Below are 72,089 nucleotides of genomic sequence, written 5' to 3' on the forward strand. Positions count from 1 at the left end.
AATATTTCATGCGAAATGGCTACGATATAATGAGCAGCCGCCACCATGGGAAACCAAACCAGAAGCTGTAGACCTCTGCTTTTAGCCTGAAATAGGCAAAACTTAAGAGCCTCCTTTAAGAGCATCCTTCCCCAGCATTGTAACGGGCAGCAAAAACGCCGGGAGCCCCTCCTCCTCTTGTGGTTTTTTTGGGGGGTGGGGGGTAGTGTATATGTGTCCCTGCCTTGGCTTGGCAGCATGTCTGTTGAAGGTCTGAATGTGTGTGTGTGGGGGGGGGGGGTTTGCTGGCCATGTTCACTTTGGCCATGCCAATTGCTGCTAGGCAGCCCATTGTGAGTTCTCTTAGCAGTAAAAAATCACTCTGGCAGTTTTGCAGCCAAAACAGGAGGGCATGATATTGCAGCAATACCACAAAAAAGCAATCAAACAAAGGATCCGGTTGGACTTCCGAGTTGGACATTCTGGCTTCAAATCCTTATTGAGCCACGAAGCTTCTGAGGGGATGCTCTCTCTCAGCCTAACCCATCTCACAAGGTGTTTTGAGGATGAAAGGGGCTGCGTATGTTGCCCCGGTGTGCACAAAGGAAGAGCAGAATAAAAGTGTTCTTTGCTGTAGCCTCTTCTGCTTTGAGAGAGACAAACAAAAAGTCCCACATCAAACCTGTAATAGAGAAGGGAGTAAATAGAGGACTTGGAAAGCACAGAACCTGGACTGGAGAAGGGAAGAATAAAAAGGGTAAGAAAAGATAAATGGACGAGAAAGGGAGGGAGGTGGGAAGGAAGGGGAAACATCGTTAGGGTTGGGAGAATCCGTCAATTTTGGCTGGTCCATTTCTCATGTTTCCAGCCTTAAGTTTAGTTATTCACATTTGCATGTCAGTTTGCAATTTATTTCTAAAGGCCTTCATCAGCTTTTTTCTCAAAATATCTCATCATATGCACATTTTTCAATGCAATTTCCACTGATATGCACATTTTTACAAAACAAATTTCCTAATAAAATGCATTTCACTGTGTTGTTTTCACTTTAGTGCATAACTTTGCACTAGAATATGCATTACTTGGCTGGAGAAATGCACTGCAAAATTCTGAAAAATGTGAATTTGGAAAAATCAATTTCTTTCCATTTCCAACACATATCTGATACTGATTTATACATCTTAGTCAACTTACTTGGAGTTAAATACCATCTATGAATTATTTTCATATAATTCTCTTTCAGTGAATAACATGCAGTAAATTTCAAATCATACTTCCAAAGTTTCTCCCAGAGGTTTAAGTCTGTATTATGTCCTATATATACCCTGTTTCCCCCCTTTTTAATACGTAGTCATAAAGTAAGCCATGGCAGGGTTTTTAAGCATTTGAGAAATAGAAGACATACCCCCAAAATAAGCCATACTTCCACGCCGCAGAAACCAACCCCCAGAGGCACCTCCACTCACAGAGTCACTCCATGCAGCCGGCATTGCAGGAGCCCGACCAGCTGTGAAGCGGCGCTCCAAGAGCTCCGCTTAACAGCTGATCACACTCCCGCCTTGCTGGCTGCATCCCCGCACTCTGCCTTCTTGTCCTCCGCCGTCCCTGCCGCTTCCGTGCTTACCGCTTCCGCTGGGCTCACTGCTTCTTCCTTGCCTGGCCCGGCCAAGGAGCTTGGAGCGCCCTGCAGTGGCGGGCGGAGCGCCTGAGCCAGCGGCCTCCGCCTGGCCCGGCCAAGGACACCTGCCACCCCGCCACACAGAACCGGTGGCTGCTGCAGCACCAAGCACTCAAGAGAGCCCAGAAGCACCCTGAGCCAGCGCCCTGAGCCGTAAAAACCATAGCGGTAATAAATTAAAAAAGGACATCCCACCGAAAGTAAGCCACCCTCTGTTTTTTTGAGGAAAAAAGTTATAAGACGGTGTCTTAAAAAAGGGGAAACAAGGTATTGCCCAGTGTGTCATTGAAGCTTTAAGTAGCTCGTCTTTTGTTTCCCATTCTAATAAAAAAAAAACACTTTAGACAAATGTTTATCCTGGTTCTGTAATAATTCTCTTTCAGATTGTGAGCTTTGGTCCAACTCCCCCCCCCCACCACTTTAATCTAGCATAAACACATGTAACTGGTGGTATTGCAACCAATCTATGATTTGACTCCTTAAATCTTCCATAGGTTTCAATCTGGGTTCCCTCCCTGTCATATTATTGGCAATTTAAGGCAGAATTGTTTTTCTACATCAAATACCAGTCTCCCAGAAATGAGGGTGGTGGCTTGTTGATAGCACCTGGAACCTGATTCTGCCATTTGGCTTCTTCTGTTGACAGACTACACTCATTTTGGAAAAACTGTCAACATGGCACCAACAGCAGTGAGAGAGCACATATTCCAGCCTTCATGCTCAAGCTCGCATCACTAAATCAGCCTTCAACCGTGCCCTCAACAGTTTGCAAGTAACTGACAGGGCAGGAACAATGAGGGCAAATGGGCAGTTGGAACATGCAAAAGTGAGCAGGTGCCCAAGTGGGTTATTGCTTCTTTTAAACGAATGGTAAAATAGTCAGTGCTGTTTCTTAGAAGAAGCTTGTAATTAAAAAAGTAGATTGGGTGCTTGATGAATCACATTTTCATGGGAAATCTTGAAATGTTAACAGCTCTCTCCATTACGTGGGCATTTTGCTACAGCATTTGATGGTTATCAACATTCACAACAGGGTTTCGCAATGTAAATTGCAGCTGTTGCCTGAGAGACTTTGCCTATCTCAACTTTGAAATGATGTGTGCATGCATAAGGCTGGAAAGCTGTGTTCCTGCAGTAGGTAAATAGTTTAATTAATCTGCAAGCTTTTTTATGTGCATGTTTTTATAAGTCCTGATAGAAGCAGCTCAAGATTAATTCAAACAGCAATTATTTCATAAAGGCTTTAGAAAAGTACTTTCACAACACCACATGCATAGCCAAAACCAGAATGAATAAGCAAAATGCAGGTGGAGAAAGAGAATTAAAACTGAATATTTTCAACACAATTTGTGGTCATGATATATATTTTTGGGAAAGTCACAGTAGGTTGCCAGAAATATCTGCAATTTCCCTTTTTATTTTGCAAAAAAAAAATCACATTCGCTGTTGAAGATATTGAAAATAAACAGGCTGCATGTTTATATGAACAAGCAGTGGTCAAATGTTGGAGTGGAATGCAAAGCATGGTCTTACTTTCTGTGCTTTACTGTGAGGGAAGATGGGTGTACTGTACAATTAAGCCAAGTGGGCTACTGATGTTTTTCCATGGAGCCAGCTCAAAGGATCATTTGTTAGTTATCAAGACTTGGGTCTCACCTACCTGTTCATCACTCCTGTCTCATTTCACCACCTGACACCACTCTCCCGCTGCCACCGGAGCCTTGCTTACTGGTCTTGTGTGGCGGTTGCTTCTGGCAAGATCTCATGCAAGCTCTATGAGACCTCACCACAAGCCATCACTTGCTTTTCTGATGGCAGCGGCAGAAACGCACACACACACACCCTATTATAGGGAAGAGCCTGTTACATTCCTTGCTTGCAAAATACCCCAGTTCCAATCCCTGGCAGGGCTGGGAAACATTTCTGTCTGAAACTCTGGAGAGCTGCTGCTGGTTGCTGTAGATGATACTGAGCTAAATGGATCAATGGTCTGAGAATAATGCAGTTTTCTGTGTTCCTATGATTCCATTGAAAAGCAACTTGAGGTGGCCTGACCTGTGATTACTGCAGTTTGGCATTGTCAGGTCATAAAATGGAATGGGTGAGCAAGGCCTGCTGGGATTGGCCTGAAATCAGCAATGTTTAGGTTCTAACTATGAATATCATGCTCAGAACTCTGCTAGGAAAAAAGTTTCTTATTTCTATTTCTGATAGCAATTTCCAGTACATATTCAATGTACTTTTGTGATGGAAATCTATTTTCAAGTCATTTTGAGACAATCAGCCAGCTGAGCTTCATCGCTAAATGCCTGCCTACTTTAATCTGTATATTATTAATTGCTCATCCGCAGAAAACCTATGTTCATTTGCATTGGTTACCAATTTCATCAATTCACCCGTAATGATGAGGCAAGACATCTAACATTTTGAGTTTAAACAGGCAAACTACCTTTATTAACTTTACGTGGGCTCAGCAACAGGTTGTCATTCTACGTAATAAACATGGATTTTTCTTCCGCTTCCTCAGTCTTCTCTGCTCAAACCCTCCTAGGTCAGGGCACATGGCTAGTTTTCCTCCTGCTCATGGATCTCACATGGATAGGTCTCTCAGCCTGAGGGCCAGGACATGCCTTAAATAGATGCCCCATCCCTCCCCCCACTGACATTATAAAGGGCCAGGACCTTTCCATCACCTTAAAACAAGGATGGCTAAACCCCAGTTTGGGAGTCTGATGCACTATCACCCTCCCTGATTTTGGAAACAGTAAAAAGAAAATAAACTGTACACAACTGAGCATCCTGATTGGCAGCTTTGTCATCACTTCAAACATTTGATGAGCGGAAAGGAGCTGAAACTTGGGTCTTCTTGTCCCACCATTCTTCTAAGTCAGGCTGCCACGTATTTTCCTTCCATTGTCTTCAAATGCCAATGAGGTACTTGAATTCCCTGCCTGGGAGAGGTAGCCTATATCATACCGATCTGGGGCTGATTCATGTATTGCTAAAGGGATTTGCCAAATATTCTTGCTAGACAGGTTCAGTGCAAGTTCAAGGAAATAGAAGATGAAACATTTGGGGAGTACCCTGAGGTGGCTAACCTTTTTTGGCCTGAAGGCTGTATTCAGAGTGGACATGGCCAAAGTGTGTGTGTCCACCCACAGCACCCTCTCCCTGGGGGTCGCAGGGGCCCTGAGTGGTGCCTTTGTAGAGCTAATGTGGCATCTGCCTGGTAGGACAGAAGCCCCAGAGGCCAAGGGAGTGAGCATTCCCTGATTGGGTAGATGATGATGCCTGCCAGGGTTTCCAGCATTACAGGGGATCGGACTAGATGACTGGGTGTTAAAACTAGCTAGCAAACTAATGGTGTGCCTAACTGAAGTGGTCCATAGATTTAACACATGCTAACTGAATTGTTATTGTTCTTAAGTCATTTAGTCGTGTCCAACTCTTCGTAACCCCATGGGCCAGAACACGCCAGGCACTCCTTTCTTCCACTGCCTCCCGCAGTTTTGTCAAATTAATGTTGGTAATTTCAAGAACACTGTCCTACCATCTTGTCCTCTGTTGCCCCCTTCTCTTAGTGCCCTCAATCTTTCCCAACATCAGGGTCTTTTCCAGGGAGTCTTCTCTTCTCATGAGGTGGCCAAAGTATTGGAGCATCAGCTTCAGGATTCGTCCTTCCAGTGAGCACTCAAGGCTGATTTCCTTCAGTATGGATGAAGAGCAGGCATCCCCAAACTGCGGCCCTCCAGATGTTTTCGCCTACAACTCCCATGATCCCTAGCTAACAGGACCAGTGGTCAGGGATGATGGGAATTGTAGTCCAAAACATCTGGAGGGCCGAAGTTTGGGGAGGCCTGCTCAAGAGTCTCCTCCAGCACCATAATTCAAAAGCATGAATTCTTTGGCGAACCATAGCTTTAACTATACGGACCTTTGTCAGCGAGATGTTGTCTAGGTTTGTCATTGCTTTTCTCCCAAGAAACAGGTGTCTTTTAATTTTGTGACTGCTGTCACCATCTGCAGTGATCATGGAACCCAAGAAAGTAAAATCTCTCACTGAATCCATTTCTTCCCCTTCTATTTGCCAGGAGGTGATGGGACCAGTGGCCATGATCTTAGTTTTTTTTTTTTTTTATGTTGAACTGCAGACCATATTTTGCGCTCTCCTCTTTCACCCTCATTAACAGGTTCTTTAATTCCTCCTCTCTTTCTGCCATTAAGATTGTGCCATCAGCATATCTGAGGTTGATATTTCTTCCGGCAATCTTAATTCCGTCTTGGGATTCATCATGTCCAGCCTTTCGCATGATGAATTCTGCATAATTTAAATAAGCAGGGAGACAATATACAGCCATGTCCTACTCCTTCCCCAATTTTGCACCAATCAGTTATTCCATATCCAGTTCTAACTGTAGCTTCTTGTCGCACATGGAGATTTCTCAGGAGACAGGCACTCCAATTTCTTAAAGATATTGCCACAGTTTGCTGTGGCTGACACAGTCAAATGCTTTTGCACAGTCAATGAAGCAGAAGTATATGTCTTTCTGGAACTCTCGAGCTTTCTCCATAATCCAGCACATGTTTGCAATTTGGTCTCTGGTTCCCCTGCCCCTTCGAAATCCAACTTGCACTACTTGGAGTTCTTGGTCGACATACTGCTTATTCCTGCCTTGTAGAATTTTAAGCATAACCTTGCTAGCGTGTGAAATGAGTGCAATTGTGCAGTAGTTGGAACATTCTTTGGCACTGTCCTTCTTTGGGATTGGGATGTAGACTGATCTTCTCCAATTCTCTGGCCACTGCTAAGTTTTCCAAACTTGCTGATAACTATTTTATTTCTAAGTAGCTGGTGGCTACTTTAGCACCAACCCTAACCCAAGAAAGTTTTGTGATGACTGATGTGCCTATTTGGATAAATTATTTCTTTGGGGAGAAAGTTGTATTAATTATATCCTGTTTATCTTGTTACCTTGAAATTTTAATAATTATCAACAGCTTATATGAATGTGTGGGAATGTTATTTGTGGGAATGTTAAGGATAGTAGGACAGGATATATTGAATAAGTCTTATCCTTCCTTCACTCACACTAGTGAGTGCTGTAGCAGAGCAGATTCCCCTCAATATAGTAGGAAGCTGGTTTGCAGATTCGTTTGAATTTCTGTAGTTGAGTAATCCAATCTGGCTAGCTCAGATGGATTATTCATTGTGTCCCCTTTTATCCCTCTTAAAAGAAGGAAGACACAAGAGTCTTTCCTTAAAAGTAACAAGAAGTTTACTCACATTTCAGTTCATGATTTGATCCCTGAAAGGCAGACTTTAGCTAGTAGTTACATAACAAACTGTGAGTTCATCTCATATGGAGATTGAGCTCATGTGCTGCTGGTGGAGAGCCAGCAGGCTGAGTAAAATGGCTGTGGGAGGGCAGCAAGAGAGCAGCAAGCAAGAGATCAGCAAAAGAGAGAGATCAAGAGAGAGAAAACGGCTGTGTGACTTGGCTATTTTATGGAATCAGCTTGGGCCATGCCCATCTCCCAGGTCACATGCAGGGGGAGGAAGCTCCAGACCAGTAGAACAGTAAGTTAAACTGACTTGAGTAACATCCCCCTTCCTGTGCCCACTCTAGGGAAATAAGGAACTTTTGTTGTACTAGACCAGGGTCTCCAAACTACGGCCCCCGGGCCGGATGCGGCCCAATTGGCCTCCTAATCCGGCCCGCGACGACCCCCGCCGCCCGCTGCCGCTGCCCGCTCTTATGGCGCGCGGCGCGGCGACGGTCTTCAAAATCGGCAAAAAATCGCCGAAAATCCTTTGTGCGCATGCGTATGGGCCTCTCCCGACCCAGAAGAGGTCATTTCCGATGCACTTCCGGGTCGGGGGAGGCCCATACGCATGCGCACAAGCGATTTTCGGCGACTTTTTCCCGACCGTGTGCGTGTGCGCATGCGCACGGGCGCGCACTCCCCCGCCCTCCGGCCCGCTGCGCGCGCACTCCCCTGCCCTCCGGCCCGCCGCGCGGTAAGTCTGGGGACCCCTGTACTAGACTGTTCCAATGGCGTACATCCCACAGAATGTCTATGACTTACACCTGAAACAAATGTATTTGAGTTGAATAAAAAAATGGCGTTATTAGGAAACTCTTCAGTTAAATTCTCACACAGGTTTGTTGTTGGCCAAACACAAGCAGTATTTTTAAACTACGAGGACCAGGCAGGGGCAATGAATTCATTGTCTTGAGGCAATGAATTTTTCAAGAGCTAACATTTCACAAAGTTCCTAAGCCAAAAACAGCACACAGATAACAAACCCATTTCTATTTAGTATTAAATTTACATTTCCTTGACAGAGCTGGAATCTCTGCTCACTTGTAAAGCCTATCCTTACGATTCAATTGCTCCCACTGCCATCTCCCATACCACATTTGCTTTGCTGTGCTCATCGTTCCACAGCACCCATTCATCAACAATTAACCATGAACTTCAAGGGCTTTCAGTGAAGAGATGAATCTTTGTTCTGGAGGTGGGTTTGTTTCAACCACGCCATAACAGGAGCAACTGCAGCAGGATATCCATATGCACTAGGCAGAGTGGCATTTCTGTTTTTTTTTTGAGTAGTTCTTCATACATTTCTTTATGATAAGAACAAAAGTAGCACCCTGGTGGAACAGACCAACCGTCTGTCAGATCCATCTTCATGTCTCCAATGGTGACTAATCAGATGCCTTTGTGAACTTTGTGATCACAGAAAAAACACAAAAATTCTTTCCTATTGCTTGTCTCGAGCAGCTGAAAACAGGCACTCCTGTCTACTACATTCACCCAGTCCTCCAGTGACAAAGTTTACCTTCAGGAGCACCTTCCTTGGCCCCATCCAGCTCATCAACACCTCCAAGCACTGGTCTAGTATCTCAGCCACCTCTCCTGATTCAGATGGAGCAGAGATGTAGAGTCTCATCTGCATACTGGTGACACTCCACTCCAAATCTCTGGATGACAGCTTCCAACAGTTTCAGAAAGATGTTTAATAGCATACAACATTGCAAGCTGCCAAGAGGTTTGGGAGAACGTGCAGAGTTGTAAGCTTCCCACTCTCCCAACAAATGTTATCAACCAGGGCAGTTTCAGTGCCATGGCCAGGACTGAAGCTGGACTGAAATGGATCCAGATGATCAATTTCCTCCAAACATGCCTGGAGCTGAACTGCTACTACCCTCTCAAGCACCCTGCCAAAAATGGGAATATTTATCACTTGGTGATAGTTGTTTAACACTTCTGGATCCAGGGAGGTTGTTTTAAGGAGGTGACACACGACCACCTCATTCAAAGAAGGTGGTACCTCTCCTTCCTCCAGGGAAGCATTAATTCTCATTTTGTAATTTTCTTTTGTGAACCACATTTGGATCTTCAGACGAAGTAAATAACAACAATAACAATAAATAATCACTCCCAAGATGGGCAAGGGTCAAGAGAGCAGGTGGTTGGCTCATGTCTTGAAGCAGCTTGTCTACATTTTCAGGCTGCAATGATGGAAACAAGTCTCTGCGCTCCAGACGACTCCATATAGAAATAAGTACCGAATTTTTTGAAGGCATTCTAAACTTGGGGGAAGGTTTTTGAAAAGGTTGCAAAAATTCTGAAAATATCCTCTGAACTATACAGCAGATTTGGTGCAAAATATTGAAATATTGCAAGAATGTAAATGCTGTGGGAATAGATTGCAAGCCCACTTTTCAAACCAACCAGCTGCAAACCATGGAGCTCTGACAAAACCTATGATTTCTGGTTTTAAAATTGTTAATTTATGTGTGAGAGAGAGGGGGGGAGGAAGTATTTATTTTTCGCAGAAGTGAAACTTGCTCCGCTCAGTTAGACCCACTCCTTAGTAAGTGTATTTAAGATTTGCTGTGATGGCAAAGTTAAGCCTGTGGGATCTAACATGCATGAATCTGAGTTTTATTTTGCATAACCATTTACTAGCATTAATAATTTTAAGCCCATAAATTACAGGCTTTCCCCAAACTGCAGTGGGTTTTTGAATGTGTGTGTCTATATATCAAAGTAACCTATGAAATAACATTAATTTGAAAGCTCAGTGATGGAAAGCTTGATGAAGTACCATTAGCAATAATCACACAGTGTTTTCTATGATATGCTGGTTTCCAAATTACTTGCTGTGCTTTGCAACAGATTAAATGGCTACTTTTATAACGGAAATCTTTTCACATTCTGAATGTAATTCAATTTCTTCTCTTGCAGAATCAAAATAAAATGACCTAATGATTCTGGAATATTTAGGCCATATACAAATATACCATAAGACGTCCCCATGTATAAGGCAACCCCTTTTTAAAAAACCCAAAATTAGGAAATTAATTTGTTTAGCTCACCTGTCTGCTTGCCAATGCCGATCGCTTGCCACAGCCACTGCCGATCGCACACCTCACTGCAGCTGCCAATTGTCTGCCTGCAGTAGTAGTAGTAGTAGTAGTTTGGATTTGATATCCCGCTTTATCACTACCCGAAGGAGTCTCAAAGCGGCTAACAATCTCTTTTCCCCTCCTCCCCCACAACAAACACTCTGTGAGGTGAGTGGGGCTGAGAGACTTCAGAGAAGTGTGACTAGCCCAAGGTCACCCAGCAGCTGCATGTGGAGGAACGGGGATGCAAACCCGGTTCCCCAGATTACGAGTCTACCGCTCTTAACCACTACACCACACTGGCTCTCCTCATCCGGCACATTAGATATTGTTTTCTATTTCAGCAGCTACACTGCATTTGTCTTTCAATTTTATATCAGCAATCATTTGTTTTGTTTTTCAGTTTTCTGCTGTGTACTGAATTTAAAAAAATGCAGAATTTGTGACTTATGTGGAACATTGACTTTGGCATGATAAACTGGGTTACTTAACCACCCTTTGATATTTCAAGCAGCCCCAGTTTATAAGTCTGGGAAGAAAGGTAGCTGTACAACAAATGTATGAACTAGAAATGACAGATGAGCAATGCACCTAGAGTTTCAATTTGAACAGGAGAGACACCTTGTACTTTGGGGATCCAGTCTCTAGGCAACTAGAGATTGGGAAAAAGCATTCATTTCCATCCTGTTCTACAACAGTAGCCTTCAAATAATGGGAAGAGAGCGATAGCAGGAAATGCTTTTGGCATCGCATTGAAATGCTTTCCAAAACAGAAGAAAGGACGGCTGTCCTTTTGTCGTCACTGAATTAGTTTCTTTCTTTCTTTTTTGGATGAAGTGATTATATTAATGCACCTAAAGAAGGGTTCTGAATAAGTACTAAGAGTTTAATAGTTTTTGAATGGTATCATTATCAAGAACATGATGCAAAGACTCACCTATTTGCCCAGGCATTTGTAGATTATTACGGTCCCTATTGGATGGACAGTGAGTAGCCTGCACCGAAGCTTCTAAGGGGTTTAGACCCAATGTTGTATTTTTTCATGTTCTTGTTACTGCTATGTTAATTTGCAGTTGTAACTGTTTTAAAGTGATCTCGTGTGTTTTTGGTTTGTATACGGAGTTATGTACCTTGATCTAGTTTTGGAACTGTTTTTAAGCTGTCATTGTTAGTCCATTGCCTTGGGGCATGCAAGGAAGGCAATTCATAAGCAGTAGTTATATAATAATAATACTGCCTCTTGCTTGTCTGGCTGGAAGATAGAAGGGGTTTGAGTGAGAGTGGAAAAGATGACATCTGCATTACTTGCTGTACTCACTTTTGCCTCTAGCTCTGCCCACCACTGCCATGTGACTCTCACAAGAACATAAGAAGTGCCTGCAGGATTAGCCCAAGAAGAGCTTGCTGGTTCAGGATTTAGGGCTCTCAAATTTCAGCGGCACCCTGTGCAACACTAAAATTTGGTGCCTCCCCGCCTTTTGCACTCTGTTCCACAGCATTGTTTTGGTGCAGGATCTGAGCACAAGAGCCCTCTCCCTCCTGTGGTTTCCAGAAACTGGTATTCAGAAGCATTGCTGCCTCCACCTGTGAAAGTAGAGCAGAGCCACCCTGGCTGGTAGCCACTGACAGCCCTCTCTTCCTCTATGAATTTGTCTAATCCACATTTAATGCTCTCTAAGTTGGGGGCTGGCCGTCACTGTTACTCACCCCTCTGTCAGAGATGCTTGAAAGTAAATAGATCTACTTCTGCACCTAATTATGGATTATGTTTGACTGTAGCAAAAAAATGATACAGCATTTAATTAAAGTTATTGACAAAAACTGATTCAAAGAACATTGAGCAGGTTTCTACATCCAGATCCCTGTTCCATCATAGCTGTCAAGTTTTCCATTTTCTCGCAAGGAAGCCTATTCAGCATAAGGGAATTTCCCTTAAAAAAGGGGGAGAACTTGGCAGCTATGCTGTTCCATGCATACACCGTAAAATGGTGCTGAAACAGGGAGTTTTCTTCACACTCCTCAGCCCATGAAGAGACATCAGTGTTCATTGGGAATCATGCAAATATGTCTATTTATGATAGTGGTAAATGGAAGAGATTTTTTTAAACAATTGTCTTGGTCCAACATTATATGTTCATACACATTCCTTCAAGAGTGCACCATATTCATTTTGACCACAAAATGTGCAGTAATCCATTCATTCCCCAGAGCTGTCAAGTTTTCCCTTTTCTCACGAGGAAGCCTATTCAGCATAAGGGAATTTCCCTTTAAAAAAGGGAGAACTTGACAGCTATGCCCAGACCATTCTCTCCGCAATGTGCCATGTGGTGCAGCTGCTGAAGATGATCCCAATAGATTCTGAGCCCGTTGCCAGATTCAAGTTACAAAAAAGAAGATTCTGACTCAACATCAGGAAGAACTTTCTGACGGTAATAGCTGTTTAACAATAGGATTGTACTCCTTCAGAAGGTGCTAGACTCACCTTCCTTGGAGGTTTTTAAGCAGACACCGGATGTCCACCTGTCAGGGATGCTTTAGTTGGGATGCCTGCATTGTAGGGAGTGGATGACCCTCAGGGTTTATTCCACTTCTACAATTCAATTATTCTATTGTTCTAATTGTAAAACAGCCAACTCTGAACCATATTTGGTAGATGTACCTTGTTCTTATATGTATGACACTCATACCCTTTTTAAAGTTCTGAATACTGCTTAATTTTTTTGTTGAGTTTTTGAGTAGGTGCTGGCAAATCCTGCCTGAAACAAACAAATATACAGTTTTGGAATAAAAGAGAGGCATTTCAACAGAGACTTACATTACGTTTCTACATGCCCTGAAAACAGGAAAATTGTGGTTTTCTCTGACTCTCCTTGGAAAAGACTGCAGTCACTCAAGAGACCTAACAATGCATATTGCAGAACCACCATTGACTCTGGTCTCACAATTAATTCATGACAGACATAATTATGCCATTTAAGTGTAAGAAACTTGGGTCACCAAGTTTTCTGTAGTGACAAGCTCTAAAGTAAAAGTAATTGCTTAATTTGGGATTTGCTCAGTTATGGAAAGCTGATTATATAAATGATTGATACTCTTTAAAAATGTTTCTCTTGCAGAACACAATGGGAGTGCAGAAAGAGGTGGGGAACTGAGAACACAGACCCATTTAGAGTGATTTACAGCCAAACCCTCTGCATTTTTACTCAGAGAAAAGTCTGCCATGTTCTATGGAACTTCCTTCCAGATAAGTATGCATTTGTTGCAACCTTAGGCTGGGATTCTCAGACAAGTTTTCTCAAGGCTAGTTGCATTTGGATTTCTTTCAAATAAGACTTAATCTGGAACAAATGATTACAATTCACCCCAGAATTATCTTTTCATTTAAGAATAGGGTCTGTCCTCTAAGGAGAAAACAATTGTACCATGAGTAGGGGAAACAGTATTATCCTGGTACCACGTGTTGTTCTTGACATGAAGTTCAAGATTCAATGTGATTATTCAGAAGAGGTATTTTATTAACATGCAATCATTCATATATTTACAATATCCACCATACCTGAATAAGATAATTGACAGGCTTGTTCTTAAGATTCTATTAATTTTAAAGATATAGTAACATACCACCATGGATCTGGTTACAGGTAGGTAGCCGTGTTGGTCTGGGTCGAAGTAAAATAAAAAAATTCCTTCAGTAGCACCTTAAAGACCAACTAACAAAAACTTAGTTGGTCTTTAAGGTGCTACTGAATGAATTTTTTTATTATACCACCATGGAGTGTGCATGCAAAGGGGGCTGCGGAATAGAAGAGAGGATGGGCCATGGGAAGGGGGAATTGAGAAAAAGAAGGAGGACAGAGAGAGCAGAGACACAGCCCCTCGTAAGAACAAAAGAACACAAAGCGCTCTGTTGGGTTAAGACAAACACCTGCCTCCTGCCCTATTTCTTCTCTCTCGTAGTGGTGAACCAGGTGCCATGGGAAGCCTGCCAGCAGGACCTGTGTGAGGCAACAGCACTTTCCCCTCTTGTGTTCCCAAGCAAGGGGCATTCATGGCTAGTAGTCATTGACAGCCCCAGCCTCCAGGAACACATTTTGTTGTTATAAACCGCTTTGAGTCTTGCATGGTGAGCAGTGGGATATAAAACTTTAAAGAGATAAAATAAATAAACATGCCAGTAGTGACAGGGCCACAAGCAAAGATGGAGGGGTGGGTGGGTAATTCAAGTAAAAGTACAGCAGGCTTGATTCTACCCCCCCCCCCCAGCCTCCTCTGTGCACACCCAAGAGGCACAACCAAGAGGCATTAGGAGAGCATCAGGGCACCCTCCAGCCAAGGAAAAACTAGACATGAAGAGTCTGAGAGACCAGAAAGAGAGACTTAGGGGGCTGCTGCATTTTGTCCTGGGGCTCAAAGTCCCTGCTCCCCCTGCCATGTAATCTAAGAAGGACTTTCTAAATTTTCCTACATTCTCCTTCACAGTGTGGCCTGAAGTTCTAAAATCATGAGAAAGGGACAGAAACTTCTCCTAATTCACTTTCTCTTCACGTAGAAACGTGAGGGAGTAGTTGAGAATGTTTCTGGGTGGATGGGAAGAGAGTTTCAATGGTTTTACGCAGCTCTTTGCCCTGTCCTATGGCAGGAGTTCATTGCGAGGGGGCTGGTGCCTCTTGGCATGGCTACTGCAATGTTATCTCAGGGCACAATTGCCACTGCTGCTGGTGAGCGGCCTCTGAGGTATTTGTGACACCACAGTGGAGAGTTAGATTTCTATTTTAGCAGGTCTACGCACAGATCTAAATGTGATTTCCCTGTCCCTCATATAAATAGCTATCAGGGGACATTATTAGGGATTTCCCCAGTAACCCCAGATCTTTGGTGGCAGGCCCTAGATTTCTGCTCCTTTCTTTATTTTTAAAACTTTAAAGTTCTGCTTATAGGGTGGCTGAGGGGTGGGGGGGTGTCATTAACCTGTTCCTGTGTCTTTTAAGTACCTAGATATGCCCCAACCAGCAGTGTTAACTGCATCTTCAGATAAAGCCATATTAGGTATGTCCAGAGTATATTTTCATATATTCTGTGAAAAATAATCTAAATTAACTGTCATACTTTTTTTGTCCATAATAAAAAGAAAATAACTAGCATGAATGGAAGTTTTTTTAAAAAAATAAAAATAAAACATCCATAGTGCACATTCATGCAACAGCAGCAAAATGTATCTTTCAGTGAAAGTTCAGGTTCAGAAAAAGAAATAAACTTGGTTTACAAAGAAACCTACTTGGATATGAACTGGCATTGATAGTTTCATAATGCTGTTCTCATACGCTTTAAATAAAATGATTACAAATGAAGGAGCAAAGAATGTTATTTGGAGAGTACACAATAAACTAAGACATGTGCTGGATATTTTAAAAGGCTCCAGAGTAAACAGAGAAATCTCCAGTCTCTCATTCTAAGAAATTAAACTTGATTTTATGAGCTCTTTCCTCCTTCCTCTGAAAATTACAAGAAATGGAGCTTAGTTTCATCCCCATAGCAAATTGCATTGAGATTCACTTCTATGAATCTTCATTATGGTGTGTGTTCCAGCCGGATGAGAGGTTTGTGTTGTCGGTGACGTTTTCAAATTCAAGAAGTTAGCCATTTTATAGCCATTCTACATTGTGCGTGTGTGTGTGTGTGTCTGTATGTGTGTGCTGAAGACTTGTTTTGCTGCCTTTGATCTTGGAGTTTGGAGTCATCAGCCAAAACCTGTCAGCCAAAGCCAGTGAGCAGGGATGTTGGGAACTGTAGTCCAAACACCATATGGAGAACAGCAGCTTGGGGAAGGCAGATGGAGAGGCTTGCAGGGAGGTTGTGGGAAATGACTTGCAGGGGATGTCATTTTGCCATCAAATCCTAATCAAGCTCAGTGGGGTGTCCCTAACCCATCCTCTGCCACTCAAGTCAAGGGAAGCAGCTTCAAGAATTCCTCCCAATTCTCAAGCCCTGTATCCTTGTCTGTTATTCCCTTTATTTTATTGCCAACGTGGTGCCCTCCAGACCACCACTCCCACTGACTCCAGCTAGCCTGGCTATCATTAACAGATGGGGCTCTAGCTCCAGATTGAAGTCTTTTCATATCAAGCAAGAGAAACATGGACAGGTCTTTTTCTAGCTCATGCTATGAAGCTCTTTAAAAAATATATTCTCAGCAATGGAAATGAGAGCTGCCCACTAATGGAGGAATTGAATCTTTTGATGTAGCACAATGGGTCCTATGGATGCACACACTTCTTCTTGTTGTTTGTTTCTGTATATTATGTCGAAAACTGCCCAGAGTGGCTGGGGCAACCCAGCCAGACAGGTGGTGCACAAAAATATATTATTATTATATTATTATTATTATTATTATTATTATTATTATTATTATTATTATTATTATTATTATATTATGTTGTTGCTGTTATTATCAATTTGAGTTTCTCAGAGCTTTGCATTTTTCCAATCTCAAATTTTGTATCAGCTTGCTTAAAAAAGTCAGTACACCAGAAATCATCAGTACTTTAGTGCCAATTTCTCCAAAAATGCACATTTCCCCATACTGTATAATGTTGCCTTATGTACACTTTATTTCGAATGAGCAATTTGCCCTAAAGCAAACAACCTAGATTTGAAACCAGGTGGAGAGCAGGAGGAAAGAATGCAGACTAATGGGCTGGGCTGGAAGCGCTCAAGACAGCACCATTCTGTTCTCAGGTGCCACTTAACCTGGCCTCACCCACCCCCCCCCCCCTGGTTGCTATCAGGCTCCAGCAAGAGCCCAGGGTCCAAAGCTGCTGCTTTTCTTCTACGTCAATTCATAGAATCAGATCCAAGAAACTATTTTATGATCTGCTCACATGAAAAGTAAGATGAAGACCTCAGTAATTTCCACTTAGCCCACTTATTAAGAAGCCGGAATGCTGCTCCATATATCCTGTGATACACGGAAGTCTCTTTTTTTTAATGGCTTGCACTGGTATATTTCTAATATTGTAGAGAGGCTTTTAAAGGGTCAGAAATCACAGGCATTGGCTTTTAAGTGTACTGCTGGCTCATGGGTACTCTTTCTGTTGCCATGGAGACATCAAACAAGGAGCATACAAGTACGCATTAATGGTGTAGTACTATTCAAGAAGCAGGAGTCACAGAAGGCTCTCCCAGTGCTTTCTCCCCCCTCTCATTATGACGGCAATTCAGAAATTAAGTAATAAGGGACATCATTGTTGAGAAATGATTCAGCACAGATTTCCTGTCATTCCAATCCCACAATATCAGATTTATATTTCTAGAATAAGGCATGATTTAAATGTCTGCCAAGATCAATATGAGCAAACCACACAAAGAGCAATAGGCATACGGAGAGGGCCTTGAAACCAAACCATTTCTTTATTTACAACGTTTTTATACAGTCCGTGATCAAATGGTTCTCAGCATGGCTCACAATCAAGCCCCAGCCCCAGCCCCACAAGCACCAGTCACTGAGTGCCTATCAGTCTGGAAGCAATGGAAAGGCATAATCAAGGCTTTGTGCAACCAAGAGATTCCCATGAATTCCCATGCAGAGGGCATCTGAAGCTCCTTTGGAGATTCTGGGCCAGTCACTCTCTCCCAGCCTCAGGTAAGCAAATGGTCAACTTGTAACTAAACGCATGAGAATATAGGCTGGATTTCCCTTTTAAAAGCACTGCAGCAGGAGCAGACTGCTTCCTTGTGTGTTCAGAGCAAACACAATGGCGAGAGGCTGGTGCGTCCATGAAAGTGTCAGTTCATTTGTGTTCATCCTAATAAATCGAGAGATTTTTACTCGGATGTGCATCTGAATGCACATTTCATTTAGCTTATGATTCACAATCCAACCATGGATACTGGCGTGCGTGGATCCCCAGGACTTCAGTCTCTATTTCTACTGGGATTAAGGGAAGAGGAAACAGAGTCGGCTACATCCATAAGGGTTAGTGGCGCCCTACACCACAGCACCCGGCCAGCAGGGGCGCCCAGCAGCAGTAGTCCAGGACCAGCCGGGAACAGCTGCGAGGGCATGCTGGGCGGTGGCAACAGCTCTTGCTATGGCCAGCTGTGCTCTCTTGCTTCCTGCCTAGGAGAGGAGGCAGCGGCAGTGGCTCGCCCTGCAGCAGTAGTGGGACTGGCGAGGAAGCCCATGGGGCAAGTGAGCCTTGAGCTGCCCAGAGCAGGGGGCGGGGAGCAGGGGGAGGGCGCCGAGAACATTGCCCCCCGCCCCTTCTGCACCACGGTGCCGGATATGCTTAAGACGGCCCTGGCTACACCCATTGGCACAAAGCAATAAAACACAATATATCATATTATAACCCAAGCTGAAATTATACGCATTCTTTACTGGCTGCAACGTTCATTAAGTTTAAAAGAAAGCAGCTGTCTGGCTGATATAAGGTCGTAATGTTATTTGTGTTGCCTGCTAACAGCCAGTTCCTTTTCAGAAAAGGAGCCCACACCTTCCTATTTACCTTATTCCAAGGTGGCTTTGTGAAATGAAATCTTAATAATATTTCCAGTATTACACTTCCCCAAAGAAATAATAAAAGACTATATGTACTAAAATGTCAACACTCATACCACTGAGGCAAATAGTGCTAGAACAAAGCACCAACTGAATTTAGGAAATTCATTTTCTGCCTTCTTCAAACCTCTAACGGGGTTTTCCAGACTCGCTTGCAGCGTAGTGGCACTTCTGCACAGCTTCCCAAGGACTGTGGTTCTGTGTGTCAGTGTCTCCTCCTCTCCATGTTCATAAAGCCCATGGCAATTTTCAAAATTGAACCTATCTTGTAAAGATTTCAAAAGCAAAATGTGTGTTACTTCAAGTTAAACCTAAAAAAAAAAAAGTTTAATTAGCAGCTGTATATGTAACTTGGATATTGATATATCTAATCTATTAGCCATGGATATAAATCCTTCTCTTTCTTTCAGATGAACTTGATCCATGTGGCCTGAACTGGTGGTGTCTGACTAGCAAGTCCGCCTTGGAGTGGTTATGGTGGGTCCTTTGAGAACAGTGCCAGCCCCATGGGGGTGTTCCCGCTGTGGAAAAGGCAATCATTAGGGAAAGGCCTGTGCATAAAGCTGCCAATATTGTATTTTTAAAATTTTATTTTTAATATTTAATTTATGATTTTTCTAATAACAACAATTTTTCTTAATGTATCATTTCCAAATTTACATTGATTGATTCCCCCCCTTTCCCATTTCCCCCTTTTATTTTCCTTGCATCTAATTATTTGTCTTCATTTAAGTTCAAATTCTTTTTCACATCCTAATTTTACCTTCAATTCATAAATGTTACAACAATCCTGCTAATGTTTCCACATTTTTAGTGTTCTTTAAAGTAATCTATAAAATTTCCCCGTATCTTGGTGCCTGACCTTCATGTTAATTTTGCCATTTCGGCATAGTCTGTCATCTTAGTCTTCCACTCTTCTTTTGTTGGGACATTCTCTTCTTTCCACTTCTGGGCAAGTAGCATTCTGGCAGCCGTGGTTGCATACAGAAAAGGTCTCTTTTGCTTCTTTGGCACTTCATCTCCTAGTATTCCTAGTAAAAGGCCTCTGTTTTTTAAACAAATGTATTTTAAAACATTTTTTTTCATTTCATTGTATAGTATATCATTTCCCAGAAGCCGTTTGTCAGAGAAGTAGACCAGTGGAGAAGAGGCAGGCAAGGCAGAAGAAGAAGGGGAATGCCAAAGAGAGGGGGGAGATGCAATTAGCAGCGGGAATTTGACATTTGGAGACAGAGAGAAAGATGGGGAGACACAGAGCACAGAGCTCTGAGGATGACACAGAAGGAGAATCGGGGGGGGGGGGTAGAATCACCCCAAACTCGTAGGCTCACGAGACTGGCTGAGAAGCGCGGGGCTGGGAAAAAGCGGAAGTGGGGGAAAGGAAGGAAGAAGAACTCAGTCCCGGAACTCAATCATCTAGTGGGGACTGAAATAAACCTGAAGTAATTTACTGCCGAGTTGTGTCCTGTGTGGGAGAGACACTGGACACAACACCCTTTACCTTTTTACATGTCCACCACATATGGAAAAAATGTACCTTCTTTATCTTTACATTTCCAGCATAGGTTAGATGAATTTTTATACATCTTAGCAAGTTTTACCGGTATTAAATACCATCTATACATCATTTTCATATAATTTTCTTTTAGTGAACTGCATGCCGTAAATTTTAATTTCTCTTTCCACAGCTTTTCCCATGATTCAAATGGTATGTTATACCCTATATCTTATGCCCAGTGTATCATTACAGCCTTAACCTCATCATCTTTCATCTCCCATTGGAACAGTAGTTTGTATATTCTTGATAACAATTTCTCATTATTTTCCAATATGTAATTCCTTTTGAACTTGAGAATACCTTCCCAAAGCCCGTCCCTTTATCACCTCTGAATATGTCAATTAATTGATTGTATTGTGGCTAATATGTTAACAGAAATTTTATATCATTATATATTCCTTCAACTTTAACTGATTTTCTGATTCTGTTAACAGATCTTTATATGTTGCCCAATTTCCTTTCATGTTTACCTTTTTCAGAGATATCGCTTCCAACGGGGAAAGCCACCAATGTACCTTGCATTCTAACAAATTCTTATATTTATCCCATACTTGGTAAATTGATTTCCTTACAATGTGGTTTTGAAATCCCTTGTGAACCTTTGTTTTCCCATAACGTAATTAAGTATGCCAACCAAATCTATTGTGATTTCCTTACAAATCTAATACATCAATATTGTCTAACTGTATCCATTCCCACAGCCTGCAGAGACAGGACACTTCATAATATAATCTTAAATTTGGCACGGAGAATCCACCTCTTTGTTTAGCATCTGTTAGCAATTTATACTTTATTCTGGGCTTTCCCCCCTGCAAGACAAATTTTGTAATATCATTTTTCCATTGCTTAAAGTGTTCTGCTCCTCTGACCACAGGTATTGATTGAAATAGAAATATATTGGCAATACATTCATTTTTATCACAGAGATCCTTCCCCACCGGAAATCGGGCAGCGCCGACACTGGAAGTTGCTTCTAAGCATGTCGTAGAAGTGACTTCTGGTGCCGGCGCTGCTGATCCCATATTTTTTTAATCGGGACTTGGCAGCTATGCATCTCTACCATTTAGCAGAAAATTCTAAAGCTTGGGAGCCAAGATGTGCAGTTTCAGAAACTTGATTCAAGCACACAAATGCAGTTGTACATACTGTTTATCTCTCAGAAATTCAGCTTTTGTTGGAGAATAAGAAACACAATTTTAAAAACAGGACTGTGTGCCAAGAAAATATGAATTCAGCAACCTTTGTAATATTATGCCAATTGAAGGCAAATTGCATCATTCTTATTTTACGTCGGGTATTCTGAGAGGGTTTTTTAGCCCCGAGGAATGACGTGAAACCACTCCAGTCCCTGACATTCAGTCATCTCTCTGAGTTCTGAGATTTCCCATCTTCCTTTACAGGGATGAGCATGAGAAACATTCATTTTGAAAAGAGAAAAGATAGAAACCTTGATATGCTCAGCAAGCTGAACAGTGCACTCAATAACTTGTTCTGTGTTTGTATCTTTCTGCAGGTGTAGCCTACACAGGGCCCTCATTATCTCCTCCTTTAAGCCTTTGGGTGCCACCCATCACCACCCTCCCTAGACGACGTGGGCAACTGCATTTGATTGTGTTCAAATCATCTGTATCCCTGCTCTCCCCACCCCTAATATTATTTTAATTGCAAGCTCGATCCTCACAGAAAGATCTTTCATTGTTTGCGTAGGTTACCTTGTACAGTGCCATGCACATGGATATATCAATAATAAGCAATACTGTACAAATTGGAGGGTACTTTGGTGGCAGCTCCCTGAGCTACTGTTGAAGCAAATTGGGAGCAAAGCCGTGAGAGCTGGGTGATGGGATTTTTGAATTTAATTCAGGGGTCCCTTTATTTCCTCCCTTAATTTGAACATTGATTACAACAACCTGAATCATCACTCGCAAAAGTGGGCAGGGGGAGAAGGAGTCTGTGTGGATCTTTGCCCTTAGGGTTGGCCCCATAATACCCTCCTCAAAGGCTGCCACAAAACGCTTTCAAGCAGGACCTGTGCTTTGAGCACCTGTGTTTGTGCACATCTTCATGGAGCATGTGGGAAATGCCACTCTATTTTTTACACAGGTGCTTAGAGTATCCACACATTGCACCCCTTTCAGGCTAGGCACCTGAATGCCCCCAAGATACCAGCTTTTATTAATTTCCTATCAGCTATAAACTTGTAACAGTTTAAAATGACATTCGGCAAATTAAATAAGAAAGAAAAAATTGCCACCCAAATGAACTGTGAAAACAGTATTGAAATTGAAACGTAGCCTGTTGCATAGCATAGTGCTTCAATGGTGGAATTATATGCCCAGACGATTAGATTCCCTGTAATATGCTGTATACAGAATGCCAATGATTGGCCGGCCAGGTTTTGGGTTTTGTTTTGTTTTTGATTTTTGCAGGAGGCCAGGGAATAAGGTATTAGCATACCCATCTCAGATTTATAGCCAGTAATATGGTAGGAGCAGGACTGAAACTGCTTTAAATTGGCACCCCATATTTCTGTATAACCATTAAAATATTTCTAATATCCAGAAAATGAATAATTAGATATTGGGAGTTCTAAATCTTCCACAATTTCCTATTAAATATATCTTGCAGTTAACAATTATTAATGTGAGCACTTGTTCTTTATTTTTTCTTGCCATCTCTGCATTATATCCACAGTTACTAAGAGGAATAAGTTCAGCCCCTGTACTAAACAAAGCTACTATTTATGCTTAGGTCTTGTGAAATGCGTGCATAATTTTCCAATTTACTGTACTTGAAATGCATTTAATTCATAAGATATATTGCTCTAGTCAATGTCTGCAAAACAATTTCCTGAAGCTTTTAAATATTCCTAAATAAAAGAACACGGAAAGAAATTTTCCTAATGAATACCTAAAGCACAGAAGGTTTTCTCCCTTTTTGTAAAACTTTCACATTTTAATTAGTGTGGGGTAAAACAGCTGGTAGAGCAACTCATTACCAAAGAAAAAGAAAACACACACACAAACACCGAACATTTTTGACCACATCTAGTAGGTACACCCAGAAGAGAATAATTTGTGGTGGACTGCTGGCCAGCATAGTTTAAACATCTCAATTTACATCTTTCAATTCGGGGGGGGGGGGGATAAGATAATCAACATAATCTGCGTAACATGATGCATAACATAATCTGCATTGACATGATGGAACAACAGCACAGCCAGGGACCATGTCACACCTCTATAGGGAAGTTTTTAATGACTGATGTTTTAATGTATTTTTAATCTTTTGTTGGAAGCCACCCAGAGTGGCAGGGGAAACCCAGCCAGATGGGTGGGGTATAAGTACTAAGTTGTTGTTGTTGTTGTTGTTGTTGTTGTTGTTGTTGTTGTTGTTGTTGTTGTTGTTTCCATTCTATGGGCAGTTTCTAGTGTGGGATTTGAAATGGCAGCTCTTGGCCTCTTTCAGAGTCTCAAGTTACAAAGCAGATCTCAGCTGACACTTTTCACAGCACAGCAGTGATTTGGGACTGCCAAAGATCAACATGACTTGCACTCTCAGTTAAATGAGGATTTAGCAGAAGATTTGGAGAGCCTGGTTAGGTTGGACTACTCACCGGAATTGCTACAATGACTCTGAAGCTCCAGGTCAGCTTTGAAGGTGTGGTGCAACCAGACCACCATCCCTATCCTCATAAAAACCGAAATGGACGACACCTTAAGAGAGACACATTTATATCTTTCCTTTGGACTCAACAGTTGAGGTCCAGTTGAGAGTTGGATGTCATCTGAGACAAAGCAGGTAATCAGCTATGTAGCTAGAGTTGGATGTGAAGCTACTGGATATGTCTACATTACAAAGTGGTGAGCCTTATGCTCACTTACATTTTTATGTATGCTAACTAAACTGGGATGCAGGTGGCACTGTGGGTTAAACCACAGAGCCTAGGCCTTGCCGATCAGAAGGTCGGCTGTTCGAATCCCCACGACGGGGTGAGCTCCCCGTCCCTGCTTGGTCCCTGCTCCTGCCAACCTAGCAGTTCAAAAGCATGTCAAAGTGCAAGTAGATAAATATGTACCACTACAGCGGGAAAGTAAACGGCGCTTCCGTGCGCTGCTCTGGTTCGCCAGAAGCGGCTTTGTCATGCTGGCCACATGACCTGGAAGCTGTACACTGGCTCCCTTGGCCAATAACGCGAGATGAGCGCTGCAACCCCACAGTTGGTCATGACTGGACTTAATGGTCAGGGGTCCCTTTACCTTTAACTAAACTGTTAAGTTTTGGGGTTTTAGCATTATGTTATAGTATTACTTTTTATTATATATCATCATTTTGCTACTGTATTTAGATTTGTTTATGTAAACTGCTTTGAGAACATTTCTGGGAAATGTGGGATATAAATAAACAGACTTTGACTTGGTGTTAGAGATTTTGACTGTTTGCATGTAGAAATATAGTACTGTTCATCAGGCATGGCTGGATGCTGTTACTAAGGCGATGCATTCCTGAGTCAATGACTTGGGTGGAATCTACAAACATATTTAAAATGCTGTGAAAATGCTTTTTTTAAAAAGTATTGAAAAATACATTGAATTTGTCATAGCTCACTGTTGCCATCTAGTGTCACATTTGTATATTGCACTTTACAACACTTCTAAAATGTTTTATTTGCAGCTACAGGTAGGTAGCCGTGTTGGTCTGGTGTAGTCGAAACAAAAGAAATCAAAATTAAAAAATACATTTAATGCAAATATATTTGCAGTTGTATAGCTGAGTCCTTAGTGTGGGTGTAAATAACTGACATTATTGGTAACATTATATTGTTACGTGACTTACTGCCATTGTCATAGGACTGGTGGCTTAGATTCGATGTTATCTTAGGAGTCCCCTCTCAGCCACTGATATGTCTCTGTAAGATGAAATTCAGTAGAAAAAGAGATGGTTCAATGGTCAAAGTTGTCTCTTAGGGTAGATCTAAACCATACATTGTAAGCACATGACTTCCCCAAAGAATCTCAGGAATCCTGTCATTTCCCCTCACAGAATTACAGTTCTCAGCACCCTTAACAAACTATAGGGGGAAGTCATGTGTTTAAAATGTGTGCTGACTATGTTTTGGATCGAAGTTACGCTCCTGGCTCTAGCATGAACAAAAAGTACAGATGGTTGATTGCCACAGATACCACTGGCTTGACATGTTGCCTTGGCTGGAGGTGTTGTCCCATTAATAACACCAGATCTGGGACCAGTCTTGCTTCAGACTCAGCTGGGAAGAGAGAGAGAGAGAGAAGAAACCAAGTTGGTAAAATGCACTCTATGTCACCATCTGGGCAGCAAGTGAAAATTCTGGATCCAGGAACACAAGCTATGTACCTGCTCTTTCCCAGGGAGTTGAACCCCAATAGGCTGAACATTTGATTCCTGGATGCAGCCACCTACCCACAGTACCTCCATCTTGTCAAGATCCAACTTCAGTTTTTTGGTCCATTAATAAAGTTAAGGAATGCATCGGTAGCTGGAGGGAGCTCTCCCTGCAGCACCAGAGCTTAGAAAATGCAAGTCAAGCATTGTCATCCCTTCCCAGCCCAGTTCAAGGCAAGATTGGCAAAACTGGTCAGGGAGCATTGCTTTCTTACACTGACTATCAATATCACCATCAACCACAGAAGGGGAAGGAAGTCAATTTCTGTTATCCCACCTTCTGTATTGTTTCAGCATGAGTAATTTTATGTCATGCCTTTTGCAAAAACACCCTGAGGGCTTTGTGAGTGAGGAGTGTGTTCTAAATATTTTTGTAAATAAATGGAATATATGTCACCCAAACCCCATCCCAGTCCCCCTGAAATTTCTCCACAAGCCTCACTTGGTTTGTTTTCATCCCTCTCCCTCTGTAAATATTTGAAATATTTGAAAACCAAGTTGGCCAGATTGCCTACTTACAATTCATAATAATAATTTTAATTTTAATTGTATAAGACTTTCAAATGTTCCATGCATTCACATGCATTATATGGTAGTATTATAACACCATATGGTTATTATATGCTTGTATTATAACATTGCAACCTTGTAATGTTAGCCATGGTTTTTTTCTTCCAGGTAGTTGGTAGGGATGGCTGACAGAGTCCGTGTTGCCGAATGCCGCCCAATGAGCTTATCCAGAATTGCAGTGGGGACTTTGTGCTTCATAGCTTACTCTCTTTGCCACTATGCGGCACCAGCCCTCATTAGCATTTTTATATGAAGGTAATATATGGCTTTTGTGGAATGTGCGGTTATGGTTCAGATTGCTGTCATTTTGTTTTCTGTGAACAGCTTGGAGCACAATCTATTTATGAAAAAATGTGGCATATAAATAGACTGACCATCCCTGTGACTAAAAGAAGGCCTGAGCAAATTTAGGTGATCCCTCTGGCTTCCTGCAGTTTTCCCTGGAGCAGTCGCTCCTCTGGAAAACATCTGCAAGGTGCCAGAGGCGTGTTATGGGTTGGTTTACACATACATGTTCATTATAATGTGATAGCTTGCATGTGTGAATGAGCCATCACAGATCTATAGGCAGCACTTTCATATTGCTTTCATATTAACTCCATTGTAATTATCTTCCACTGGAGTCAATTCTCACTCTACTACCAGACATCAAATGTTGGAAAATCAAGCAGCATGCACATGCATGCCTGAACTAGCCTTACTGCTCTCTGGTGTATTGACACCCCCTCAACATTTTTCCCATCCAGACAAGAATGAACATGTTGCTATTTTCCTAATGAAAGAGAAAACAGGTATGTAACAAGGGTTTATAAGAGAATCTTGCTTTTACTGCTGTGTTTTGCACAAACAGATGTAAGCACGGCAATTAATTTTGTATCCTGTTACAGTCTTTACAATCCACTGAAGAGCCATGGCTGTTAAAGAATCAGTTAGTTGTAAATTTGAAAGTGGTAAGAGATTTCTTTTTTGTTTTCAAAGCAAATTTTAACCTTTAAAAATGTCTACCTTCTTCTGTACTGTATACTATTATGATTTTTCCATGCCTTCTCCGTGGCTGTCATGTCAATGTCGGATACTAACAATTTAAAATTTGGTATTCTGGTTACAACAGCTATGAGTAAACCGGGGAGAGGACAGCAGTTTGTGTTGCCACAGCAACCTGTGTTGCCAAACAACAGGCTTCAATCTTCTGCAAGGTTATACCTTTTCTGTAGCTGGGAGACAGTGGCTGAGATGTCAGGAGAAACAAAATATTTTGCTAAAACCCTCTATGATACATTTTTGTTTCCCCCCTTTCTTCCCAGTTACATCTCACGGATGCAATCCTTCTGGGAAAGGGTCTTCACTCTGTGGCAGAGAGCATGCAGAAGGTTCAGTCCCTGAGGCAAGCTCTTGAATGCTCCCATATGAGACAGAGAAGATGGCCTCCCTTCAAGGGAATGTTCTGATATGCAGAGGCTGGTGAGCATGAAGGCCACATGAACACATTTGCAGGACTGGGACTTGGTTGCACTTCCTGTGTTTCTTCTCAAGGGATATTAATTTGGGAAGGGAATTGTCAAAGGGTAAAACTGCATTAGGCAAGATTGTCTAAAATGCTAGGTAGATCTGTGGATTCCAATTCACTTTCCATTTAGCAGTTAATTTCCAAAATAGTCTCCTAACTCTTGACCTTGTTCCAATTACTATAAAACAAATTACAGCTTTTAAAAGTGGGATGTTAAACCTTTGTGTATGAAAAATAAAGGGACTTTCACAGTACTCATATTTTCTAGGATGCAAAAAAAGCTTTCATTTGTCAAATAGATTTTTTCATATATAGTTGACTGACTTGAACATGCAGCTACGGTAATTACTAAAATGGAAAGCAGTTGTCGTCCCAAATGGCATATGTAACTCTCATCAACCCAAGTGGAAGCTACTTGTATCCTACCGGGTGCCAGGATTTGAGTTATCCCCCCCCCCCTTCCCTCTTGCATTTCATTTCTCTTTGTCATTTCCTAATTGGCCATTTTTCAAGTGCCAAAAATTATTTCTGAAAGAATCGGAAGAGTCCACATTATTTCCTTTTAATCAGTTTATTATACTAATCAGTTTTTCCTTTATAGTGTTCTGCCATTGTAATGCCTCCTATACCAGCCTAGAAAGGGGCAAATGGGATTAGTCCCACCACAGTTTGCAGAAATGCTGGGTTGCTTCCTCTTATTGCTCCTGCTTGCAAAGGCCAATTGGAACACAAATCCATGTTTTCTGTATTAGAGATTTGCAGGCAAATATTGGGTAGCTTGTTTCAAATCAACATGCAGTTCCTCACCTGTGCAAGTACCACCCATTCATAAGGCCTCCTGGATCAGGCCAAAGGGGCATCGAAGCCAACCAGATGCCTGTGAGAAGCCCACAAATGGGATCGAAATGCTTAGTAATATCATGCTTAGTAATATCAGTTTACCTTAAACTGGTAAGGGCACAATAAGGACACTTTGTGCTGGGAGCAAAAGCCTGTAAAATCCTCCATTTCAGAAGCTAATAAGCCTGTAGGTGAAAATAAGCCAGTTTTCAGCTCTATCCTAGCAAGGAAGCTCCCTCTCCTCTTCCAGAGAAGAATTGAAAGGGCGTAGTAAGCCAGAAACCTGGATTAAACCCGACGTTTGGAGTAGAGAGATAGCTAGTGGGGGAATGAGCTCTGAATCAAAAAATGAAGGTTTGGCTTTTAGAACTGAAAAGCTAGTATATTGTTCCCCATAACAAAGATCTAGCTAGTGGGAGGCTCAGAACAACAACAAAAAGGTTTTAGATCAAGCTCAATGGAGGCTCTCTCTCTCTCTCTCTCTCTCTCTCTCTCTCTCTCTCTCTCTCTGAAGGAAAGGTTACAGTCAACTCACAACTTGCATGGGAGTTACGTTCCAGGGATTGCACATAAAGCTGAAATCATGTATAGTTAGAAAAACTGCCCCTCCCCGGCTGTGAGCCTCCCACCCTTTCTGAAGCTGGCACACTGAGTGGGCCTCCCCCCCCCCCCCGCAAGAGAGAGAGCTTTTAAGCTCCCCACTTTGCCTCCTGGGCTCTGGACAACTCCCGTGCCGGTTGTGGGAACTCTCACAAGATCTTGCAGGGCTGTTGGAGATCTGGCAAGAGCCTCCCAGAGCCCAGTAAGCCTGTCTGAGAGCTTAAAAGCTCTTTGTGGCCCCAGTCACATGAATCTCAGGGTCACCGTGGTAGGGCATAGGAAGCGATAAGCTACAGGACAACCTTTGGGGATCGAAGGGCCACAACTTTATTGATTAAAGGTGTCAGAAGGCTTTGGCAGAGGGATTGGGTATATATCCTGAATCAATCATCCTGATTCTTGTTTGACTACTTCATCAGGGTCCATCCTAGGTCAAGGATCCCCATTTGACAGACATGCAAGACACCATTTGAGGAGTTCTATGGCCCATTAAGGAAGTGATGATATTCCAGCTGAACTATTTAAAATTTTAAAAGATGATGCTGTTAAGGTGCTACACTCAATATGCCAGCAAGTTTGAAACACTCAGCAATGGCCAGAGGATTGGAGAAAATCAGTCTACATCCCAATTCCAAAGAAGGGCAGTGCCAAAGAATGCTCCAACTACCGCACAATTGCACTCATTTCACATGCTAGCAAGGTTTTGCTTAAAATTCTACAAGGCAGGCTTAAGCGGTATGTGGACCGAGAACTCCCAGAAGTGCAAGCTGGATTTCGAAGGGGCAGAGGAACCAGAGACCAAATTGCAAACATGTGCTGGATTATGGAGAAAGCTAGAGAGCTCCAGAAAAACATCTACTTCTGCTTCATTGACTACGCAAAAGCATTTGACTGTGTCGACCACAGCAAACTATGACAAGTTCTTAAAGAAATGGGAGTGCCTGATCACCCCATCTGTCTCCTGAGAAATCTCTATGTGGGACAAGAAGCTACAGTTAGAACTGGATATGGAATAACTCATTGGTTCAAAATTGGGAAAGGAGTACAACAAGGCTGTATATTGTCTCCCTGCTTATTTAACTTATATGCAGAATTCATCATGCGAAAGGCTGGACTAGATGAATCCCAAGCCAGAATGAAGATTGCTGGAAGAAATATCAACAACTTCAGATATGCGGATGACACAATCTTGATGGCAGAAAGTGAGGAGGAATTAAAGAACCTTTTAATGAGGGTGAAAAGGATAGCGCAAAATATGGTCTGACACTCAACATAAAAAAACCCAAGATCATGGCCACTGGTCCCATCACCTCCTGGCAAATAGAAGGGGAAGAAATGGAGGCAGTGAGAGATTTTACTTTCTTGGGTTCCATGATCACTGCAGATGGTGACAGAAGTCATGAAATTAAAAGACACCTGCTTCTTTGGACAAGACAAGACACTGACAAACCTAGACAGCATCTTAAAAAGCAGAGACATCACCTTGCCTACAAAGGTCCGTATAGTTAAAGCTATGGTTTTCCCAGTAGTGATGTATGGAAGTGAGAGCTGGACCATAAAGAAGGCTGATCGCCAAAGAATTGATGCTTTTGAATTATGGTGCTGGATGAGACTCTTGAGAGTCCCATGGACTGCATGAAGATCAAACCTATCCATTCTTCAGGAAATCAGCCCTGAGTGCTCACTGGAAGGACAGATCCTGAAGCTGAGGCTTCAAGACTTCGGCCACCTCATGCGAAGAGAAGACTCTCTGGAAAAGACCCTGATGTTGGGAAAGACTGAGGGCACAAGGAGGAGGGGACGACAGAGGACGAGATGGTTGGACAGTGTTCTCGAAGCTACGAACATGAGTTTGAGCAAACTGCGGGAGGCAGTGGAAGACAGGAGTGCCTGGCATGCTCTGGTCCATGGGGTCACGAAGAGTCAGACACAACTAAATGACTAAACAACAACAATGGCTCATTAAATAGTTCCGTTTTCATGGAGGAAAGGGCTATTGATAGCTATCAGCCATGATGGCTCTGCTTTGCCTGCACAATTTGAAGCAGCTGCTGGGAATCACAAGGGGGACTGTGCTTCTCCCATGGGCAACTGGCTAACCACTCTGAGAACATGATGGTGCTGCGTTAGGCTGTGCTGTTTGTGCTATTTGTTTGTCTAAATAATCATAACTCCTAATAAGCTAGAAGAGCTTGGGGTCAATATTGGTGAATTATGTTTTACAACTTTTTAGAGGGTTTTCTTTATACCTCTCTTTTCCCCAAAAGGCCCCCAGAGAAGATTACCTATCACTAAAGCAGGGGCGGGGGAGTCCAGAAAACATGACACAAATGCAAAATTGATTGAGAGGGAGGAGGAAATATATAAGAAATGGATTTTGAGTAGGAGTTGCAGGAAAGAAAGAGGCAAAACCACAGAGGAATTGTGAGGGTGGTCCCAGGCATTATGAGCCAGCAGACGAGGAAATCTAAAAACAAGGGTCTAGTCAGGAAAATGTGAACATAAGGAAAACAAAGGGTGAATAAAAGGAGACTAGATGGAAACAAAATGGAAATGAGAAGCCTCAGACAAAGCTGCAAATGCCATATTAGAGAGCCTATGAATATCCTCTAAGCCTGTGTCTTCCACACTGGCTTACAGGATATTTCCATACAAGCATCTCTTCCTATGAATGTTTCAACTGATTTCCTCCAGGAATCCAAATCTGATTCTTACACGAAGCCTAAGCAAGGAAGTTTAATATTGTGAAACGCAGCATAGCACTTAGTGAGGTAGTTAAAGCAGGTGCCTGGGAATTAGAACTCAGACAGTCTGATCTGCTGCGCAGTTATGAGCAGCTCTGCTCCTCTGAAGTGCCAAGGATTTCTGAGAAATGCATCTAAGGGGGAGGATAGGACCCACACCAAGAGCTGCTTCTGGTGGTACGTTTCAAAGGGCGGAATGAGAGGCGATGGAGGCAGACACAAACTGCCCAAGTCTCATAGAAAGTGGGGAAGGGTCAAAAGAAAATGGGACATACTGTTGCTTTTCGCCTATAGTGCCCCCTTCAAAGTGTTTTTATCCATAGCTGGATATCCACACCATAGCTGCTGCAGGAGTATTTTGGACTCTAGGTGTACGACCAAAATCTGTTCATACAAAACTGCCTTATTTCTAACTAGTTTGCCTTATTTCTAACTAGTTCTAACTAGTTACCTAAAAATAGGTAAAAAACACAAATACTTTTGTCTAAACATTCATACAAAAGCAACTAGGAGCTGCTTCCTCTCTTGTCCTGCCAAGTTGGGGAAGTTTCAGAGAAGGGCAACCAAAATGATCAAGGAAATGTAGCAACTTTTTAGTTTAGAGAAAAGAGGTGATATGATAGAAGTTTATAAAATTACTAGCTGGCCCAGCCACGCGTTGCTGTGCGTCATCCCTGTGATTCCCCCCACCCTGTCCCGATCCATGACGTATCCCGCCCCTCCTCCCTCCAACCCCCTGGTTCATCCCTGTGTTTCGGTGGGATACCCTTTCCTCTGTTTTCCCCTCTCCCCCCCCCCCCCAGGCCTAGTGGGGGCCTGGCAGCCTGGCAGCCTGGCAGCCTGGCAGGGGTCTACATAAAACAAAGGCCTTACTGCGGCCTGTGATCCAGATGCTCACCCTCTCCCCCCCCCCCCGGGCCTAGTGAGGGCCTGGTGGTTTGGCAGGGGCCTAGGGGCCTACATAAAACAAAGACCATGCTGCGGCCTGCAATCCGGATGCTCGCCCTCTCCCCCCCCCCACCCGGGGCCTAGTGGGGCCTGGCAGCCTAGGGGTCTGGTAATGGCCGCCTTGGTTGTTTCAGTTGTTTGGTTGATGATGTCATTATTTGGCACCGCCATTCAGAGCTTTTTTTTAAAAAATATATATATTTATTAAAGCGTTTTTTAAGCAGAGCTTTTGCTGGTGACAGCACGCGATCTGCCTTTCTATTGGATGCTGCTGGAGTCTTCAGACCTTCTGCTGGTGATGTCTAATTTGGGCGCCACTTTTTGTGTTTAATCATTATTTTAGGTGTGAAAGGTGTGGTTTTTTTGAAATAATTTTTACGCCAGATCCCTCCCTGATAGGCATGGAACGTTGTGGCCAAATTTGTTACATTACGGTTCAGCAGTTACGGAGAAAGGCTGTGACCTCTGCGCGCGCAATGCCTACATTTTTTATATATATAGAGGCATTGGAATGGTGAGAGTAGATGGTGAAAAGTATTCATAACACTAGAACTTTTGGACATCCAAGGAAACTGAAAGTTGAAAGATTCAGCACAGATAAAAGAAAATACTTTTTTATGCAGTGCATAGTGAGAATGTGGAACTGAATGCCCCCAGGAAGCAGTGATGGCCATCAACTTGGATGGCTTTAGAAGAAGATTGGACAGATTCATGGAGGAGGAGAGGGCGATTGATGTCTGCTAGCCGGGATGGCTCTGCTCTGCCTCCACGTTCGAGGCAGCACTGCTTTGAATACCACTTGCTGGAATCCACAGGAGAGGAGAGTGTTGCTCTTGTGCTACTTGTGGGTTTTTCCCATGGGGCATCTGGTTGGCCACTGTGAGAACAGGAGGCTGGACTCAATGGGCCACTGGCCTCATCCAACAGGGCTCTTCCTATGATCTTAAGAAAAGCTGAGTATTCATTTTCATCAGAAACATTTCCTTTGCTATGCATTATTAGTAGAGTATTCTTAATAAGCCCCCAGCTTCAAATGATATATTCGGTTGATTTCAGTTTCCATGCAGGCCATGCCTCTGACGTTTGATATTGCACTGTGTTTTATATCTGCTGTAAGCCACCCAGCCAGATGGGTGGGGTATAAATAATAAAATATTAATATATTATTAATTTGATTAAATAGATAGATAAAGTGATGCAGCCCCAGGCATTAAACTCTTTAGTTTCATACAAGTTAAGGCTACTCTTGAGAAAGGGCTTTAGGGATAACCGCTACGTGAAATGTTTGCACGCATCTAAAGAAGTCACGTTAAGCCTTGATCTTAAGCCTTCATAGAAATATAAAATCTTTGGTACGTTTTGAACATTCCTCAGCACACCAGGAAAGGAGTGTGCCTTGTTTACTAGCCTCAGAACTGCACAGCCCACACTCCTCCTCCTTCTGGTGTATCAATCTGACAATCTTTCTGCCTCAGTTTGGAAGGAAAGGGAAAACATTTGCAATAGAAAACACTTGAAATGATCATTTGAGATTTGAAACATTTCCGCAAGAATAATATTTGGCAAATGCTGTGATTATGTCACAAAATTGTGTTTTCTTTTTTCGTCTTCTGAGAAAGGAATGCATAAAATATTGGCCCTGTCATTGCTTTTACATTTTCTCCTTTTTGTGTGTGTATGCGTGTGTGCATGTATGTGCTGCTTCATTTTTTCTGTTAATATCAAAAGCACACTTTGCATGCTACAAAGGAAACACACACACATGCAAATAAAAGGATGCCAAATTATTGTGCGCGCGCACACACACACACACACACACACACACACACACTGTTGGTAAGACATGAAGGCCAATTAACATGGAGTATTGGGTTGGTGGAGACATTGCTGCTGCATGGGAAGGAAGAAAGGGCCGCTTAACTCGGTCCAAGGGTGGGCAGCACTTGTGACCAGGCATGGTGCCCCCCCCCAGCCATTGCCCCTTTCCCCTGGCCGCTGCAGGGCTCACTGGGTTCCTGCCTTCTAGGCTACCAGCCCCCTGACAGTGTGCACATTGAGTATGTGTCATGCCAGTGGCTCCATCAAACCTTCTGAAATAATCTAGGATCCCATAAGGGATTGCCAGGGCCAGCTCAAGCAGGCCCGGCTCTAGGTAGACCCCCATTGGCGCAGGGCACCATGGCGCCGGCCCGCCAGAAAGGCGCCGCGAGCTGCGCCCGCCCACTGGCCGAGACATCGCGCTGTGCCTGCCCGCCCGCCCGCCGCTGCGCCCACCGCGCTGGGAAACGGGGCGGGAGGGCGCCGGAGAGATCCGGCGCACCACAGCGGCAGGGGCGTTTAAGACGGCCCTGAGCTCAAGACATCTTGGCACATGAGGCCAACCACAAAATGGCACCTACCCACCCCACTCTGCCAGGGGAAAGGGGGTGAGTGATGATCTATATCAGGAACGAGGGGGAAATAAAGATCTACATCGGCATGAAATCACTACAGGACTCTGAGTATATTTCACCTTGCCTCATGACAAGATGGCCCTGCCCTGGAGATTGAAATCCCTGGAAACTTTGGGAGGAAGGGTGAAATATAAATGTAATAAATGTGGTTTGGGTGACCTTGAGTGGTGAGCATCATCAGAGCCCTGGAACTTGTTTGCTTGTTTGTTTCTTAGATTTACTAGATTTATATACCACCAGTGTCAGATTTATGTATAAGCTAAGCAAGCTATTGGTTAGGGCCCCACTCTCCCCCCCCAAAAAAATATAATTCTTCTTAATTGTGTTTCACTATTAATATATTTCTTCTTAATTGTATTCCAGTTTAACAATCACTTTGATAAAATACATATTTTGTTATGTGCAAGTGGCTTTAGATACCTATTAGGTCCATAAATTGCATATGAAGCCCCCCAAAACCACCCCCAAATGAAGTTTTTTGGCATTAAAGTTTGGCCACAACTTTACTGATTACAGCATGTGAGTGGTTGCTTAGGCATTGGTTCCCAACTACCTGACCCTGCACCGTGGCAGCAACAGGAACTGACACTGGGCACCACCATATGTCAATAAGGGAAAGCTTCCTGGGGGAGCGAGAATTTGGCTTTGATCTCACAGCTTACCCAGATGCTCCCAGGGGCTCTGGCGTGACCCTAGCCCCTTGACAGGGTTCGGACAAAAGCAAGGTGAGCCCCTGGATTCCTTTAACGGAATTCCCTAGCAGCAGCAATAGAGGGGCAGGCACAGCCAACCACGCCCCCTCCCCAAAACATTGAACCAAATACCTGACCGCCAACCTTACAAAGTTGTGACGATTTGTTACACGGGAGGCAAAAAACCAAGTGGCACCAGCCAAACAGCCAGATGGCAAAGTTCCTATTGGGCCCCTGCTCCAAAACAGATGACCCCCTAGGCAGGCATAGCAAGGGCATAAGAACAACCCTAAATATAGGGAGAGGAGGGCGGGAGATCTGCTGCACGTCGCAAGAAAGTGAAACCCTCCAGCGACGTGCAGCAACGTAAGTAGCCCCTCAGCAGCCAATAGCAAACCCAACTGACCAAATATCTGCCCCAGCAACATAGGGGCAACCAATGAGGTGTTGTGGCCATCCAAATGGTCCTGCCCCACAACAGGGAGGCAGTTTCTGGTGATCTCACCGCAACACGCGCCCTCCATGATGGAGGACCCAAATTACCATATAGCATATATCAGGCACCCCCAAACTTCGGCCCTCCAGATCTTTTGGACTACAATTCCCATCATCCCTGACCACTGGTCCTCTTAGGTAGGGATCATGGGAGTTGTAGGCCAAAACATCTGGAGGGCCGCAGTTTGGGGATGCCTGGCATATGTTCAACACAGAAAACAGTGATTATTTGTTGTTGACAAAGGACAGCTGGACATATAAAGGGCCCCATTACCTTCAGGAGTTGAGGGCCTCATCAAATGGAAATCCGGCCCTATATACTACTGCCCTTCATCACGAGATCTCAGGGAAACTCACAGAATAAAATACAGGATAAGAACAAGTAAACAACTGAAACAAAACAGCAAAACAATAACTCCCACCCCTTGTGGTAACTTCTTACTGTATAAGTCACCATGAGTTAAGGAAATTTCCTCTAACTGCTCAGCCCGGTGGATGCCTGATTGTAAAAACAAACAAACCTCAAAGCAGCTCATAAAAAGAATTTTAAAAAAATTGGTTAAAGAAAACAGTTAAAAACAGCATTTTAAAAAATTAAAAAAAAATCACTGATAAACTAAAAACAGATTAAAATATAAATTAACATTTTACATATCTGGATAACATTTTCTCCCAGGAAAATGAGTCTTGCTTGACCATAAATCTTCAGGCTTCAGGTTTTGGTGCTGTCAGGTGTTTTATACAGGTTTGGTTTTAAAAAATCTGTTTGAAAAATTGAGGTTAGTCATCCAACATGACAGACGCAAGTAAAGATAGTATAGTAAAATGGGATATTTCTACTATAATGTTGAGATCTGTAATTTAAAGCACAACCAGACTATGATTTGGCATTCAGTGTCAAATGGTATATCTCCTTAAATCCCAAATATTTTGGCTAAAATCAATTGTGGATTGTGAGTTATGGGGCAGCATTATTATGTTTTGGGACTGCATGGGGGCTGAGTCTTTGTAGGCTCACACAGCTTCATTCTCCCCTTCCGATTGCACAGGGATCGTTCCCATAGTTACCATAGTTACACCATTGCATGTGCGTACACACTTAGGCATGCTGTGAAAAGCAACACAATTTAATAAACACACACATTGTGCCCCATGCATTGTAGTTATTTCCCCAAAAAACAGAAGGCTCTATTAATTCTAGATATAATTAAGACTGCTTGCCTGCCACAATTAACATTTCTACATCCTATTATGAATAGAGCTACAGCTTGCCTCTTCCTGCTTCCTTTTCTCATTTTGGAATTCTTAATTGTACTTTTCTTTTTGTAATTGCAAACTCTATAGTTGTTGTTTTAATGGATGTACTCATAGTTCCAGTTTTTCATAATTTCCCTTTGCCTTTTAAGAATAGTCAAAGAGAACTAGAACAATTTCCTCAAGAAATCCACTGCACCTAGTTTGATACAGAGCAGAACCAACATAATTTGTGACAACACAAAGCAAAGTCTAGTCCACCGCACTTGTATTCTGGCCTGGCAGGATCAGTGATAAAGAGCTCAATGTTTTGTTTGCAATCCCAGGCAGACAGCAATAGTAGGATCATTAATACCTTCGTGGGTATTAGTTATACACAGCTGCTGTATCTGGCTTCGTGGGTCACAAATTGTATAAGATATCTTCGGCAGGGAGAGTTATGGGGAGGTAATATGCTGTATTTAAATGAGAATGCAGGTTCTGCTTTGTTAATGTGCTTGGAAAATTGAGGGTTTCTTAGGGCAGGAGTAGGGATGCTTGGGGAATTAAGTATGTGGTTTCAGTATTTTGGTATATTGTTCAGTTTCAAAAGAAAAAGAAAAAAAGATACCTGGAGGTGCCAGGCAGTCCTCATTTCTCCACAATAATCTGATTGGAAGTTAGATACCCCCTGGATTTCTCACTGTGAATATTCTAACATAGACACTGCTTAGAAATGCTAATTATTAAGCAAGATTGTTGTTGTTGTTTAGTCGTTTAGTCGTGTCCGACTCTTCATGACCCCAGGGACCAGAGCACGCCAGGCACTCCTGTCTTGCACTGCCTCCCGCAGTTTGGTCAAACTCATGTTCGTAGCTTCGAGAACACTGTCCAACCATCTCGTCCTCTGTCGTCCCCTTCTCCTTGTGCCCTCCATCTTTCCCAGCATCAGGGTCTTTTCTGGAGAGTCTTCTCTTTTCATGAGGTGGCCAAAGCCCTGTAGTGGATCCTCAGCTTCAGGATCTGTCCTTCCAGTGAGCACTCACGGCTGATTTCCTTCAGAATTGATAGGTTTGATCTTCTTGCAGTCTATGGGACTCTCAAGAGTCTCTTCCAGCACCATAATTCAAAAGCATCAATTCTTCAGCGATCAGCCTTCTTTATGGTCCAGCTCTCACTTCCATACATCACTACTGGGAAAACCATAGCTTTAACCATATGGACCTTTGTCTGCAAGGTGATGTCTCTGCTTTTTAAAATGCTGTCAATGTTTGTCATTGCTTTTCTCCCAAGAAGCAGGCGTCTTTTAATTTCATGACTGCTGTCACCATCTGCAGTGATCATGGAGCCCAAGAAAGAAAAATCTCTCACTGCCTCCATTTCTTCCCCTTCTTTTGCCAGGAGGTGATGGGACCAGTGGCCATGATCTTAGTTTAATTAGATTAAGCAAGATACAAAAGCTGGGGGCACTGACATGTAGTGGTTCTGCTCCTTCCTCCTGGGCCGTGTTCAGAAAGTGGTGGTGGGAGATGAGTGTTCAGACCCCTGGGCTCTCACTTGTGGGGTGCCTCAGGGTTCCAATCTCTCCCCCATGCTTTTTAACATCTACATTCAGCCGCTGGGAGAGATCAGCAGGGGGTTTGGGCTGGGTGTTCATCAGTATGCGGATGATACCCAGCTCTACCTCTCTTTCAAATCAGAACCAGTGAAGGCAGTGAAGGTCCTGTGTGAGTGCCTGGAGGCGGTTGGAGGATGGATGGCGGCTAACAGATTGAGGTTGAATCCTGAAAAGACAGTAGTACTGTTTGTGGGGGACAGGAGGCGGGCAGGTGTGGAGGACTCCCTGGTGCTGAATGGGGAAACTGTGCCCTTGAAGGACCAGGTGCGCAGCCTGGGAGTCATTTTGGACTCACAGCTGTCCATGGAGGCACATGTTAATTCTGTATCCAGGGCAGCTGTTTATCAGCTCCACCTGGTACGCAGGCTGAGACCCTACCTGCCTGCGGACTGCCTCGCCAGAGTGGTGCATGTTCTAGTTATCTCTCGCTTGGATTACTGCAATGTGCTCTATGTGGGGCTACCGTACCTTTGAAGGTGACCCAGAAACTACAATTAATCCAGAATGTGGCAGCTAGACTGGTGATTGGGAGCAGCCTCCGAGACCACAACACCGGTCTTGAAAGACCTACATTGGCTCCCAGTACGTTTCCGAGCACAGTTCAAAGTGTTGGTGCTGACCTTTAAAGCACTAAATGACCTCGGTCCAGTATACCTGAAGGAGCGTCTCCACCTCTATCGTTCTGCCCGGAGGTCCAGCACCGAGGGCCTTCTGGCGGTTCCCTCATTGCGAGAAGCCAAGTTGCAGGGAACTAGACAGAGGGCCTTCTCGGTAGTGGCGCCTGCCCTGTGGAACGCCCTCCCATCAGATGTCAAAGAGAAAAACAACTACCAGACTTTTAGAAGACATCTGAAGGCAGCCCTGTTTAGGGAGGCTTTTAATGTTTAATAGATCACTGTGTTTTATTTTTCTGTTGGAAGCCGCCCAGAGTGGCTGGGGAAACCCAGCCAGATGGGCGGGGTATAAGTAATAAATTATTATTATAATAAACACCATAAAGCAAGCAAGCAAGCAAACAAACAAACATTGTTATAGATTTGGGAGGTGGACCCCCACCCCAAACCCTAGAAATTGATAAATGGTAAGATTTTGATTATTTGGAATTGGAAGGGAATTTGAAGGCAGAAATAAAAGCTGCAGATGAATTCCTGGGCTAGGCTGTTTAAAACAACCTATTTAAGTTAGTGCCATTAAGAAATAATACAGGGCCATTGAGAGCCATTGGCAATGCAAGATGACTTTCCTTCCCCACCTTCCTGAGATGTGAAGAGAGACAGGTTTGGAAGGTTGCCAGGGTAACAGGGTGTGAGGTGACAGGAAAAGAGTCCTGAGCAAGGGTTTCAAGGAAGAAGAAGAAAAATTGGGGTCCATCTTGGTCAGGCTGGCTGGAAGATATGCCTTGGACCCCAGGGCTGCACTGTTGTGGGGTACAAACCCGTCGTGAAAGGACAGTGCTGCAAGATCTGGACTCCCTCCATGCAGACTGAAGGTGTAAATAGGTGAATAATCCATATTTATTAAAGCTACGACAGTCCCCACCATGTCTCAATTCTCCAAAGGAACATGGACCCTCAGTGAGTGCTTAGAAACCCCTGGGATTTTGCTATCAATCGGCAGAGACAGTGGGAGTTTGTAACAATATAAAATAGGAGTTCTTGACTCAAAAATGCATCAAAATAAATTAAAATATATATGAAGAGGAAATATGCTGAGAAAAATTATTTTAAGAGCATATGTAATTAAAAATGCATATTTAAATGCAAATATTCATGTGGGTTTACTTTTAAAACTGCATATTTATGTAGAAATGACATGGAAGAAGATTATGGGTCAGTAGATGTGACTGACAAGGGCTGGAAATGTACAGTACTTATTTACCCATCCTTAGATGGAGTTCTAAAAATATAGCATTTTAGTGTACAAGTGAGATGAACCTCTTTAATTAATTCACACTAAATATTTTGTGAGGCAATCATTTTATTCCTATTTTGCAAATGGTTGTATAGAATCCAGATCAAGAGAAGTAATAGTCCCAGGCTCTGTCAGGAATGCTTTGATGGTGTTTCCTGCTTGGCAGGGGGTTGGACTGGATGGCCCTTGTGGTCTCTTTCAACTCTATGATTCTATTATTCTATTCTGCCTTTGCCAGACCACACCTGGAGTCCTGTGTCCAATTTTGGGCACCACAATTTAAGAAGGATGTTGACAAGCTGGAAGGTCAGGGCCGGCCCTACGGCCAGGCTGGGTGGTGCAGGGTGCCAGGGCGCCCGCCCGACAGGGGGACACTGCACAGCTGCGGCACCCGCCCGCTGCAGAGCTGCACCCGCCCGTCCAGCCGCGCAGCTCCGCCCGACCGCCGCGCTGGGAAACGGGGCGGGGCGGGGGCACCGGAGGGATCCGTCGCACCACGGCGCCAGGGTGCCAAATATACTTAAGACGGCCCTGTGGAAGGTGTGCAGAGGAGGGCAACCAAGATGATCAAGGGTGTGGAAACCAAGCCTTATGAGGAACAGTTGAAGGAGCCTGGAAAAGAGGAGACTGAGAGGAGATAGGATAGCCATCTTCAAATATCTTAAGGGCTCTCACATGGAAGAGAGAACAAGCTTGTTTTCTCCTGCTCTTGACGGTAGAACTCAAGACAATGGCTTAAAGTTATAAGAAAGGAGATTCCGACTACACATTCGGAAAAACTGTCTGACAGTGGAAGTGGTCTCCCTTGGGTGGTGGTGGACTCTCCTTCCTTGAAGGTTTTTAAGGAAATGTTGGGTGGCCATCTGTCGTGGATGACCCAGTTGAGATTCCTGCAATGCAGGGGGTTAGAGTAGATGATCCTTGGGTCCCTTCCATTTCTTTTGCTTATTAAACAGTACTTGGTATTTATATAGCACATTGGAATACTTAATCATTTAAGGTTGACTATTCTTTATATCTTGCTGCAGTTTTAGCATATTATCTGCTGTTTGTATTGCTTTATAGGGAATGATTTGTATACTCATTTTAGTTTTTAATGTGGCTTATGCTGGTTAATTGTTTATTAATTGTAGTCCATCTCAAGGCCTCTTGTGGAGTCAAATATAGTGGGATAGAAATTGACAATGGTTCACTCCATTTTCTGACTGGTCTGGAATTTGAAGCAGAGAACTAGACATTCAGCATTCTGCTGTAATACCAGCTAGAAAGAAAGAAAAGGAAACAGTTTCTAATAATTAATATCATTTCCCTTCCAGTCTCTATCAAGAGGCGTCCAAATTTGTAACGTGCCTGTTTGTTCGTTTGTTTTTGCCAGGTAAACTGCAGGTAGCTCTTGCCAATCAGCCCTTCTTTTTACACCAGATAAGCTAATGCTGGTTTCAGTTTCCATGGGACAGATTAGTTCTCTCACGCTCTTTAATCTCAGTGGCTTTGTCTTGACCTGCCCTCCTCCACCACATGTTTCAGTGCCATCCAAAGCACTGATCCTGCCTGCCTGCTAAGTTGTTAGTTTCCGCAGCAGTTGAGGAGAACCATTTCCATCTCTGTGGTCCTGCTGTGTTTCTGCTGACCTTATCTACACCTGGCGCTGCTTCTGAGCCTGTTGGTTGCCAGCATTGATGTCTTTGACTGCTGCCCATCTGTGGCTTTTCTGCAGTGTCATGTTAGAGTAAGCAACTAATACAGAGGCAAAATATTTGGAGTGGATGAGTATGTAGGAGCTTTTGTCAAATGCTCTTATCTAAAATCTGCTAAAAGCAGAAATATCGCCAGTGTTGTATTTGAATTTGAAACCAATAGCCAACTGACTATAGATAAACCTGATGCAAAGCTGATTGGGATCACTGCATTCCCCCCACCCATTGTCTGCCACATACCCTAAAAAGGAATCTGCCAGAATGTTTCTAATCTCTCCCTTGCTCTCATTTTGCTCTGCTATCGTAGTGTTGTCTCACCGCTGTAACAGAAGAGAGTTCAGACAGATGTCTGCAGTAATCATGCATACGTTTCCAAATCCCATTGAAGTGCAGAAGTAAATGCCAAACGCACTTAGATGCCCTCTTCAGATCTCCCTTCTCAATGTGGGTTAGTTAGAAGTGGCTCTAGCACACCTGGGGATGTTGGGGACAGGGCACAGGATGTTGGGAATTCAGGCAAATGCCTAAATATTTAGGCTAATGAAGAGCCCCAATGAAGAGCAATTCCCCCAATGTGACTCTCTGAGTTAAACCACACAGCTAGGAGTGGAACCACTGCAGAACAGGGCATTTGATACCCATCCCAGTCAGTTTATCCAGGAGGAGAGCATGGTCAATGTTCTTAAAGCCACTGAGATATCAAGTAAGAGTGCCAAGGTTACATCACCAGGGAGACCAAGGCAAATTGAGTCCTGAAACCAGGCATAGACCCAGATTTAAGTGGACTTGTGCTATTGTTTATTTTAATCATCTTTTGTAATTTGTGTAATTTGTAAATTCCTGCTTCCAACTCATGTTTGTCTATCCACAAAGCTGCACTGCTGAGGTGGGTGTCTCTTCCCCAGGCTTCTTTATGTCCCGAGTGGTGTTGGTGGCAGGGAATGGAAAGCCACCTGACAGACAAACGACCAACCTGCCACCTCCTGCCTGACTTCTCTGAAGGCTCAGCTACTCTGGCATTGGTGCCAAATATTTCCCTTCACTTGGGGGGAGGGGAATTCACCCTTCCACACATAAGGACGCACAGGAAGGTGGGCTGGTAAGATTATTACAGAACAGTAATTATTCTACACTGGTTTTGAGGCTCCAATACTTTGGCCACCTCATGAGAAGAGAAGAATCCTTGGAAAAGACCCTGATGTTGGGAAAGATTGAGGGCACTAGGAGAAGGGGACGACAGAGGACGAGATGGTTGGACAGTGTTCTCAAAGCTACGAACATGAGTTTGACCAAACTGCGGGAGGCAGTGGAAGACAGGAGTGCCTGGCGTGCTCTGGTCCATGGGGTCACAAAGAGTCGGACACGACTAAACGACTAAACAACAACAACAACAATACCTCATCTTACACACATTTGCATAACATCCATTTAGCAGGGCAAAGCGGGACCCCCCCCCCCACCATTGCATCTGCCTGATCTCCCTGCTCTTTCTCCTATCCCACCCTACCCACTCCAGTCTCTGCCCTCCTTTTTCCACTCCCCATTCCACCTCTTTCCTGCACTCCCCCCCCCCCCCTGCTGAATATCCACACTCTATGAATGCAAGACAGGACTATGGCCCATTGCCCCCCCCCAAAAAAAAATTCCCTCCAAAGGCTCACTTGTTTATGGGCTGCAGTTGACAAAGGGGCCAATGGGTACAAAAGGCAACAGGCAGCCTCAACGCCGGACCTTTTTAAAGATACTGAAAGGCGGGGTCTGCACCTTGAGTGGCAGCAAGGGAAGGAGGGTCAAAATGTTTTATGACCTATTGGAGAATGGCAGAGGTGGGGTGAGAAGCGGTCCTTGGACCAGTCAGGTCAGTTGACTCACTGGTTTCAACAAAAGCGATGACAGTTCTGCCTTAGAGGTTGGGCTTGAATCCCACTCATGGGTTGGAAGGGCGGGATTTGGGACATTCATGACAACGTCACAAAGCTTTGGCAGCTAACATTGTTTCTGTGATGTCCCCGTTAAAACGGGACACTTGGAGAATATGCATTTGATGTGCTTGATTTCAACCATGCATGGTTGAAGGCGTATGGCTGAAACTTCGCAAGTCAAGCCCCATGCAAGCCAGAGAACTTAAAAGCTCTTTTAATGCTGGATCTGCTTGGGGTTATCTGTCATGAGAAGAGCTTTCAAGCGGGACAATTTGACTTCCTGGGAGATGTTACATGAGCATCCTTAGTCTTCCAGAGGCAGCATGCTGAGGGAGCCTTGCCTCCCAACCCAGATTGAGAGCTTAGATTACAGGCATGTCAAACCTGCGGCCCTCCAGGTGTTTTGGACTACAATTCCCATCTTCCCCAACCACTGGTCCTGCTAGATAGGGATCATGGGAGCTGGAGAGCCGCAGGTTTGATATGCCTGGCTTAGAAGATCTTTGTGTTCTGGATAACCTCAGCAGACCTGGCATGAAAAGAGCTTCAAAGCTCCTGGCCTTACCAAGCAGGCCTTGCCCGCCAGATGCACTGGCCCCAGAGAAGCTGAGGATGCTGTCTCTGCCCCCCTCATGGGGAGGTGCCACAGGTTTGGCAACATGCATCTTTCCCTTGGAACTGAACTGACGTATAAAATGAGGGATTACTGTCAATCTTTCTGCTGCTAAGATGTCCTGACATTTAAAGACATATGCTACTACATCTATGGGTGGGTGGGAGAACTTACTTCCATTTCTCACTTTCCAAAGGTGTAGCAGTTGTTATTTTATAGCTGCAGAAGCAGCAAATAGTATTGTGGGTGCTAATAGCATCGGCCTTGGGGCTACTTTATTATATGAAGCTACCGGATATTTTTAACTGAGCTTATTAGTGAGCATTATGCTTACTAACATTTTTTATGTACATTAAATTAACTGCAGAAGCAGCAAAGAGTCTTATGGCACTTTAAAGACTAACAAATGTTTATTATGGCACAGGTACTATAGGCCTGTCATATGCTGTATTTTTTTTTTTTAAAAAAAGATATTGAATCATACCATTCTACTTAAGCAGTATTTCAATTTTTCCTGAGAAGTGCTATTTATGTACCGTTGTTTGCCGGCCTCTTAGCTGCCATCTGCCTGTTTATTGTCTTTGTTTCCAAAACAAAGGACAGTTTTTTTATATAAAAAAACTTCAGTATCTGTTGTTTATATAGAAGTAGTTTTTGAGTGATAAAACTATGCATGTCTAATGTGCAGGAAGGTTATTGCTAAACATATGCCATTTGTGAGATTTGAGGGGGGGGGAGAGATTTCACATCCAATTTAAAATCTTGCCTGAGTGTAGTTCACTTTTCTGAACAGTTATTTGTCTACTAAATATCTGCAAGTGACTATATGAGACACTTACTTGAATTCTCAACACCAGACAATCATTTGTGACAAATGTAAGTTTTCATTTAAGTATGTTCAGTTAAATGTACTGAAAACTGGTGATGCCTTGCAACTATTATGGGGCATTTGTTCTGTCTAGTGATCTCAGAATATTGGTAACTTACTGCCAATGAAGGATGAAAGGGTGATCTAGTCTACATTTGGTTTTTTTCTTTCAAAGCAACATACAGGTAGCAGCTTATATGCTAGCATTAATGTGCATGATCTTCCCCACTACAAAAGACAGGTACCTCCCCCAGGGAGCTTCAGCCTAGATGGGGTTGGGAAGGAATATAGAGGTGACGCTACACTGGAAGAAAATGCATTCATTCCAACGAAATATTCTTAGCCTAATGTTAACACAATGCCATATTAATCTAGGCAGCAATTTGATGGGAGGGACTGTTGGCATTTCCCCCTGTAAAAGAGAATTAAAAGTGAATTGGGGTTTTTCCTCAGGTGAAGCATCTGCAGAATGTCAAGGCAAATCAACAGTGTTTCAATAACATCAGTGAAAATTTTCGGGAGGATTTTGTAGATTTGCATGTTTAGACCTTTAAACCTTCCCCTTAAATAAATTCAGACAAGACTCAAATTTTGGTTTGGTTTTTGGCAGAATTTAGGCCACAACTTTTTACAGCAAGTGAGTGGTTGCATAGGCTCTGGTTCGACTAGCTCCCTGCCATGCAGGTAGCGCTGACCCAGGGCTCTACTATGGTCAGCCTAGGGTGAACACCTGGAATGATGCTATGTCCACCACCCAGATGCCCCCCTGGACTCAGGCACGGGCACAACCCCTCTTAGGGTTGACCAAACCATTTGAGTACCTGGATTCCTTTAATGGAATACCCTTCACATAGGGATGGTGAGAGCGTTACCCCATCCCCTCTCACCTGAACCAGAGCCTATCCACAACCTTACAAGTTGTGACGATTTGCTATGCGGCAGGTGAAACCCAAATGGCACCAGCCAATCAGACAAGTGGGGAGAATTCCTGCCGTGCCCCTGTCCCAATGACAGACGGCACATGATGGCATAGCAAGGTCAAGTGCACAAGCCCTCAATATAGGGAGAGGCGGGCGGGTGTTCCGATGCACTGATCAAGAGAAAAAGCTCAGGGTCACGTGCATTAGCATATATAGGTCCCTTGATCCATTTGACTAGCGTCCCATTGGTCAGATTAAACCCAGCATCAAGGGACCTACCAATCGGGTGTTGTGGGTATCCAATCGTACCCACCCACAACACAAGGGTTTGTTGCCAGGTCTCACCGCAACACGTGCCCCCTTTAAGGGAGGACACAATTTATATTTTGGTTTGGAAGGTGGTGGGCGGTCCTCCCTTCCTTGGAGGTTTTTAAGCAAAGGTTGGGTGGCCACCTGTCATGGATGCCTTAGTTGAGATTCCTGGAATGCAGGGGGTGGGACTAGATGATCATTGGGGTCCCTTCCATCTCTACAATTCTATGGTTCCCAGATTGTCACCAGGTAACTGCTAAAGCAAAAAATGGGAATGAATGTGGGGCAGAGGGTTTTCTCTCTCTTAAGGTTAATCATGACTTACTCCCCTTCAGTGTGCATAGGGTTACAGCCTAAGACCCTTTGTTGTGCGTTATAGCTGTATTTGCACCTCCAGCCCTGAGAGCCTTCCTAACGGAGCTGCTTAAGGAATAATTCTGAGGGGACTTTTTGCCCTTCTGAGTTGAGGCTTAATGTGGGGAGGAGCAAAGAGACTCCTGGGCACTAATATCATCAGCTTTGGGGTTACTTTATGAGATGAAGCTACTGGATATTTTTTTGCTGAGCTTTATTGGTGAGCATTATGCTCACTAACATTTTGATGTATATTAAATTAAACTTTGTTATAGTTGCATTGTAGTGATACATTTGTAAATTGCTCTTGTGTTACTGTATGCAGGCTGTTGTTCATGTGAATCGCTTTGAGCACAGAATTGTGATTGTGGAAAATGCAGTAAAAATTAGAATATTTAAAAGCTGAGAGGAGCAGATAGTATCTAGGGAATTATTCTATCTCAATGCTGAAAATACTCTGTTCATTTCAAAGCTAATGACTTCAGCTTAAGGCATGTTCTCCTTTGGGAAGTCTATGACCTTTGTCAGTTAAGTAGTGTATGGGGTGTTAGGGGAAGGGTGTTACCCAGGGGTCCCCAAACTAAGGCCCAGGGGCCGGATGCGGCCCAATTGCCTTCTCAATCCAGCCCCCGGTCAGTCTGGGAATCAGCATGTTTTTACATGAGTAGAATATGTCCTTTTATTTAAAATGCATCTCTGGGTTATTTGTGGGGCATAGGAATTTGTTCATTTTTTTTTTCAAAATATAGTCCGGCCCCCCACAAGGTCTGAGGGACAGTGAACCGGCCCCCTGCTGAAAAAGTTTGCTGACCCCTGGTGTTACCTCTTCTGTAGTAGTTTGTCCACCTCTGGTCCCCAGCCTGCATTCAGCTGTCACTCAGCTGTCAGCAGGCAACAGTGGCCACACCCCCGGAGGCAAACTCCGCCTCTTGAGACAGACAGATGCAAACCAACAAACAGCACATATAAGGAATCAGGACCTGTAATTGGGAACCTTGTTCTACACATGTTTAAAGGGGTGTTGCTGATTTCTTTTTCTTTATACTGTCTTTCAGCCACAGTTGCTTTTCTTTGTGTGGCACTTCTGGGCAAAATGGCCTTAGACAATTTGCAGGTAATTATCAATCCAACACACTTTTCCAGATGTACTCATGTAATCATGATCACTCAGTTCTATGACTCTTAGAAATAGGCTTTTGTGTGATCATAGTCTATAAGCCATTGTCCCCTTAAAAGGCCATCTCCTACGTCTGATAATGCAGTTCTCCCAATTAGCTTTTCTCCACAAGCAGAAACTGGAACATCATTTTCTGATGCTTTCAAATACATTCCCACTTCTCTTCAAATACAGCCCTCTCTGTATGATCCTGCTATGAAACCTCTTACTTCCTAAATCCATTTTTTTCTCCTTTCTTTGCTACAGATTACATGTACTGATCATTACTAAATCATTTTTCCCAGCAATACTGAGCATCTCCTAACTGAGCATTTTAAAAGCCCATGTTCAGATACAGTTGGTGTTTGGCATTTTTGCCGAAACAGGAGCAAGCCACATTTTTAGACTGAATAACAAATATATGTTGTACTTCCCAGGACAGAGCAGGGCTGTGTAGAATTATTAAAACAGCAGAGAGCATTATTGGCTGCTCACTCACCACCTTAGAACAAATTTACACCACCAGGTGCCATAGAAAAGCACTAGATATATCAAGAGATCCAACGCACCCTGGTCACCATTTCTTTCAGCTCCTGCCATCGGGACGGAGATATAGAACAATGCAGGCAAGAACGAGCCGTCTCAGGAACAGTTTCTTCTCTAGAGCGATTTTGGCCTTAAATGGAAAGCCTAGACTTTGAAGTCATCTTATTTTACTTGTTATTTTGTATTATATTTACTGTTTTTAATTAGGTTTTGTAGTAATTTTGGATTATGCGGAATGCTTTATTGGAGTGGATGTAGCAACCGAGTAATTTCGTTGTTCCCGCAAGGGGACAATGACAATAAAGATATCTTATCTTATCTTATCTTATCTTATCTTATCTGCATGTTTGATCCAGACAATGGCAGAACTCGTTCCCAAGTAACTTGTGGCTCGTGATTCCTCGACAGCAGCTGTCCCATGGCCAACAGAAGCAGGTTTGTGATATGGCTTGGCAACCCCAACCTCAGCATTCAATGAGGGACTGGGGGCTTCCAGAAGACTGCACCACTCCCATGCAAGTAGGAATTCCAGCAGCAAGGGAAAAAGAAAAGAAAAGAAAAATGCATGACATGGAATTTATATGATTTTTATAAGTTCTATTGCAGGAGTATAGGAAGCAGGCAGCACAATCCAGTGCAGGTTTACTCAGGGAGAGGGAGAGGGACAAGGAAGTCTGTTGGGATCCTACTCTGCACACCTGGCCTATTAGGCAAAAAGGCAGTGGAGAGGGGGATTGGTCACATGGGTTGTTGGCAGGAGGGGTGGGCTAATGGGGCTGACTGGACCATGCGAGAGCCAGGCTACTGGTCTAGTGGTGGCTTTCTACACTAGCTGCAGTTTCTGGACTATCTTCAAGGGTGGCCCTACATAGAACACATTACAGTACTCAAGACAGGAGGTTGCCCAACTGTGGCAAGGCTATCCTGATCCAAGAGCTGCTTTGATTGTGAACGGTTGTAACTGGCAAAATACATTTGTTGCTACTAAAGTCACGTTGGTCTTCAGGGCTACCTACCTTTTCTTTCTGGGGGAGTGTAACTCCATCTAGAACAGTCCATTCACCCTATTTCTGGACACAAGAACCACCCACCTGCAGCACCTCCAGAATAAGAGATTCAATTTGTTGACCCTTATCCTCTTGGCATTGGTGCCGGTTCAGGTGGTATATAGTGATATACAGAGCTGGGTGTCATCTGCACTTTGATGACACTGAGCCCCAAACTCCTGATGTCAGCACCCAACATATTTATACATGGGTTAAATAGCATTGGAGACAGATTGGACCATGCAGTGCAACTGCCCTGGGGCCAAGCAGAAGTCAGCCAGAGCTGCTCTCTGAAACAGACAGGCAAGTAGAATCAGAATCAGTGCAGTCCTGTGGCCCCATCTCCACAGCTGCTCCAGGAGAATCCATCAGGAGGCCAGGAATGATGCTGGCTGGCTAGTAAGCAGAGGGGAATTGGGGGAGAGGCAATTTGTGATTTAAAACCACCTGCTCAGCGAACAACTGGGAACCCTGCTTGCCTGGGAAATATTTGCAGCAAAGCTTCCCCTTGTTGGGAAGGTGATGAGGAAGCAGTTGTGACTCTTACAAGGACTGGGCCCATTGAGCCATGAATCATCCAGCTCACACCGTGGGGCAGGCCACCACCAACAGTCTGACCTCCATGGGTCAACTTCCAAGGGAAAACATGAAAGGAGAACAAACCTTTTTGGTTGTGACAAGGGTGCTGCTTCCTCTGGAAATTTTATTTTGTTGGCCTGTTTTTGTTTTAAGCTGGACTTTTCTGTAACAAAGTTGCTTCATAACTTTAGTTCTATGAGGGCTAGAAAGCTTCATTCTAAAAAAATGAAATCTCAGAGCCAAGCTCCTCTGCTGGTTCTGCACAGCAGTACCACCCCCTGCAGCCTTCAGTGGGGCATTGATCACCAAGGGAACACTTTCTGGCATGTGGCATAAAGTTGACCACACACCTTCAAGCATCTTGTCCATGTCCTCGGGTCACAGTAGCAGACATTGATCCTAGTTAATAGAACTAGGTAGGTAGTTCTCTAGACTAGGGGTGGGGTTTGCAGTCAAGAACCTGCTCTCCCCCCCCCCCTCACAGTGTAAACTGGTTTTGTTTTGGTCCACAGCTCATAAAATGCATGTCAGCTCAGCCCACTCTCACATTTTACAAAAATGACTTAATTTCCTTCAGTTCTCCAGGTTGTGTTGTGAGAACTCCTTGCGCAATAGATTTCGTTATTTGCAGTTCTGCTTCTGTTAACCATTGCCCACTGTCAGCTAGTTTCCATTTGCATGTCCCCAGGGGGGGTTGTAATTTGTTTGTCTGGTAGTGTATTTGTTCTTGTCTTCATGCAATACCAACATGACAACAACCCCTTCCCTTATCAATCACACCCACAAATATTTTTTTATTAATTTGGTCTTCATGCAAGCAATTAAATAAAGAGAATTGGAAAGCAGAGGCGGCTGCAGTTTCCTATGATATTTAATGGTAGTTTTTTTAAAAAATGCACGGTAAGGGTGAAATCCTAACCTGATTTACCTAAAAGTAAGCACCATTGATTTAAATGGGACCTACTGCTGAGTGGACTGGATTTGTACTGTTATAAGAAAAAATAATAATGCTCCTTTTCCTTTATCCAAGAGCCCATATAGAGTCCTTAGTGGGTTCCCTATTGGTAGTAGAAAATAACAGAGGCCAACTAGAGAATATTGAGAAGCAAAGTGGCTAGTAAGTCTGATCTTTATTAAAGGAACTGTTGCAACAGGGTTTTATATTTGGGACCTTAGAATTCTTATAACAGTACATAAATGGCAACCTTTTCACTCTCTGCTGTTAGCAAAAGCAGTGGCAGTGCCAGGTCAATGGCATCTTGTGCTGCTTGGTCAACTGTGTGTGTGTGTGTGTGTGTGTGTGTGTGTCCACATGTGTGTGTGTGTGTGAGTGTGTGTGTGAGTGTGAGTGACTTGTGCTGAAAAGAATGATCTGCCCAGTTAGTTCCACTATTACTTTCCCTCCCCGCTATGCAGGCAGTCAGGGTAGGAGACAGGATTGCAAATCTAACTGTGAATGTTAATGGCTACTGGGGCAAACACCATAGCTACTGTCATCACCTCAATTAAGCAGAGTTCAAGGGAAGACACATCTAACATTGAAGCAGCGCAACACATCTGACATCAAAATGAGTTGCACAAGTGTTATGGTCCAGTCCAATAAGTTGCTGGTTGGTTCATTATTTCCTCGCAACTGAAGACAATTGTTCTGCTAAATATTGTTAACACTTGCCTCAGACCTGATTGCATGCATGCTCCTGCCCTTTCCCCACTTTAAGAATTTACCCCCAAATGCCTAGGAATTTAAGTTTGGTAACATATGCATAATTTATATGGCAGTCAATATAGACGCAGCAACAGAATGGTTCTTCAATTCCTCTATTTCACGTGTTCATGAAGCTTGGTATTGTTTTGTAAATTACATATTCATTTTGGAAGTTAACATTGTTCTCAGCAGTCAATGCAAGTTTCATTGAGCATTAACAGCTGACATTAAATATTTGGGAGCAGGGTTTGAGTAAAGCATGCAGAACACATTGTTCTTCCAGAGATGTTAGTGTGTGATAGTGGTCCAAATTTCAGAACTGGGTGAAAAAGAGGCAAGCTAGAGCCTGATTTTTAGAGAAAACAGCTTATTACTGTGACCAACCCCATTCTGATCAAAGCCAACAGAAATTTCCATTCATCAGAAGTAATACCGCTTGTTAAATTACAGCTGTCCATTAAGTTGCTGCCATAAGCTCCATAAGTATTAGTGCCATTTATATTAATATAATACCATCTTTCTTGAGGAAATAAATATTTATCACAGAGCAAGCAACAAACTGAAATAGCCCATTCCTTTTATATGTATCTTGATTATTTAGTAAGAGAAAATTATGAAAATGACTGAAGAGTCCTGAGATGACACCATTATTTAAATTTTACTTTAGAAGGCTTCTTCACACATGCTTCTTAATATCACATGTTTCAACCACATTGAATTAACATGTTCAGTAAACCTAGATGTATTATGCAGCAAATTTGTTATTCATTTTAATGAGCTCTCTTTCCCATTCATCACTGATTTAGCACTGTGAAAGTGTGTGGTGCCTCTGCATAATTACAGGTGTCTGTTTCATTTTTACCAGACAAGATATAATTAATATGTAATTTTTTTGCCATTTTTGTGGGAGAGAGTGATATTAAGGTATTACAGGGAAATGTATGAGCTATGAGGACAATGACAGGATAAGTACAAGGAGGATAAGTTTGCCTCACTGTAGACAAAAGTAAATTATAACCTTTCATATCCCTTTGCTACTGACAGAACCATAAAACTGGTGCAATGGGTTAAAGATGCAAAAATGGCAGCAAAGGAAACAGGTTCATTCAAGAAATGGGTGTCAAAAACAAAAGAAGAAAGCTAGTGAAAGGACAATGGCATACTCATGGAAAAATGAACAGCAGGGTTTGGAAAAGAGAAAAAGGAGTGCAGAGGCAGAACTGCATGATAACACCATTTAAATTACAATGTAACTCTTCCAGAATCAGATACTCCTGGTTTTTCACTAGAGTAAATAGGGTAGAGAGGGAAGCCATAATAGCTTCTAATCTAGATACACCAAAGTTATATAACTAAGCTGAACATAGTTCCAAATGAAATCAATAGAACTTGAGTCTTGACTAACATCCCATTGATAACCAAAAGGTCTCGGTTCAGCTCAGTCAGTTTGACACCAACCCCAAGATGGACTTTTGCTACAGCAATGCCACAAACCAAGACTGCAAGAGGACAGTTTTCCTTCTCATATCCTCCAAAATGATCTGCCTTGCAGCCTTTACCTTGTTCCATATTTATTGAAACATTTGTTCTTGTCAGGATAGAACCCCAAGGCCAGCTTGAGTGGGTAGGACCAGTATAGAGCATTTATTTATGTAAAAGTATTTCTTTGTTTTAAAATTATTATTATTTTTAATTTTCAGATTATTATGGGACCACAGAGACAACAACAATAAATTAATAATATATCCAGCTAAAGGCAGGGCATACAAAACCTAAGCATATTACATAATAACCCCCCATCTAAAATCATGACAACCACATTTCTCTAGATGGCATGGGGAGCGATACCTGCAAATTTGAAACTAAACTATATGAAATAAACCTCCACCATACCAAATAGAAATGATCCGCGTCTTCCTTTCCCTTCAGACCTGTAACTTATGAGTTAAGTTCCCCTCCCCCCCAAAAAAACCCTAAATTCTAGAGATTTTTATACCCTTGGGCATTTCCACCAGAAATGGAAAAGGTTCCTTTATTCCCCCAGTTTGGTGGGGAGCGTGTTGGAAGTGATATTGGTTAACAATTAACTGAACAGATGTATGATGCCATTGATGTATCATTTTTAAGGAAGATTCTCTGAAATGTGCAGATGCTGATTTGTAGGACTTCTAACTCCAAAGTGCTTTCCAGTCCATGTCTGCTATACAAATACTTAAATCCTTTTCCCAAAAGAATTTTAAACCTGATAAACAGCTTGTTGTAATATACAAACGGTCATCATTGTATATAGCCAATATGAGGCTATATATTCCATGTCCTTGATTTAGGACAATTTGTTCAAAATTGGTTAGAGGTCTAGTAGCATTTGCAAACTATGATCTGTCAATAAATGTTTAAATTGATGAACCAATTAAACCCAGGTTACCCCATCTTCAAGTTAAGTTGTTATATAGCATTATGATTAATGTAGAATGATTTTTTTTTCCTCAGAGAAAATGCTTTTCTGCACAGGAATTTTTTTTTATCTGTTCCTATTTTATTTGTATGATGTTTTGAGTCCCTATCAGGGAAAAAGGAGAGTTATAGATGATGGTGGTGGTGGTGATATCTGCTTAATTTTTTTTTAAAAAAATCTAAACAATGTACAGACTAAAAAATCAACATAAAACAGTATCATTAAAAACAGACATACATACAGAAATCCAGTGGTACAGGGTCCAATCTTATGGGTCACAAAAAGCCTCTGTAAAAATCAATGCACCGTTACAAGATGTCAGAAGCAAAACAAAATGAGGATGCATTACACAAGGCAGAGCATGTGGGAACAAAAGCAGAAAATGCCTCTTTGGGTCTCTCTACCCTATGATATTCTGTAGCATGTGGTGGCATTGGTAAAAAAAAATCCCAGATTATCTAAGTGATCATACAGGTTGATCCAGATAACCTGGCCCTAAGATGTTCATGGTTTTTTATGTTGGTACCAAGACCCCGAACCTGGAATGGCCAATGTTGTTCCATCAGAACAGGAGGACTATGCCCACTCAGTAAGCCAGAGAACATGTCCCTGTGTGCAGAAATGTTCCAAGCTGATGAAGGTTTCTGGCTCTAAGCTCTGCCAGCTCATGTTAGCCGCCCAAGCTGGTTGTATGACCATGGGTTCACTCAAAACAACAACACATCTGGCAGTGGAGGGGGTGAGAAGAGGCTGAACACAACTGCCATCTTTAATGGCAGCCCCATGTTGTTGCAGCGTTCTTGTTCTGACACACTGCAGCTGACATCTCTCTGCATCTCCCTCACACTCCCCCTCCCTCTTTTTGCCCTTTCTCTACAAACAAATTACAATTATATTGCGGGTCTCCTCCAGCCGTTTCCCATCCCCTTCATTGCCTTTGCTGTTGGCTAGTGTCAAGCTCCTGTTTCACTGGGACTTCACCAACAAAGGCAGCGTTATTGCAGCTCAGTGAGCACCTTCCCAGAGGGACCTTTGAGTGTCACCTCACTCATGCAGACGGCTACCTCTAATCCAGTGCCTCTCCTAGATATTTCTCTCTTTTTTACCCTTCAGCTACTTTTATTTTATTGTGATGTCAGAAAATGTAGCTCATATCCTGTTCTGAGCACATAACACACTCTGACAGATTTTGGCAAAAGGTGAGGGGGGCGGCAAGGAGAAATAAAAAAATCTGAGTGAAAGGGAAGATGCATCTAGCCTCCACCAACATCCTGCCCAGGATTAATGTCACATTCAAACTGAATTAATGGCATGCAATCAAATTCCAAATTAAGCAACAGGTTTCTGTTGCCCGAAGCAGAAAGAACCCTAGGCTCTCATTATTGACACATTGTACAAGTGGAAGTGGGAGACAAGCAAGAAAGGAGAGCAACAGCCTTCTTTAATTTTATTTCAAGTACCATCTGTATCAATTTAAAGCAATTGAAAGTGAGCAACAGGCCAAGGTACCTGCCTTAGATGAAAAAGAACCAGCTCTTTATTCCATGATAAAGACTGGCATGCAAAATTTTCAGCAATGCTTTTGGAATTAGCTACAATTAGTCCTTGGATCTTGCTGGAAACAAAATATTGGTTTTGATTTGGTTTTGGATACTGATATCTAGACAAATCTAAATCTGAATTAAAGATGACAAAATGATGGTATTTATCAAGCAAGCTATTAATATCTAGTTTGTTTTTGGAAGATAAACATGAGAGGGGGAGAGGGAGGGAGGGAGGGAGGGAGGGAGAGAGAGAGAGAGAGGTGGGACAGAGGAGGAAGAACCTTGGATTTCTCAAGGTACTGCTTCTTAACTGAGATATATAAATACTGCTTTTCCTCAGTTATTTCTTTTTCCCTTTTTTCATCTCCATCCATTTTCAAAATCATGTTACTACAGAACATGATTCTGTAGAACACACGAGGGAGGCCATGAGGAATTAGGTCCCACGAAATGCCTAATCTAGGAATGATATTGCCATTGCCTGCATGTACTTGAACTGCCTATTGCTGGTGATGTCATTGTGATATAACATGTGGTTCTTTATATGTACTGTATATGTATGCATGTATGTACTTGAGCTAATCAGAACTTTAAGTGGCCATGTTGCTCTATTTATGATGTCAGAATTTGTGATAAAATGCCGCACTTGAAATATCGGGAGCCAGGTATGCCCACAATTATCTAGTTGATGTTAAATTGGTCTCTTGGCATTTGTATAATGCTCATTTAAAAGTGATATTAATTCCTTCACTTCCTAACCTTTCAACATCAACAATAATAAAACATCTCTCATAAAAGGAAGGGTAGTTAAGGGGAGAGATTAGGGGTGAGAAAGATGATATTAGGTTTTGTTTTTTCACTCGCTTTTTAAAAAAAGATTATTTTAAAAGGGGTTAGTGATCACACACACACACACAACCCTGCAGGTATTTCAGAGATTATCCGGATGGTTCCACAGTTATCCAAATTTTATTTTATCTTCCAGGAGACCTGGAAAGCCTCATTATGTAATTGTCAATATGGAACAGCCAGTCTTTCTCTTTTACTGTTTATTTCATTTCCTAACTCACCCAAAGAGCCTCCATCTTGACAGAATTGAGACCCAGCACAACCTTGTTCAGACTTTGGTCCAGGGCCATCTCAGACATTCCTGCTTCAGACATTTCACAGATACACTGATGACAACTTGCTCCAGAATTCCCAATGATTTATCCCAGCACCTTCCTGTTGATATTAAATAGCACCAGAAAGAACATAGTGTTGCATTACAGGCAATAACCAATTTATGCACAGACAAATGATGTGCAACCACATACCCTCCAACATTTCTCTGATGAAAACAGGGACGTCCAGTGCTATTTTTCTAGAAAAAGAGGTGCTGGAACTCACCATGAACTCATCCTTGTTCTCTTAGAATGGCAATGGTGACCTATTCCATACCCTCCAACATTTCTGTGGTGAAAATAGGGACGTCCTAAGGAAAACCAGGACATTCTGGGATAAAATCAGAAACCAGGATGGATTCTGTAAACCCAGGACTGTCCCTAGAATATAGGGACACTTGGAGGGTCTGCAACTGTGTATTTGAGTATCACACCAACCCTGGAAGTGACTATAAATACGGCCCTAAAAGAGCCCAGAAAGGGCAAAAACAGTGTCTAGCAATCACACAAGCCTTTCCAAGTGCAGTCCCAGAAGCCTTGCACTGACTGTTGAGACCTGTAGAGAGTTGGGCTTTGAGCAAGGAGGTTTGGAGGGAGCGATTGTGATGGAGTTTGGCAAAATCTGGCATCTGGTAAGGGCTGCTGTTTTTTAAAAAGGGGGTTTTCAAGGGTTTCTAGAGATTTAGAAGGTTTTTGCTCTCCTGTTCTCCAAGAATTCTCAAAGATCATAGGCAAAGGCTCTGAGATTACATCCGCAGTTTACCAGGTCCTGGAGACTTAATTCATTTAAAGTAGCCTGGTGTTCCCTTACTGCCTCTTTTCCTATCTTGGGCTGCAGCTCCCTCCTTACATCATTCATTCTGTTATCACCAGGCTGGGCATCAGTTTCCTTTTGGGTGAAGACAGAGGCAAAGTAGGTGTTGAGGAGTTCCGCCTTTTCTCTGTTCTCCACAAAGAGGACCTACCACTTGCTTGCTTTTCTTCTTGCTCCATACATAGACATTATTTTTTAACTTCTTTTGCAAACCTGAACTCATTCTGCGCTTTAGCCAGCCTGACTTTCCCTTGCATCTGTTGGCTACTTGCGTCTACTCTTCCTTTGTGATTTCCCCTTTCTTCCAGTTCTGACACATGCCTTTCTTCCATCCCAGCTCATCCTTATACAGCCACACTGGTTTCCTTGGATGCCTTCCACTTTTCTTTCTTGTTGGTTTTGTCTGCCTTTGGGCCTTCAGTATTGCTCCTTTTAGAAACTGCCATGCATTTGGAAAGCTTACAAGCTGACTGGCCAAGCAGCTGAGTGACTGACACCTGGCTCACCCAATCAAAGCTGATGAATTACTTGAGTCTTGTATCAACACAAGAAGGACTTCTTCTATGCCATGTGAATATAGTGTTTCCCTACCACAAAATGCCAGGGTTTGAATTGGGGTTGAATGCCTTTTATTTTGTTTTGATGCAACATTCCCAATACTGTTCTCTATTTGATTTCCTGTTAGAAATTCTGTTTCATTTTAGCACTGCTAGTGCTAAATAGCTGTTATAAATGCTTGTTGTTATTTATTTATTACATACAATTTCTACACTTGATTGTAAAAACCCACAAAGCAGTTTACAAAAAGGTAAAACAATAAAATCAAGAAAAAATGACAAATATGCTTTAAAACGTGCAAAAGTTGAAGTACTAAAGCAGAATACAGTGGTACCTCGGTTTACAAACACAATTGGGTTCCAGAGGTCTGTACTTAAACTGAAGCGTACTTAACCTGAAGCGAACTTTCCCATTGAAAGTAATGGAAAGTGGATTAATCCGTTCCAGACAGGTCCGCGGAGTACTTAAACTGAAAATACTCAAACCAAGGCGTACTTAAACCGAGGTATGACTGTAAAAGTACTTTAACTTTCTAAATATCTGAGTTTTGGTCCCAAAAAATACCTCTCTTGTGTAACTTGGAGAGTGTTGCTAAAAAGAGAGATGAGAAGCTGAAGCACAGAAACATAAAAATCAGTCCCCCAACTTTTTTTTAACTGTACAGTTTTGTGCACATTCACGAAACGCACGACTTCTGGTGTGTGCTGTTTTGGGCCCCAGAAGGGGCAGGACAGGGGCAGAGTGACTTATGTGCCTCAGAATGCAAGCCCTGGACAAATGGGGAGCTACCCGTATAGTAAATAATAGATACTTCAGTCTAAAAGGGAAACTTATTTACCCAAACCATCTCTTTCTCTCCACTGAGTCTCATTAGTTTTGAATCAGTGCAGATATTCTGATGTACTGTATTCAGCAACATATCTCTTTAACAATACAGAGGGCATAAACATTAAAAGAAGAAGAGGAAATGAAGTAACTAGCAAACACTTCACTGGTATGTTTCTTAAATAAATAATTGCTATTTGAGACCCCCAACCACCCCCCAAAAATGAAGACACAGTGACACGGGATTTTAGTTTAAGTTATTGGGCAAAATTTAGGCCACAACTTTATTGAATACAGAATGTGAGTGATATTGGCTTAGGCATTGGAATCATCCAGACTATATTCAGACTCCCATTGCGGGGAATCTGATAAAAGGGTGAAACACTGCCAGAGGGAGCCCCACTGATGCAAACCAACTTGAGCTCACCCCCGGTGCCCCCGTGGGGTCCTGGTATGGCCCAAGCCCCTAGCGCGCAGTTTCGGACAAGACCCAGGCCAACCCCTGATTCCTTTAATGGAATACCGTTGAGCTTGGAGGGGCAGGTGATGGCCGCACCTCCCCTCCCCACACATTGCTGATCCAATGCATTACCGCCACATGAGCACAGCACTCGCCGCCAATACCCTCACACCTGCAGCCAGGCTCACAGACCATCCACAGTTCTGGCCAAGCAGACATCATTTCCGCCATCGGAAAGATGTACTCCGTCTGCCCTATATAGGGCTTCCTGGCAAAACGTAATGCCCGGGTGACGTATAACTCTGCCATCTTGGGACAACACCATCCTGGCCACAGCACCATCAATGCATTTCCTGGCCTTGTTAGTTCTAGCTGGGCAATGGCTGCCATACCAGGCAGCCTTTCCAAGAGTTGTGACCAAAAAATACCATCTCAGCCATGTCCTCCATGATGCATAACTTCAAATGCACACCTTTCCTCAGGGGCAGGTCATTCTCACCCAGCTACACAAGCAGTGCCAACGGTGGACCCCACAATGCCATCTTGGACTTCACCCTTGGAAGCAGCTCATGCCAGCGCATCCCACGTCTGGACATCCAGGAAACTCTGACACCACCAGGAAGGCTAAGCTGGCTCCCCAAGCCAGACACTGCAGCCCGTCACTCGGCCCAATGAACAATGCTGTGGCCCATGATCCAAATATGCACCAAGGGGGTCCTAAGAAAATTAAATGACAACAGGGGTCAATACAATACTGCCTTTTCACCAATGCTTTCTGATGTGATTGTGATTGAGCGGGTGGTTGCTGAACAACTCCATGCATGCCTGGAAGAAGCGGGCCATTTGCATCCCTTCCAATTGGGATTCAGGCCTCACCATGGGACTGAAACTGCCTTGGTCGCGCTGGTTGATGATCTCCGGCGAGCTAGGGACAAAGTTGAGAGCTGTTTCCTAGTTCTGCTGGATCTCTCAGCGGCTTTTGACACCATCGACCATAACATCCTTCTGGACCGTCTAGAGGGGCTAGGAGCTGGGGGCACTGTCATGCAGTGGTTCCGCTTTTTCCTCCTGGGCCATGTTCAGAAAGTGGTGTTGGGGGATGAGTGTTCAGACCCCTGGGCACTCACTTGTGGGGTGCCTCAGGGTTCCATTCTCTCCCCTGTGCTTTTTAATATCTATATGAAGCCAGTGGCAGAGATCATCAGGGGGTTCATCAGTATGCGGATGACACCCAATTCTACCACTCTTTTAAATCAGAACCAGTGAAGGCGGTGAAAGTCCTGTGTGAGTGCCTGGAGGCAGTTGGAGGATGGATGGTGGCTAACGGATTGAGGTTGAATCCTGACAAGACAGAAGTACTGTTTTGGGGGGACAGGAGGCGGGCAGGGGTGGGGGACTCCCTGGTCCTGAATGGGGTAACTGTGCCCCTGAAGGAGTAGGTGTGCAGCCTGGGAGTCATTTTGGACTCACAGTTGTCCATGGAGGTGCAGGTCAATTCTGTGTCCAGGGCAGCTGCCTACCATCCTGTGGAATGTCCTCCCATCAGATGTCCAGGAAATAAACAACTATCTGACTTTTAGAAGACATCTGAAGGCAGCCCTGTTTAGCGAATTTTTAAATGTTTAATGTTTTTTTTTCTGTTTAATATTCTGTTGGGAGCTGCCCAGAGTGGATGGAGAAACCCAGCCAGATGGGCAGGGTAGAAATAATAATAATAATAAGCATCATTATCATTATCTTAGTCATTGTGATTTTTGAGAAACATTGGGTAGTATGCAACTAAATATTTGTGTAAATGCAAGAATTCCCCCCACCATGAAAAATCTCAACACCCCCCCCAAAAAAAAATCTGCTCTGAGTAGTTGGGGGTATACCCAGAATAGTTTTAGTGAGCATGCAGGGGAATAATATTTCTTTGCGCAAGGAGAAGTCCTTGCAATAATGGAACTCTCACCTTACCCCTACATTGTATACAACCCATAATTTGTATAGTTTCAATAAGAATTGTAAAGCGTAAGAAAATATCATTTCTCTACATCAGGTAGGGATTACAGTATATGCAATTGTAAAGTGAAGAAGTCTTTATTCATTTTAATCCTCAATAATTTTGTTACTTGACTATCGTGAATGTTAAATTTTCTACATGAACAGTTTGACAGCACATAAATCTGCTTTGGCATAATTTGTCATAAAGATCTCTTCCTTGGCTTGGATAGTTTCTGAAAATGTGTAAATGATTAGACTGTGTGAAGCATGTGACTAAAATCCAAGTCCTCCTCCTTAAAGGGCTGGTGTGGATTGGGCTGACAAAGCTGGTTCTGTTTACTTCCAACAGCCAAGCAAACATTACTTGTTTTGGGCTTAATAGTACTTCATTTTTTATGCAACTGAAGAATATATTCAAGTAAAGTTCACATTTGTCAGATTTCATGGCATGAATCTGAGTTTTATCTCATTTAACCATGTTTATCCGAAGATTTGTAGGACACGTTCCATTTAAATGTCACAACATTTGGCCCACAGTTTTTGGTATCTTTCAAAGTAAAGATTTATACACTTAACAAGAATTTTTATGCTTAATTCTATCACTTAAATAACTCAAAGGTTCCAAAGATATAGCATAATGGGCTATTTCATAATCACTTCTCCCTCTGAAGTAAAACAATGGGCATAACGACCAACTATGACTCATATCCACCTTCGGGATCCACACCTCCAAAACTTATTAGCATATCTAGTATATATTTTACTTAATTTGTGTGGTGTTATATACCACTGATAAAGCAGTTTATAATGATTTTATTATCCCCAATTATAATTTTTATGCCACTCTTGATCAGAAATTTCTCTACCAACAAGTTTCACCCATTCCTTCTTAAAGCAATTACAATACCTTCTAAATAGCTAATAATAAGAAAACACATTGTGGCATTAAACCAGTTGCAAAAAAAAATGCATGTAAATATTTATAACCCTCTTTTCTTACTACCTCAATATACTGTAGAAGTAAATGCCATAAATCAAGCCCAGTGTCAATTAAGCTGGTGTAAAGTTACACCAGATCCAAATCCAATTCAGCAGTGGGCAAGCACCAGGTACAATTCAAGAACAAACTCTTTCATACACACACACACACACACACACACACACACACACACACCTTTACATGTGTAGACACAGCTTGTATCTGTGTTCAATGCAACATGTGAACAAGCTTTAGATAAATTCTAGCTGAGTGGGAAAATCTAACCAAAATCTAACACACCTCTGACTGGTTTAAAACCAACAATTCCACCCAAAGAGGGAGTGTCTGCCTGTAAGGTTTTTGTATCAACAGTTATGCCAAAACAGGCTCTGAAGTAGGGTTGCCATATGTCCGGAACTTCCTGGACATATCCCAAATACTGCATTTGTCAGCAGCAGCTCCGGGCAGAAATTGGTCAGATGCCGGGGGGGGGGGGGATTGTCTGGGAAATGTTGCTTTTCTCCATTTCACAAGAAGTCCTCAGATTTAGAACAAGTAGTTTGAAGAAGACAACCTGAGTGTTTGGATTTGAATCAAAGGCTTTGGCAAAGAGGTAAACACAGCAAGAAGAGATTTAAGCCATGCCATGCTAAATTAACACTGAATAAATCTCACTGCCTCAATAGAATAAATCACTGCAAATGTACTCAGTGGTACCCAAGACAATTTGCTAAAGATTGCTGTATCTGGCTAGTAAAATAGTAATTTCTGCTTGATTTTAGTTTTCAATGATTTTTTCTGCAGTCTGAGTTTGAGAATACTCAATATTCCAGAGGCTGTTGGAGGATTTAGCTATGTCATTAATTGGCAATATTTTCTAGCTTGTTAGCAAGAACTAATCTATCTGGGCCTCTACAACACTTATCACTGTCATAGCCAAGTCCTACAAGCCTGTATAAGGATCCCAGAATTAATAGCACAAGAATATTGGGTGTTGGTAGACACAGATTCAAGCTGGAAGGAACTTTTAAACTATCTGAAAAAGGTTGAGAACAGCCTTGAGTGATCATAACATGAAGCACAAGTGAGCTGTACTTCCGATATCTGCACCATGCCCATCCAGTGTAATGCAGCCACACCATTACTCTGCCCTCCCAACTAGGCTAGAGGGATGGGGTGGGTTCAAGTCAGACAGCAGCCTTACCTTTCCTTTTGTAAAAATATATTTTTTAAAAATGAAATTGTCCAGTAGCACCTTAGAGACCAACTGCTACTGGGCATCATCATCATCATCATCATATATCTACTGTGTCAGACCAACACAGCTACCTACCCTTCCTTTTGTATGCTACAGTGAGCAATCAAGTCACTCCAACAAACTCAAGGAGACAATCTCTCAGCAACAACCCTCCAGATAATTGTACTGCAACTCTCATTATTTCTGAAGCATGGGGGCTGGGGCTGATGGGAGTTAAAGGTAAAGGTAAAGGGACCCTTGACCATTAGGTCCAGTCGTGACCGACTCTGGGGTTGCGCGCTCATCTCGCATTATTGGCCGAGGGAGCCAGCGTATAGCTTCCAGGTCATGTGGCCAGCATGACAAAGCCACTTCTGGCGAACCAGAGCAGCACATGGAAACGCCGTTTACCTTCCCGCTGTAGCGGTTCCTATTTATCTACTTGCATTTTGATGTGTTTTCGAACTGCTAGGTTGGCAGGAGCTGGGACCGAGCAACGGGATCTCACCCCGCCGCAGGGATTCGAACCGCTGACCTTCTGATCAGCAAGCCCTAGGCTCAGTGGTTTATTTCTGAAGCATGGGGGCTGGGGCTGATGGGAGTTAGAGCCCTACTAAAACCCGGACTTGGGCCACCCCTGCAAGAGATGTTCAAACCTGGTGTGCTTTGTCATAATTGTAGGAGTAAATGATTGCTACTCATAAATCATAAACTGCATTGCTCACCAGCCCTGCCTCCCTGTACACCCCAAACCTCACAGCTCCTTCAATGCCCCGCAAGACCTCACCTCCCCTACAGTTTGCTCAAAGGCGCCGTCCCCTCACAGCTCACCCCGATCCCAATATCCTCCTGTCACTGCCCCTACTGGCGATGGGGAGGCGAATGAAGAGGAGAAAGTATTTCTCCACCTTTCCTCTCCAGAAGGATGGATGCATTTTAAAATGCACACTGTTGGTGGCAACAGATGATGGGGTGGGGGCAGGCCTGCCGTGGCCCCAATCTGCCCACTCACTCTGCTGGCCTGCTCACTCATGTGTCATCTCCCAATCCAAGCAGCAGCAGTGACAGAAGGAGTGCAGGGAAAGTTGCAAAGCCCGTCCCACTCCGATACACTGGCTGGCCCGCCTCCGCTTGCCTCCCCCTTGCCCCCCCTTGCGCACTTGCCTGGCTGCACCACCTGCCTATGAGCAGCCATGTGGCAACATTTTCCCTTAGAGAAATATAGCATAGAAAGATCCCACACACTGCTAGGAACATGGCAGCCTGCAAAGTTTCATTTCTTCAGTCCCTTTCCAATGAGGGCACCCGGCACAAAGACAATCCAGCTGAGAATTATGTAGTCTAATGAAGTGCAGAGCAAATCCTGAGCCACCAAGACAAAGATGTTTATTCGGCTGTACACCCATCATAAAACACAACACAACAAAACAAATCAAATAAAAACCGCAGACTCGTACAAACCACAGATAATATAACACAATTCACAGCTCACAAGGACAAATATTAACAATTCAAAAAACATATCTTGAAGGTTTAAGATTAAGATTAAAAATTTAGGCGCCTAACTAAAATCAATATCTGATGTCATTAAAAAAAAATTCTTATAACTATCAGTAATCAGCTAACATTCCATTCCGTCTCTTGTACGAGAGGACGGCTGTTAGGAATTTAGCAACCTGTAGAGTGATATAAGGGTCCACATCTTGAAGAACCCAGGCTAGCTGAAGGTCAACTGGATTATCAGCCATAGGCTGGATTATGGAGTTTAATATACTAGCACGAGCCGAACTGTACATAGGGCAGATAAACATAACATGGTGTAAAGATTCAGTTGATTTCATTTCGCAAGCACACATTGAAGAGACTTGGCCCTTAGTAAATCTATGTCTCAGCACGTTAGTTGGAAAAACATTGAACCTAGCTTTAAGGAAGGCATATCGATGAGACGCAGCCGTAAGCGTTGTTAAGTAGGACGGAGTACGGTAAATAGGGGTTATGCCGATATTTAACGGTGAGCAGACTCCCCCGCCAGCTAGACAATTTTGGTATAGCTCCGCACCATCCAACCTTTGGTTTATACACCTTTTTGCTGCATTTAAATCCAGTTTGAGCAATTCAGAGGGAGAGATCTCATAGGACAGCAATTCCTGAGCCACCTTATGAACCCTCTTCTTCCCTAAGCAGCATGGATCCTTTTCTTCCTTTCTGTTTGGCCCTGGGTACATCAACTTGTAGCTGGAACCTGGAAACATATTATAAATTTACTCCATGCTAATGATTTCTATATGGGATGCGGGTGGCACTGTGGGTTAAACCACTGAGCCTAGGGCTTGCCAATCAGAAGGTTGGCAATTTGAATCCCTGTGACGGGGTGAGCTCCCATTGCTCAGTCCCAGCTCCTGCCAACCTGACAAGCGGCTTTGTCATGCTGGTCACATGACCTGTATGAGCTGTATGCCGGCTCCCTTGGCCTATAGAGCGAGATGAGCGCCGCAACCCCGGAGTCGGTCACGACTGGACCTAATGATCAGGGGTCCCTTTACCTCTATAGTCTCCTTACTTGTGGCAGGGACTGACTGTAGGCAACTTCTAAAATGCAAAGGTAGCTACTTTCCTTCTTTCTCTTAAGTGAAAAAGGCAACTGAAGAGGCAGTAACATGAGGAATTCCTAAAGAGGCAGTAACATGAGGAATTCACAGTGCATCTGTTGTATCTGCAGGGGAACACAAACACAGGGAATGTGTGTATTCTTGCTTTGGAAAGTGTTCACTGCAAAATAATAATAAAATGGTGCCAAGCAGATCTATCATTGAGCCCTGCAAACAGGAGAGAAGTGAATGGCAAAAGGAAAAAGAATGAAAATGTTGTGATTTTTTTGAGCCTCTTACCAAATGTCCTCTATTTAGACTAAACATTTTTGTTTGAGAACAGCAGTATTAAGGACAAAGGACATTCCTTAAACCTTGGAATGAATTTGCAAGTGATCACTATTGACAGAGATAATATTAAGTCAGTAACAAACGAGGATGTATGAAATAGTTCAAAATAAGCTCTGCAGTTGTTTTTGCTTTACTAAAAGTGACACATGCAGATCACAAATCACAAGACTGGAATTTCTGAAACGTAATTTTACATTTTGGTTCACATGATTGCACAGGTCTGCGTTCCTCCCCATTTGACATCCTGAATGTCTTGTTCTTATGCATGTTGGAAGGCTGCTGGTTATTATTTTTGCATATCTTGCTCACTATCTTGCTGCTGCTGACTGGTTGCCATCGTGCGGGGCCTGGGCTATATCTCAAAGACCAGATTATTGTGCAATCTCCCCTATTCTGTGCAGCTGTGAGATACGCTGGCAGGCACAGGAGTTTCCCTTCTCTCTGGAAGCTTCCGATAATAATTAACCAGCCTCTGACAGGTTTATAGTCTTTTTTATTTACAGCAACACAGAGAGAGCAGCATGGAGCCACCCTCCTTCAGGATCTCAGTTGTTCACTCCAAATCCTTCTGCAGCAAGAAGCGTGCCACCGCCCCGCTCTCCCGCCCTGGTGCTTCTGTTGAGCTTTCACCCTTTCAGACCTCCTAGTAAAGGGGAGGGAGGGAGGTCCCTGCCACTCTCAAAGGAAGAGTTTCCCAAGCGGTTGCTCCCTCCTGGTTGCCTAGCTTCTGACTCAGAGTTATCTAGCTCTTCCCCTGACTGTGCTGCCTCTGAATCGGCTGCTGGGAAAGTTGAAGGAAGGGGGGGGGGGCAAACTCTCCCCTTCTTCTTCTGTCCGAGGCTGCTCTGTCTGTGTCTGCATTCCTTCACCTTCAGAGTCAGAGCAGTCTCTGGCATCTGATCCAGCCCCTGACAGCAGTGGGGAGTGGAGGCAACTGCCTTGGGGAAAGGCCCATAGGTGGACCCCAGGCCCCCACTTTCCCCTGAAGCAGCTGTTTGCCAAAAGTCTGGTCTTCCTGTTTCTCTGAAATCAGACCAACCGAAAGCTATTGCCATCCTCTTGAGTGGCTGCAACTGGGGAGAGCACTTTTCAAACTGGCAAGCCTTGCATTGGTATTGGGAAGTGGAGCATAAAAGCACTTAAAAGCTTAAAAGATAATGAAAGGTTCCTCATATTGATAAGCCCCAAACCGGAAGTCGATAAATTTAGATTAATACAAAAACATGGGAAGGCCTGAAAAATGAGCCAGCAAGAACCCAGAGAAGGGATAATCAAAAGCGGGTGTGCTTTCGAGAATTTGACCCTTCTCTGCTCCCAACTTTGCTACTTAGGTTTCAATAAAGAATTCTTAGCACTTTGGATTTCTCCATGTCCTTGAGAAGTTCCTGAGACACCAAAGAAGCCAGCCCCCCCTTGACAGCAAGACCAATGACTCTGATCTTCAAACGCCCACGTTTAAATGTGAACTCCATTTCATGAAATATTGCCTTCTTGTATCGCTTCAACTAGTGACCAAAAATGTCACTGCTACACAGGCATTTATAACATTAAAATGTGTTGACTAAATACCAAACTATCAATTTTAGCAAACTGCTAAAAAGGGGAAGAGAGTTAATTTATCTATCACCAAAATGTTACCTACCTTCTGACAGTCCTGTATATATATTTTTCTATCTAGTGTGGTTTTGCTTTCCTAAGTTCAGAGTCAGCATTTCAGTAAAGGAAAACTATCCTGGTTTCAAATGAAAAACAACAACAAACCTGCTATTTCTTCAGTACTGTATTGTGATATTTATCTAATGAGATATTGCTAACAGAGATTTAAAATGTCAAGTTCATGCATATAATCCAAGTATTGACATAAAAAATGATTTGAATACCTTTAACATTAAGAGGACTCTCTTAACAGATAGAAGTGCATCCAGTTTGTAGTAATAAAAGTAGGACCTGAAAGCACCTGTTGCAAGGGGAAGGGCTCCTCGGTTCCTGCTCCTTTCTGTTTTTCCTCTCCAAAAGGGATCCAATGGTTATGCCCAGTCATAGAATCATAGAGTTGGAAGAGACCACAAGGGCCATCCAGTCCAACCCCCTGCCAAGCAGGAAACACCATCAAAGCATTCTTGACATATGCCTGTCAAGCCTCCGCTTAAAGACCTCCAAAGAAAGAGACTCCACCCCACTCCTTGGCAGCAAATTCCACTGCTGAACAGCTCTTACTGTCAGGAAGTTCTTCCTAAGGTTTAGGTGGAATCTTCTTTCTTGCAGTCCTTTTTGGGCTGTTTGGGGGATTATTCCGTTCTCCCCACCCCCTTCCCCTGGGATGTTTAATTAAAAAAACGACAACCACAACTCCATTCTGAGTGACTCTGGTGTGATTTAGAATGTTTGGCTTCTACTTCCTAAACTAAATTATTTGAAAAGCCTGTCACATTTCCAATAACTAAATGTATTTGACGTGCCAGTACTTGATGAAGAAAAAGAAAATTAATAAAGTGTGTTTACGGAGCAATCCTAACTGACTGGGGCAGGGCTGCTGAAGGTCCTTTGGTAGCTGACACCAGTTTGGCCGCTGTAGAGATGGATGCCCATTGGCAACGAAAGAGGTCTGTCACGGGGGGGCTGCCTTGCTGGAACACCAGAAAGCCCCCCCCCCCTACCATGAAACAACTATGTGTGGTTGCTCACCCTATTAGCCTTGGCTAATAGAAGTGGGGGGGGGGCTTCGCAGTGGGTGCCTCCTCTGCAATGGATTCTCCCCTTGCTTCTCTCCCCCCCAATCCCCTCCAAACTACCACTGGATTGCTCTTTTTTAAATGGTTTAAATGTTTTATTCAGATAAATTCAAAGCCTTCTGTGGGAATTACTGTATTTCATTGTAATATTTGCATTTTTGAAGGAAAAAAAAGATAGGACAGCAGAGTACCATATCCTACATTACTTACATTTTAAGGTGGGGACATGAAAAACTCAAAACTGTTAACATTTAATTTTAGCATGAATATTTATGTTTGCTGTAAAGGGACGGTCGCCTTAAGAAGACAAATTACAATTCTGAAACTGCCTTGTTCAACAGATTTGTATGCATTTGTCATGTAACTAATTTTTGTTGGTTTAAAAAAATCCACATTTGTCATAGAACAGCAACTGGGAACAGGAGACAGAGGGAGAGGGATAGCAAAATCCAGCCCACGCTTTCCATGTAGATTCATTTGGCATACAGTGATGCTCATGTTTGCTAAATTTGGGCATTAATTTGTTTCAATTGTTTCATGAAATGGTGGTTTTGCTAGTCAGTGAAAATATTTATTATTATATTTATTATTATATTTATTATTATAAATATTTATTTATTTATTTTGTATACTGCCCTATACCCGCAGGTCTCAGAAAAAAACACAATATAAAAACACAAAATACATAATCAAAATAAAAGTAAGAACAATCCATTGGACTGGATAGGCTCCCCTTCCAATGCTTGGAGAACCACAAGCTCTACATACATAATGAACCTTTAAGGTACATATGAAGCACACATCCCCCCCCCAAAAAAAAAGCATTCTGGGCACTGTAATTTCTTAAAGATTGCTGAAAATTGTGAGAAGTAAACTACAGTGCCCAGAATTCTTCAAGAGCAGGAAATGTGCTCTAAAGGTGTATTATTATGCACACAGCCTAATCATCGCCATACACTTTTAGCCATGAAAGAATAGGAGGCTGAGGCGACGATTACAGTTTTCCAAATAGCCCCCGTTGTTCTTGTTGCTTCTTTTTATTTCCTGCCCCTCTTGCTCCTCTCTGAGAGAACAGCTCCCTCATCTCAGGAATCTGGCTTTTTAATCAAAGCCAGTGCAGTTGACGTTTCAGTGTTTTCTTGTCTCAGCATCTAAGTGCCTAGGCTTACATTCTCCTCAGTTAAACAGTTCTAAATCTAATTAATGCCCCCAATTGCTAAATCAGTCCTATATATTAAACTCCTCGCTCATCTTTTGCTGTATTGATTTGCTAACAAAATGGATTTTCTGCCTCGCTATTGCTTCTTATTGCTTCCATTTCCCCATCACCTCCCCACATTGGCTGTTTCTCTCTTCCTTTCACTTTCCCTCCCCAATTTGTTCCCTGTCTGGTTTCCATTTCCCCCTAATTCCCATTTGCTCAGGTTGTATTTTACTTCATTCATTTTATAAATGAAG

General features: G+C 43.0%; 1 long non-coding RNA gene across 1 annotated transcript; it reads left to right on the forward strand.

Moving 5' to 3' along the window:
- The first annotated feature begins 26,991 nt into the window (after positions 1-26,991).
- Positions 26,992-49,887, forward strand: LOC148685831 (uncharacterized). The gene is made up of 3 exons (XR_015949824.1): positions 26,992-27,130; positions 27,485-27,641; positions 49,654-49,887. It is a non-coding gene; the product is annotated as an uncharacterized LOC148685831 (long non-coding RNA).
- Positions 49,888-72,089: the final 22,202 nt, after the last annotated feature.

This window comes from Zootoca vivipara, chromosome 4 (assembly GCF_965207765.1).
Source record: "Zootoca vivipara chromosome 4, rZooViv2.hap1.1, whole genome shotgun sequence".
NCBI lineage: Eukaryota > Metazoa > Chordata > Lepidosauria > Squamata > Lacertidae > Zootoca > Zootoca vivipara.